This window comes from Esox lucius, chromosome 20 (genome assembly GCF_011004845.1).
Source record: "Esox lucius isolate fEsoLuc1 chromosome 20, fEsoLuc1.pri, whole genome shotgun sequence".
NCBI lineage: Eukaryota > Metazoa > Chordata > Actinopteri > Esociformes > Esocidae > Esox > Esox lucius.
Window position 1 is genome coordinate 37,967,641 of NC_047588.1, and position 56,785 is coordinate 38,024,425.

A 56,785-nucleotide genomic window follows, 5' to 3' on the forward strand; every position below is an offset into this window, starting at 1 on the left:
TAAGTTTCTAAGCAAGATTTTTCTGAATCATTCTGAATCATCTCAAAATCAGATTTAGTCATTAGCCTATTACCTCTGAATAAAGTATAAAAATCTGATCATAACCTAAAAAATACAACCCCCTATTATTGGCTTCCATCCTCAATTATTGGCAACCTTACTATTTTGTTGAAATACATTATCATTTATTTTTATTGATATTACAAATGACAGACCTTAGTCTTCTCTCTTGTGTCTACTAGAAAGTTCTAGCTAGCTTTCTTGCCTTCCGGTACATAAAAAAACGTGATCACTTTCATGAACTGCAACTTGTCTACACAATGTCATTTTCACAATTCCCCAAAAATGTTTTACCTCCATACATTTCTATAAAAACTGGCTGAAACGTTTAATTGATTTGCAAAATGTACCATTGCTTTCTAGTGCTACTATATTTTGAACTTGAGAGGATATACTACTCCGACCACTACAAACGTTAGCTAGAGACATCCAGACTGCTCCTTCAGATGAGCAAGTCACATTCAAAGAATCAAACTCTACCCAACATGGTGCCAAATGAAAACGATTCTATACAATTTCTATGAAGTGTAGATGTGATGGAACAGTTGGGGGGCTAAAGCCCCCCTAAAATAGGTGTAGCAACATCCTTGTTTGTGTGGACACATTTGTTTTTATGTTCTGCCAAAATAACACTAGAAAAATTTTATAAGTTCTATAAACAACAACAAAAATGAAACAATTTCATTTCAATTTCCCTTTCATAGCGCATCTGGCCCTTTAAGCATCGAGCAAAAAGGGGAAGTTGTAGTCTTCAATGAATCTATCTGAATTAGCTGTGGGTGCTAGATAGAAATTATATATCCTTGCCAGGTAACGCCATGCTAGATTTTTCAGAATGTTTTGGGGACCAACACACAAGACACAGTTGTCCTTATTAGTAACTGCGTGATCAAATGGGAACACCAGACAATATGACAATATGTCAGGTGACAATATGATATACAATATGCATAATGTACCAGACAATACTTTTGAGATTGTTTCATGACAGCTTGTGTACACTGGAAACAATAAAAACTTTCATAAGCTACTTACAAATCTACCAGTGGGTCAATATTGATCTGCTGGAGACCAAGATGGACAGTATAATCTGACCAAAAGCCCTGACCCTGACTGACAGATGTGACCTTGACCCCTCGTCTGTCTATGTTGATGCTGCCCTTTGACCTCTGGCAGAGGTCCAGACTAACCAGTCTGCGTGCATTCTGGGTAGATGAGTTCCCCACAGAACAGGGCTCGTAACCTTATGAGACAGACCTCTTCAGGTTTAAGGAAAACTTGGACCTCAACAGTGTGTCATCCAGGGGGTTCACACGCAGACCTCGTGGACACATTTGAAGACACACAGGAACCGGTGTGTCAGGAAAAACTCTACGTTCATATCTCAGGGTCCATCTGTTCCCCATCCAATACACATTCAGTTCACTCAAGAATGTACTGTGCTCAACTGGAATCCTTTGTACTCTATAATGTTAATACTATGCACTCTATAATGGCAATAATGTGTCCTCTATAATGGTAATACTATGTCCTCTATAATGGTAATACTATGTCCTCTATAATGGTAATACTATGTCCTCTATAATGGTAATACTATGTCCTCTATAATGGTAATACTATGTCCTCTATAATGGTAATACTATGTCCTCTATAATGGTAATACTATGTCCTCTATAATGGTAATACTATGTCCTCTATAATGGTAATACTATGTCCTCTATAATGGTAATAATGTGTCCTCTATAATGGTAATAATGTGTCCTCTATAATGGTAATACTATGTCCTCTATAATGGTAATACTATGTCCTCTATAATGGTAATACTATGTCCTCTATAATGGTAATACTATGTACTCTATAATGTTAATATTATGCACTCTATAATGGTAATAATGTGTCCTCTATAATGGTAATACTATGTCCTCTATAATGGTAATACTATGTCCTCTATAATGGTAATACTATGTCCTCTATAATGGTAATACTATGTACTCTATAATGGTAATACTATGTACTCTATAATGGTAATACTATGTCCTCTATAATGGTAATACTATGTACTCTATAATGGTAATACTATGTACTCTATAATGGTAATACTATGTCCTCAATAATGGTAATACTAAGTCCACTATAATGGTAATACTATGTCCTCAATAATGGTAATACTATGTCCACTATAATGGTAAAACTATGTCCTTTATAATGGTAATACTATTTCCTCTATAATGGTAATACTATGTACTCTTTAATGGTAATACTATGTCCTCTATAATGGTAATATTATGTACTCTATAATGGTAATACTATGTACTCTGTAATGGTAATACTATGTACTCTATAATGGTAATACTATGTACTCTATAATGGTAATACTATGTACTCTGTAATGGTAATACTATGTACTCTGTAATGGTAATACTATGTACTCTGTAATGGTAATACTATGTCCTCTATAATGGTAATACTATGTACTCTGTAATGGTAATACTATGTATTCTGTAATGGTAATACTATGTACTCTGTAATGGTAATACTATGTACCCTGTAATGGTAATACTATGTACTCTGTAATGGTAATACTATGTACTCTGTAATGGTATTTCCCGGGACTGTGTTTGTATGAGGTCTGATAGTATGTGTGGGAACAATACAGGGATTTACTCCTTTCTTCGGGGTTTGGGCAGAAACACACTTCATTTGGGTCAGGGTTAGAATTGCGGTAAATTTTTACACTCAGACATTAGGGCTCGGACACAAATTGTTAGGTCATTGAGGTTAGGGTTACATTAAAATTAGGTTTAGGGTAAGTGTTAGGTTTAGGGTTAGAGGGCAGGGAAAAGGAATTTCTTGTTTTCTCGTCCCCACAGGGATAGAATAGAAAATGTGTGTGTGTGTGTGTGTGTGTGTGTGTGTTGGCTGTATTGACGTGCGCTAATGTGACAGGGGAAAGGTGGTGCAAAAAGGCCCCCCACTGGATCCACTCTGCTCATTTCCAGTCACAGATATATTGTTTGGAAAGAACCCCCCCCATCAAAGAAAACTGTTTATCCGAGGGGCACAGAATATGGGCTGGTTTTCCAAACTTTTAGTCACAACCTTCAGGTTTAATAGGTAGGTCAAAGGCATCTGTTTATTTGGGGACCAACACACAAGACACAGTTGTCATTATTAGTAACTGTGTGATCAAATGGGAACACCAGACAATATGACAATATGTCAGGTGACAATATGCTATACAATATGCATAATGTACCAGACAATATGACAATATGTCAGGTGACAATATGCTATACAATATGCATAATGTACCAGACAATATGACAATATGTCAGGTGTCAATATGATATACAATATGAATAACGTACCAGACAATATGACAATATGTCAGGTGTCAATATGCTATACAATATGCATAACGTACCAGACAATATGACAATATGTCAGGTGACAATATGATATACAATATGCATAACGTACCAGACAATATGACAATATGTCAGGTGACAATATGATATACAATATGCATAATGTACCAGACAAAATGACACTCTGCTCATTTCCAGTCACACATATATTGGTTGGAATAAACCCCACCCCCCCATCAAAGAAAACTTTTTATCTGAGGGGCACAGAATATGGGCTGGTTTTCCAAACTTTTAGTCACAACCTTCAGGTTTAATAGGTAGGTCAAAGGCATCTGTTTATTTGCACTATTCCATATCATTTGATGCTAGTTATGATTGGTCATTTAGGTTCTGCCCAGTAAAATAACGCTTGCAACATTGTGATTATGTTTAGAGCTGTGTATTTATCTTCTCAGTATTTACTGTTCATTTTCAAAGCATTTTCACATTATTCATGTTGTACAGTGTGGTCCTATCCTCGTGCAATTATATAACTTCACAAAGTAATCTGCAAAAGTGAAAATCACTTCTCAATTGACTTACCAGGTTAAAGAAACGGGGGGGGGGGGAACAAATCACACAGAATTCATCCAAGTTGTGGAAGTAAAAGGTGGCAGAATAAGATGAGGTTGGTACAAAGGACCCAGAAAATAAACAGTGGGGGACCGGGAGGGCGGGTACAGCTGAAAGGTGTCCATGGGGATTGTGGTGGTGGTGGGGTTACACCGTAGCGGTGGAGCAACATGCATTCAGGCTGCACACAACCATATGCTAATGAACGCCACCATTTAATGTGACACACTCAAAACCCTTCCTCTGGTTCCATCTCTCTCACTCACTCTTTCCCTCTCTCCGCTAATTGCTGTGTGTCTTCGTCTTTTATTGAGGGGCTTCGGCGTGAATGAAAACCCATATTGTAGACCCCAGGCCTCCTCTTCCTTCGCCTCCCACTCGGCCCCACACCTCCCTGCGCCTGTTGCATGGGGCCACCTTGAACGCGTATTGCCTCAGGCCTGCGTGGCAACGGTTGTCAGGAGGGGCATGCAGATTGGTGGTCCCATTTCAGCTGCTAATGTCCTGCCTTCCTCCTGCCAATGGGCTCTGATGCACCGCCCTCCCACCAGGAACAGCCCTGACTGGAGGAGGGACCCCCTGCGGAGCCTGACAAGGTTCCCCGGGAGAGGCAGGGGTGGGGGGGGGGGGGGTGTCAGCCCCAGGGTACATTCAGAGAACACGACACGCTCCCTGAGTTTTGAACTCGCCTACTGTAGTGTGTTAGCAGTGCTGCCAGGCTGGGGGGGGGGGGGGGGGGGGGTGGGATGACGTTCAGGTCAACAAATCGCAGATTCCATTTCAATGTGTGTAATCCCATCCGGCAGGTGAACTCCAGACGGACAGGCTAAATACCTCATCCGAGGAGAAAACCCCAGCTCGGAAAAGGGGTGTGGGGTTGGAAATTTAGTGCGGGTCCTTATCTCAAGCCAACCCACCGCCCCCCCCGCCGCCACCCCCACCCCCCTGCATGCCTTTCCCTTTCTCCCCGGCCGCTCTTGACCCGATGCCGCGGCCCGGCCTAATCCTCTGATCAGCATGCCGGGGGAGGCCCGCCCCTCCGCCCTGCCGGGACCGGCCAGCGATCAGATTGTCTGATGCCACTTGTGCTAATGCACCGGGGGGGGGGGGGGGGCTCGGCCTATTGTGGAGCAGCCACCCAGCGGCCCAGCGGCCCAGCCAACCCAATTGATCTAAGAGCGAGTGAGGGTGGGGCGTCACAAAAAAAGGAGGTATGCCAGGCAGAGAAGAGAGATAAATTGAATACCTGAATTAATGACACATTTTTGGTACACTTTACATGATGCGGATAATGGATTGGCCCCCTTAGAAGATGTGAGGCATCAGAAACAGGAGGGAGAGTGGTAATGTAGTAGGGAGCTAGCTCATTACCACGGTAGCTAGCTGCCTTTAACAGTTGTTTCAAAAAGCATATTCTGGCTGAGGGAGTTTTGTGGAGAGCCCTGGAAATCTGTCTGAGTATTAACAACTATTGCTTGAAATATACTTTATTTTATGGGTTGTCTCATTGAAATGCGCCTCTTTTTTAAAGATAGATCGAGATCGTAGTGGGGAGGCTTGTATTGTATTTTCATGTGACAACACTTTTTTATGGGAGACAGAACAATTAGCTGTTCACCATGCCATGAAAAAGTACTGATTCCAAAACCACATTGAAGTGCAAATGGCCTGAAATGCAATATAGTGAGTTAAAATGGTTTACTGTAGCAAATTGTTTGTTTTAAAGTGGTACTATGTAGTTTCTTGCCTCTAATATTTGAGAGACTATTTAAACAATGACCAGACGTGTCTCCTACTCCTCTTCACTACTCCTACTCCCCTTCACTACTCCTACTCCTCTTCACTACTCCTACTCCTCTTCACTTACCAAACAAAACGCAAACAGCTTTAGCTCCTCCAGCGTGGTTGAGGGTTGGGGAATAGTACTGCCTGTGTCTAATGTGAACATGAAGAGACCACAAGTCAATGGAAGCTGAGAAATGGACTGGTTAGAAATGTTCAATTGGGAACATGTCAGGCACTCTGAAAAATAGGTACATTTGAAACATTAACAAAAGAACATTTACTTCAGATGTCTTCTAGTCATTTATACTTGAATTTAGGTCAGTAGCACAGTTGAAATTTTACACATGGCCCCTAAATCTACTCCCCGATATCAAAAATGTGTTCGGAAATCCAGATTGAAAATAAAGCCCAGCAATCACAGTTCCCATGGTCCCGGCGAGTGAGCTGGAGGTGCTGGTGGCTGAAAGCCCCCCAGACGAGGAAAAAGGCCGTCTTAATGCTCTGGGTCCTGGAGAGTAAGGACAAAAGGAGGACTGGTGATACGAGGAACGACTGAACATCGTTACGTTGGCACAGACAGGGTCTATAGGCATAGTCAGGTTCAAGTTTCAGCTGATTCGGACAAAGGGCAAGGTGAATGAACTGACATTGTTGGATTTAGGGCGCTGGGGGGGTGGGGGGGGTGGGGGGGGCTTGGCACACACACACACACAGTTAGCACTCATCCCTAAGAAGTAGGCGGTGGCCCCAAATCCCCACATTTGTCCGAACAAATTGGCTGGACCCAGGGTCTTGTTTGCCTGGCTCTGCTGTGCTGATGAAGAGGGGCTTGTGGCAGCCGGGGAATGCCCTTCTGCAGACCAAGACTCATGGGAACAGAATAAATAAATCTCACGGTTTGAAAACGTACTCTTTTGGATGCGTTGTGCGGTAAACAAATGCATCTGTTCCTGTTGGCAATAAAAAAGACGTCCTGGTAAAACTATATATTCTCCCACAGGCTGTAATACTGCAATAGATTCTACAACTTGTTGGCTAAAAAAAGAAAAGCTCTGTGATTGGCTCAAACATGTTATAACCAACAGTATAGTACAGGTTGGCACAAAATATGACTCTTTCATCTGGAACATAACACAACCATCAGCCAGGGAAGGGCAATTTACAAACTTGATATTCACCATAAAAGGTATTTAGATTCACTAGTTTCACTTTTTTCCATAAATAGAAGGCATAATATAAAACTCAAACCTGTCAGCACAACAAGCTGGTGAAGTCAAGATAAACATTTAAAACTATATTTGTCCCTGAGAGAATTTGTAGCCACCAAGAACATGACATGATATCATGTAAAATCTAAATGCAGCTATTATTGACTGACAAGCCTATAAATATGTACAACAAACAGGGAGATGTGGAATGAGACAGGCTCAAACCATTCACCCTGGTTAACAAACACAACATATTGATCGACAAGAGGTGGGGGAAGTGGAACCAGAGAAGAGATCCGGGGCAGTGGAACCAGAGAAGAGATCTGGAGGAGTGGAACCAGAGAAGAGATCCGGGGGACTGGAACCAGAGAAGAGATCCGGGGGACTGGAACCAGAGAAGATATCCGGAGGAGTGGAACCAGAGAAGTGATCCAGGGCAGTGGAACCAGAGAAGAGATCCGGAGGAGTGGAACCAGGGAAGAGATCCGGGGGACTGGAACCAGAGAAGAGATCCGGGGGAGTGGAACCAGGGAAGAGATCCAGGGGAGTGGAACCAGGGAAGAGATACGGGGGACTGGAACCAGAGAAGAGATCCAGGGGAGTGGAACCAGAGAAGAGATCCCAAGGAGTGGAACCAGGGAAGAGATCCGGGGGACTGGAACCAGAGAAGAGATCCGGGGGAGTGGAACCAGAGAAGAGATCCGGAGGAGTGGAACCAGGGAAGAGATCCAGGGGAGTGGAACCAGGGAAGAGATCCGGGGGAGTGGAACCAGAGAAGAGATCCAGGCGAGTGGAACCAGGCAAGAGATCCGGGGGACTGGAACCAGAGAAGAGATTCAGGGTAGTGGAACCAGGGAAGAGATCCGGAGGATTGATCCGTGGCTTAGAATGGACCTGAGCATCCTGTCCTGCATGGTCGGCAGTGGAGATCTGGCTTCCTGAAGAGGTCAATGGACAGAATGCTCTCTGCTCCCCGCCTCCATTTAAAAGAACCGGGAGGCGCTCTCAGGCATCCCTGGCTCCATTTGTACCGCGGTCGGTGTAGCGTGGCACCATATGAACACCGGCGTTACAGGCAGGCACGATGACTAATCCTGTCGGGGCACTACACACCCACCGCGTGGTGGGGGGGGGCTGCACACAGGACTGATCAATGTAATAACCACTACTAGAATGGCAACTTTTGATGTGTGCAAACAGGACGAATGTGAGGCGGGGGGCTAGTACTAGAACTGTAGAACTGAGTTGGAATCAATTAAAATTAATGTAAGTTAATACAGGAAGTGGTTTGAACTGACAAATCCGGAGACACTGGTCATCATGGCTCACCAACTGACCAGCTGGACTTTCACCCAAAACAATGGCAGGCATCACACAGGAAGGACCTCTGAACCTCGGGCGGCAGCACACAATTACTACTTTCTCCCACTACATGGTCAACAAACCCCTGTCAGTAAGATTAATTGGCTGTGTTATTAGGGATAATGATGGCAGTAATCAATAACCAGGAGCAGAAAGCCAGACAAGAAAAGCTAGGCAACCCTGGTTCAGCTGGCCAGGGAGTGGCCTTGAACAGTTATTTATGGGCCAAGTCTAGATAACTGGCAGTCTGTAGTCTCTGGGTTTTGGTAATTACCACGACTTTATTACACAAGAACAGACAAGAATTTTACAATATTACCTGCCTACCACATTCAAGCCAATATTCATAAGAGTCACTAAGAGGACAACACAGAGGACGCAGTCAACATGGACATGGACTTCATCCTGCAACTCCTTGATAATGCAGAACCAAATTGAATAGTGTAGCAGCATAGTATGTTAAAAACATCTTAATTTCATTGAATTTGCGAGCAATGTTCGTTCTGTCTTGGTTTACTGCTGTAGATGGTTACAGACAGGTAGCGGTGGAAGGGGCTGTTCATTCTTATTCAATGGAACCTTGGCGGTGAGCAGAGTTCCACAGAGGTGGAGATGTCTACAGTGCCCACGCGGTGAGCGTGGAAATTTAAAATGTTCTGGAGGAGAAAAACGGTAGAGAAACTAATCCCTGTTGGGGGCCTTGGTAACCCGAAACCTAGGGTACGGAACACCATTTGCGTATCAAACATTTGAATTTGACGTGTTAAATTAGAAACCGATTAATGTAGCTGCTAGCTATAATTATTTTTGTATTGATTTGGTTTCAGGTAACTATATTCACTTGTTCTATTAAATCCAACATGGTCTCAGCGGAACACAAAAAATATTATACATAAATCTGTGACACCTGATTTCACGTGAAATGTTACATTACGTTAGAATGCATTACAACGCGCAACCAAAACGTGTCATACATTACGAAATTGCAAAACGTATCATGAGTTATGAATGCCACTAAAACTAATCATATATTATTAATTTACACAAACGTCTGATATGTAACAAATACATTTTAAGGTTACTTTAGGTATCACAGTCCTGGGGTTATGGTTATAGAGGGATTTGAACTCGCAACCATTGATCACCACCCCCAGCCATAACACTTCACCAAAAAGTCTTCACTCTAACGTTACTTGACACAATGTAATATATCCTATGCATTTGGCTGTCAGAGATTTACATCAAATAGTTTACGCATGACCCCTGAGACCAGGCTGATTAAAACAGCTGGACCTAAAAATAGACAGAAGAGGAACAGAAAAGACAAATTTACTGTTAGTTTTTCATGTAATGTATTTCTTCACAAAGCTCTATCAAGCACTGAGAGCAATATGTTTGGTTGCCCTCATCTCCTCTTCTTGAGTGAGAAAGCAGTGTTTCTGGACACACAGTCCAACACTTCAAGCGATTTATGATCCTAGACATGTCGGTTGCAGTTCATCCATCGCAATATAACCATAAACAGTTTTACTTTGGGCTTACTATATGTAGCTACTGAGGCTTGTAGCCAGTGAAGTTTTAGTTTATCCTCAACTATCCCCAATTTGTTTGATTACCTGGCCGGATTCGACAGTCTGTCAGCCAGCTAGTCATTCACTCAGAGACATTCACTGTTCTTGGCCAGCTCTGCTTACGCAGTCTGGCAGAAATTGGTAAGAAATGTTATTATAAAATTACCCACAAAAGTCACAGGAAGAAATCCATAGAAATATTGTGCATGTACATATTACAAGTCAAATAGGACCATCAGGCTTTCCCAAAGAATATTTTGCAGGTACAGAAACAAAAGATCAAGTCGGTTTTGTTTGGTGTTTGTTTTTTTATTAAAAAAAAGCTGTTTTAGCTTCATGCCTTCATCAGTGTGTACAAGACAGTGTGTATGACTTCCCTGAATAGATGGACTGAGACAAAACGGCGTGAGTGTGGTGTGGAACAAGAGAATGGTGCGCGCCGGCTCGTTGTGAGGAGTCCACCCTCTGACCTTTCGCTCTTCACAGGTCCTTGTGCCCTCATGAGAGCCTCTTCTGAAGGGTGAGCTCATACGAGGCTGCCTGCCAATCATGCCCAGTCCATCGTAGGAAGGCAAGAAAACCCAGCACCTCCTGCCGCTCTGTGATGACACCGTGGTTTCAGAGGTCACAGCGTCGGCCCAGGAACCCAAGGTTTGTTGGTTCTTTTCCCATGCCGGGTAAGGGCTGCAGATTTGTTGTGTCCTTGAGCAAGGCACTTTAACTGAATCGCTTCAGTACACGGTACAGATTAGTCTGTGCTAAATTACTAAAATGAGAACATTGTAAAATAAAATGCACACTGCAACTATCTGTTAATAAATTACCTTCCCTCATAAAATAGCTATCCATTAAATTCCCTTTTATGGTTATTATGTATTGAACAACAGTCATTTCCAAAATCCTATATGAAGTAGGAGAGGTGCAATGTGCCTCTACAGTACAAATGTCAGTGACAGTGTTCGCCCTTATGGGCTAATAAGAGCTTGATATTACCAAAATATATAATATTTGCAGCAAACTGAAGATTGGAGTTTGAAAAAGCCTTAAACATCTGGCTTCATAATTTGTAACCGCTGAAGAGCAGTTGCCATACTGACACCAAGTTGGCAGAATAGCTGCCAATCCATATCTGTCCACAACCATCCTTAACAGACCAGGGCAGGCATACATTCAAACCACCCACAGCAAGGAACAATCTCAATTTAAAATATGACTTCCAATTACAACATTTCCATAAGGCGGGTAACACTTGCAGGACGTGTAGTTTTCCGTAGAGTATGTGGTTATATTGGTTGTGTATATTGGTCACAACCAATATAAGACTTATTTCTGCTGTTGGAAAAAGGGGTTGGTTCAATACTTCCATGTGGGTTACATTAAATCCCTAAAGAAATTTGCAAATGTCTTGGCAGGGGAGAAAAAACATTGTCCTCCCATAACACACCACAGTGCCGAATGGTACCTTATCACACACTAGACACTCGGGTACCACAAAAGCTGGACGCTGAGACTACTTGTGAGAATTGGGTTAAAATGCATGTACAGCGTGGGGGAATGTGGGACACACAGACAAAGGTCTCCTATGAGATCTCAGCTCCATAATAACCAGAGTCATTATTAATATTCTATTACCCGCGGCTTTCTTGTTCCTTCAAGCAGAAGATAAACAACGTTTCAAATCTCCACACTGTTTCACAGAAATTAGTTAACAGACATGACATCTCATGTGCGATTCAATGGAAATAAAGCCATTCACACGTGCAAGTCTTCAAGCTTTTTTTTATTATTCAGAAGTGGAGATATATATACACACACTTTTACAGCTTGACGTCACTTAAATGTCACATTGTCTTTAAACACCCAGTAAAGTTCTTATGATGAATTTGTAGACTGCATAAACCTTTTTTAAAACAGAGATCATAATACAAACTTTCGGCTCCCTCTAGTGGTAAATAGTTATCGTCACACCATGAGATATCACACACAAAACACTGATATTACTGAGTGTACGTTATTAATAATTAAGGATACCTGGAGGAAGTTGGACCTCTCAGAAATGAGAATGGATGGCCCAAGCTTCAGCAAAATACATTTTCACGTGACCCTCCCTGACCACAAAAAACAAGTGACCCTCCCCTAAAGGCCAGACACAAAGTCATAATGAGAACCAGTGTTTAATTTGTGATTCCAGAAACAAACAGTAAAGGTGAAGGGGGTGTGAATAAATAAAACAACAATTATATCCATGGCTACACAAAGTGCAATCTCAATACTTTTTTCATTAGGTGCAATTACTCCTCACCGCCCTCGTTATCACCCTCTGCTGGACAACACAGGAAATTGTAACGATTCTCTAAATTTAGACAAGAATTCTGTGGGAGAGGAAAGGTACCTGATGATATCAGGATTAGAGCCGGTTGTTGTCATTCATATACTGATATTCAGTAGATGTTTACCAAAAACATACAATCGAATTACTCCTACTGAATACTGGCACATTCAATAAAACCTAAATCTTGACAAACGGTTTGTCAATAACTCTAACTTCCCATTTCGTGCGACACCAGGTTGTAACGGGGACTCTCCGTCTCATTTCCCGCTGAGTTTGAGGACGTCGGCAACCATGGCCCCGATGCCATCGAAGATCAGGTGCAGCTGGGTCTCACACATGAAGGCCGGCGATGTCACCACCCTGTTCTTCTGGTCCACATGGGCCTCGTGAGGACACACGTCAGGTCAAGGGTCACACAAAGAGGGACGCAGAGGTCGGGGGGAAAAAAATCACACAGAGCGAGTTAGAGGACAGGCGCCGCCGGGAGGAAGCCTGCATGCCACTGCCATTAAAGGTCTATGCCGTTTGAACAGACTCAAAACGGGGAAACTTCAGATTGGGTCTGTGTGTCCCATGTTGTCAAACCTCATGGAATTCATGGCTAACCGAGGTACAGACGGGGCACAAATGAAAACCCTGAATAAATGGAAGGCACGTAATGAATGCAGAAATGCGGGTAGGGCCACGGTGTCACCGGACCCCCCCCCCCGTCTCAGTTCCAAGGTTACGCTGCTATATTATTGTGCTGGGGGATATGAGGAATGCACTACTAACTTTTTTTCAGTCTCCTCCAGTTTTACATTTTAGGAGGAGATGAGGTCCTGGTCCACACCTGCGGATTACCTGGTTTGGGGGGCCCGTTGCTGTCCCTGTCCTTATCCACCTGGTCATACTTCTGACCTAGTCTAAAATCAAATAGACCCTGGATTTAGCCCAGAGAAATGCATTTATTATTCCAATTGGACTCTTAATATCTCATCCGGCACAGCCAGAAGAGGACTGGTCACCCCTCTCTAGGTTTCTTCCTGAAATTCGACCTTCTTAGGGAGTTTTTCCTAGCCACTGAAATTCAACACTACTGTTGTTTGCTCCTTGGGGTTTATGGCCGGGTGTCTCTGTAAAGCACTTTGTGACAACTGCTGTTGTAAAAAGGGCTTTATAAATAAATTTGATTGATTGATTGATTGATCACGCTCTGAGGCATGTGTAAAAAGCAAGCTAGCCCAGTTGACCTCGACTTTGGATCTAGATGTCAAGAAGATTTAAGTGGTTTTGAAAGGGTTCATTATTGGATGGGTCTCTTCAAGGATGACAATGACCCCATCTACAGGGCTCAGAGGGTCAGAGAATGGTTTGATGAGTATAAAAATCATAATGATGACCCATATTCTATGGCCTTCACAGTCACCAGATCTCAACACAATAACCCAATAAAACACCTGGTGACAAACATTTTGGCCTGACGCGTTAGACAGTCAACCACCATCATCAAAACACCAAATGAGGGAATATTTGGTTTTCCCCAGTACAGTTCCAGAGACTTGTAGAATCTATGCCAAGGCGCATTGAAGCAATTCTGACAGTTCCTGGTGAACCAACACCTTACTGAGACAGTTTATGTTGACAGAGGGCCTACAGTGGACATACAGAGGGCCTACAGTGGACATACAGAGGGCCTACAGTGGACATACAGAGGGCCTACAGTGGACATACAGAGGGCCTACAGTGGACATACAGAGGGCCTACAGTGGACATACAGAGGGCCTACAGTGGACATACAGAGGGCCTACAGTGGACATACAGAGGGCCTACAGTGGACATACAGAGGGCCTACAGTCGACATACAGAGGGCCTACAGTCGACATACAGAGGGCCTACAGTCGACATACAGAGGGCCTACAGTCAGGCACCACGTGCATACATCATGGTCGTTCATAGAAATCAACCCCATCATGGAAAGAGCCGCACTCCAGCCTGCAGAGTTCCACAGGAAAATCCCCGACCAGACCGACATTCTGCATAATAACACCTCATCGATCCGTTACACCCTGAAGGATATGGTGACCTCCTTGACAACGTGCTTGGCTCCCAGACCCTTGATAGCAGCAGCAGTACCGGCGTAGGGCCACTTTCCCCCCTCCTCTTCCTCCTTCCCCACCGTGACCTCCACCCCGGGGATCAGCTTGGCCGCCAGAACGGGGGAGATACAACATAACCTGGGGGTTACGACACACAGACTGTTAGGACAACCTCGCCCCACGCGGAATCTTCCAAACGGCAACAGTCACAGGGCCACTGTGATGGTGAACAAGCATCACTGGTTGCTCCGTTTAGAAAAGGTTGCCTATGGGATATTAGTTTCCTATTCCAATTCTTCAAAATAGAGCAAAACCTTTTTATTCCTATCCACGTTATTTTGAAAGAACTGGGCATGTGAATATGAATTCCTGGTATAGGCATCCAATACTTGGTAACGTCAAAATAGTAGAAAAAAATAGGAAAAGAACAAAACATGGGACTACTTCTAAGCACTGAGACACACCCAAGAGGCCACAGCACCGGACAAGCATTGACATACAACACACTGACCCGATAGGTTTTCCGGCCTTATGAAAGTCCTTCACGACACGCTCCACGTCCTTGTTGACTTTGCAGTCCGGACCGTCCACAGCAAACGTCGACCTGCCATGGAACACAACTAAAACCCAACGGTCTAAAACAGAGAGGCGGCGTCCACACGGCCCGCCCAATTCCGTAAACAACACACAAAGTCTCAGCTAACGCAGGTACATTCGACTGGTCAACATACAGGTTTTTGGCGGCCCCAAAGCCTCCCGGGAAGATGATCGCGTCGTGGTCGCCGACACTCAGTTCGGCCAAATCCGTGACTTTGCCCCTAGCGATGCGCGCGGACTCAGCCAGGACGTTCCGGGTCGTGTCCTCCATCGGCACCCCCTTCCCATGGTCAATGACATGCATCTGAGTAATGTCAGGAGCGTACATCTGGACCTCTGCCCCACCCCTGCTCAGGTGCACCAAGATCCTGACACACACAAATACCCCCCGTGAGAAAATGTGGTAAGCAATTCAATGTTAGCCAACACCTTCTGTTGACATGACAGTCCGCAGAATGTGACCTGATTTGAATCATATAAGCGCTAAAGAAACACACTATGTTTTTTGCAGTTTATGAATTAAAGTGTATCTTCTGATGGTTCACTGGCAATGCGAGTGCATGCATTTTTGTGTTGTAGGCTGAGGGGATTCAAAACCCCACTGCAAAACAGCATTCAATGTTTTTCCTTTAACTGATCTAGAATATCAGGTGTGTTGATTTTAACTGATCTAGAATACCAGGTATGTTGAATTCAGGAAACCACTAAACAGATCCGTTGGCAGGAAGAGGACAGCCTACCTGGCTTGAAATTAATGGATTTAAACAGAGTGTAACCGCACAGAAATAGGCCAACTCACGCGGAAGCTTCATGGATTTCTGTTCCATCATACACTCCACACCCAGACAGCACCTTAATTAGAGAGGTTGGCATCATAAGAAACCATGTCACATACTGCAGTCGACGAGAAAAGCATTTGTCGGTCGTGTTGTGGTGATCTTATGAATATACAATATGGCATGCCATCCACACACGAACGCCTTCGGTATTTTGTAGTGGCGTTTTATTTTTGATGTCAGGAAGTAATTTCAAATTGTCAGACAAAGTTACCAGACAAAACATATATATGCAGTAATGTATCATTGCACAAATCACGTTCACAGTCCTAGCACCGCATGATAGGTAGGTTAACTTACAACTGCAACTTTTGCACCACTGCAACTGGCACTTGTGTGAAACCCCGCGTGTAAAATCTTTGATTTAACAAGGTAAGGAACCGACTTAAACGCTAGTAATCTTGAATAAAACATTGTGAGCTTACTAACAACACCTGACGCCTGGTACAAAGAAGACGCAAAGTGACCTACGTAATCACGTATTGTTAACCTACGTCCTGTGAGCAACATTATTATGCACTTCCGGGTCACAGAATTGTGGAATATTTCTAAATAAATGTCGCAGACGTAATAATAGAAAAGTGACGTAAATCTGTATTCATGATTTATAAAAACAAAAATCTACATATTACCAGTCATTAGTGTTTGTGATATGTGCATGATAGATTGATTTTTGAAACATGATCAAATGTGTGCTAATGCAAATCATTGCATATGAAAGCTAATATAGCCTATAGACTATTGCCTCATAGCGGAAGAATTGTTCTACACGCGGCAGTGAATTTATAAATATGTATTGTATAATATATAATCCAACAACAGTGATTTGCTTTGAGGCCAAGGGAATAGGCAGAGGAAAAATCCAGCAACACTTGCAATTGCGTAGTGCTTTAGGAAATGACGCCATTCATAGATTCTCCAGAATATTTTTTTACAATACTTTAATGCACTATGCAAAGCTGTAAAAATAGTATTTTCAGGCCAACCTTTTGAAGGCAAAATACGAAAACAGGAAGTCTTAGTATTGTTGCCGATTCACTAATGTTGCCGGCATTACGCTTGTACAAATGTGGCCAACAAAAGTGAACCTTGTGTCGAAGGTTTCAGACAGGTCATGAAATAAATCTTAATAGAAAATGATTGCAGCTCAGGATCATAACAATACAAAATACGTTTTGTGTGTGTGCCAACGTGAACTTTCATTCATAGCCTGAACAAATATATAGGCTATAATTGATTTTACATACATGTTGGTTTGACCTGGAAAATAGTTTAAATAGTTTTCTGGCGTAAATTACTTATTGTTATGTAAAGTTTCAGCTTCTAAAGACATTGGCTCGAATATATATGTTCTTGTAGATTTAGAAACACGTGCAAACAAGGACAACTACTTAACTTCTCCCACTAACTTGTGAAAGGTCTGTCGAGTCCACTTCGCGTTCGCAAGTGTTCCCGTAAGTGTCTTGATTTGCTTTACGCCTCTGGGCCTAATAACAGTTTGACTAATTATGCTATTCTTTAGTGATTAGCGGTCTATCTGGGACTCGACTACAGCGCCCTCGTGTAGCTGGCTAAAGAAAAGGTATAAAACAATTGTTACGGGAAACGTACAAAGGCTTGGCATGTGCAGTGACTTGGACGAAAAGGAAATGTAGTGTTTATGACTTTCTTTGGATCCACTCGTCCTGTGGTCCAAACAGAAATCAAAACATAGCACAATACAACTATACATTATAATAGGCCTACAATATATCACCTAATAGGCATACATAGTGTAAAAGTGACAATTAAAAAAACATAATACCTATGGAAGACCAGAACTGCCAAAATCAACAGTACATAAATACATGTTTCAATAAATAAATGTGTACATAAACAACACAAAAGTTGAAAAGGAAGGTTTTGAGTGAGGAACAGAAGCATTCAATTTGCAGTGGTCTCTTAAATTTAACCCTTCTGTTCCTCATTCAAAACCTTCCTTTTCAATGTTTTTGGAAAGGAAAGAAAAAGGTGCAATGGTCTCTTAATTTTTGCCGGAGCTGTATACAGTGGATATAAAAAGTCTACACACCCCTGTTAAAATGCCTGGTACTTGTGATGTAAATGAATGGGACAATGATAAATCATGTCTGAACTTTTTCCACTTCAAATGTGACCTATACTGTGAACAATTCAATTGAAAAACAAACTAAAATTTTTAACAGGGAAAAAAAACAACTCACAATAACCTGGTTGCATAAGTGTGCACACCCTTAAACTAAACTTTTTGGGTAGGAGTCTAATAACATGACACATATAGACTTGGCAATATTTGCCCACTCTTCTTTGCAAAAGCGCTCCTAATCTGTCAGATCATTCCAAAACATTAATCTTCTTCTGGTGAAGCCATGCTTTTGTGGATTTGGATGTGTGCTTTGGGTCGTTGTCATGCTGAAAGGTGAACTTTCTCTTCATCTTCAGCTTTCTAATGGACGCCTGAAGGCTTTGGGCTAAAATTGCCGGGTATTTGCACCTGTTCATAATTCCAACCACCCTGACAAAGGCACCAGTTCCAGCTGAAGAAAAACAGCCCCAAAACATGATGCTGCCACCACCATGCTTCACTGTGGGTATGGTGTTCTTTGGGTGATTTGCAGAGTTGTTTTTGCGCCAAAAATACCTTTTGGAATTATGGCCAAAAATATTGAATGCTTTGGAAATTATTTTGTACTCTTCTCCTGACTAATATCATTCAACGAGATTCCTCTGACGCTTTGGAAGCTCTCTGCGGACAATGGCTTTTGCTCTTAGATGCAACTAAGAAAGTGTCAGGAAAGTCCTACTAGAATAGCTGAACTTTATTTGTGATTAATCAGATTCACTTTAAATGATGGCAGGTATGTAATGACTTCTATTTAACATGAGTTTGAATGTGATTGGTTAATTCTGAACATGCACTGGGCCAAAAACCCTGAAAATACAGATATATACAAGGCTATATTTTCCTGAATTAAGTAAAGAGAGTGAAAATGCTCTAACCCGAACTGTCATTGAATTCATATCATGACAAAATCCGAAATCTGTATTGGCACTGTAAAAGCACATAGGAAATTCGACATCAAAATGTTCCCTTGTCACGGTGACTAGTCCCGGAGATACCAGACTCGTATATGCGCGTCATACGTACCAAACGCGCGTGGCCTTGCTATCTTACTCTGAGAATATCTAATCTCCGAATTCGCAATGCATCATCAAATTGACACATTTGGAGTCCCGAAAACCACGAAAATACGTACATATACAATTTTACATATTCCCTAATTTGAAGAAGCCAAATGTAACAAATTTAACATTCTCTGACCACAAATGTTATTGATTTATAATGGCACATTTTGGAATCCGTATATGCGTTTTTAAGCACTCTTTAAGAAACTCTGAGTCACCATTTCCCCATACCAGGATATGTAGTCTCAGGAATAGCAGACTCTTATGAATGTTATCTCTACCTTGTGTGGGGCAAAACACTATCATACTCAACTATCTGATGATTCATATCCTCAATTTATTTGGAATCCTACATCTTATTCAAAATGTCAGGAATGTGGATATTTGGAGTATGTACATGAAATGTTTCTTATCCAGATAGGCTATCATGTCCCTAATGGACAGTAAAATCATGAATTCGGAAGGTAAAAAATATAACATTCCTCTTCCAGGCAAAGATATGGCCAAGATATGTACGGTATGACATTAGGAAAATGTACAGCCTTTTTCCATTACCCAATCGCATCACACATCCCCTGGTTTAAAAACCCAGTCAGTTGGTTCTCCTAAAGATACTCTTGCTTTACCTCACATGGACATAGACAGTCTTGAGATACATACCCTTTTTGATAGACAGACACTTTGTTCATACATACATCTCACTGTGTTCTGTTTCATGTGAGTATGTATTGTTGTGGTGTTTTGTTTGGTGTTGTTTAGTCAATTGTTTGCTGTTTAGTCCTTGTTCAACCTGTGTTTGGACTATATTATTTAATTTCTTGGGTCCAGCTCAGCCCCTTTTCCCTAACCCCTTTACTGTGTGTTTAAAATAAACGTTTTATGTTTGACGGCAGCTTTGGTTGTCTGTGTCGTTTGTTCTCACTGTGCCTTTACACTACACTAATTTGCATGCGTTTTATGTTATGAGCCACAGCGTTCGTAACAACCGGATTTGGATCAAATTACGGGAATGTGTATTATATTTGGAGAGTATGCTTCTCAGGAAATATCGTACTTCATGTCTTGTCCATAGCCTACAAAATAATTTGAAACAAAAAACAAACAAATTGATTGAGATTAATACAACAACCCACAAAAAAAGCCTAAAGCAGCCATCTGAAGTGCTTACTGATATTTGAATGAAAAGAAATGGTCGACTGGGATCGCTGATATTTATTTATTAAAACAGCAAAGAAAATCTAAACATTGGCATTACACTTGTTAACATAAACTATAATTGTCTGAAAACATTCAACAACCATCCCGAAAAACACAGAATTAATATTTCAGTCAACAACATTAATTTCAAAACGAATTATCTGTGAATATTGGGTCTATGTCTCAGTTTCGCCTCCCGCAGACAAATACCTCTGGTTGGAAGGTTGGCTTGGTGGTTCTCCAGTGCTCTCCCTCCCAAGACTCACTCTGGTGTGGCTGGACCTGGGATCCTTTCCCTTTTTTCGGTTATCATCCAGTTCCCTTTGACATTGTTGAATGACGCAAGTACATTTGGAAGACCGCCTCTTCGGAGACAAAACTTCATATGATGTTTTATATTCGTTGCCTCTCTCATCATCCTTACATCAGAGACGCAACAGCTCCCTTGAGGAATCCCTCAGCAGATGCCATAATGGAGGTCTGATCCTATTTGGAGGAGCCCCTCCTCCAAAGATTTGCAGTTCCTCTGAGCTGGTGGAAGAACAAGGCCTCTATCTACCCACAGCTGATTAAAGTCATTACAGGGAGACTCATCCACTCCGTCTGAGAGGGTCTTCTCGAAAACAGGACAAATAATTACTCAGAGAAGGAAGTAAGGCAGCTTGCATTTCTGATTGCAAATCTCTCATAAAATAAAAGTGTGTGTGTGTGTGTGTGTGTGTGTGTGTGTGTGTGTGTGTGTGTGTGTGAAAATGGCAATAAAGAAGAGAAAAAGAGGGACTATTTTGTTGTTCAGATTGTATTTGTTTTGAATGTTGTTTCTATACATTAAAAAGTTATGATTTAAATGCAAATGTTTAATAGTATTCTTTTCAATCAATGCATTTTTAAAGAAATTGTGAGACATTGTGAGTATGATTTCATTTAATAATCTAATTAGAATTGTTTTCACACCTATCATAGTCAAAGTCATAGTTAAAACATGTATTTTTTTAAAGAGCCGTTTGTAAGCCAAAAGAGCCATCTTTTCAGTGAGCTGAGTCAAACGAGACGGCTCACTGAAAAGAGCCGGAATACCCATCACTAATATAAGCCGATGTAAAAACATATTTCATGCCAATGATAGCGGTGTGGTTGATGGGTCTAACGTTTAATGCCATGGATAGCGGTATAGCTGTATTATTTTATTTAGTTTATGGTATTGGTATCACTTAGACTATTGTCTTTTAATTACAGGGGATTGCCCTGTATGAATACATGTTAAATAAATACACCACAGTAAACGTGTGTTAATATAGGCTGAAACATTTCTTTATAATAGGTGGTACATTCAATTCAATATGAGGTATAAAACAGTTTACCCGGTCACGGCGGCTGGTAAGAAGTTTCTTGCGTTTAATTTTCTCCAACTCAATCTTCCTTTTAGTTTTTAGATTTTCAAATGCGTTGTTTCAAGCCTCTGTGTATATATACAGTAGTAGCCTTTATTAGTCTATGTGACAAAATGTACTTATTAAAATACGCATACACCAGATGAGATTGCCATTCCTTTCAGCCTGCACAACTGCCACTGTGAGGTCTTCATTGTGCAAGGAGACCTGAAACAGAAATGATTAGGAATTAGTATAAATATGCGCAAAGTAACTGCTTTAACCATGTCAGACATTCAGTCAAGAGTACAACGTAAACTCGAAACTTAAGGAGCTTGAGTGATAGTGTTTGCATATAAGTATAATGTGCCAAAACATTATCTAGAAAAAAAAACAAGACAGTGTATTAGTGTAGTCTACTCAATGTATATCTGTGCCTGTATTCATATGTCACATACTTAGCTCTCCAAGGTTTCTGATGACATGCCCTATTGATGGTAAGGCATGTGGTTGGAATGATACAAAAATATGTTACCAATGTGAATGCAAACCATCTATTCTAGGCCTTTGCCTTAGCTGTAAAATATGTATAATAGAGAGTTGCAGCTTACACATAGCTCCAATGGCAGTTGCATGCTCCCTGTACCAATTTTATTGACATCCATCTTCAATTTTATCTCGTTGATGGATTCGTTAATTTCTTTGATGGCGCCCTCCATCTTCCCTATTTTTCTTTAAAAATCTAATAAACCAAACATAAAGTTATTAAATGCAATACACTGTTAGCTTCAAAAGTGCAACATTTTTGTAAAATGTACCACAGCCTCTGTAGTAAAAAGGGCTAGCCTAGCCAACTAATACAGTACTGTAACACACCAAGCTAGGTAGCATAACGTCATATTTACAACTTTAGCTGAACATGCCAGAACTCAACAGGAGTTATGCAACCAGGTTATTGATTTAGATTTTTTATTTTTCCCCCTCAAAGATTTCAGTTTGTTTTTCAATTGAATTGTTCATGTTATAGGTCACATTAAAGGTGAAAAAAGTTCTGACATGTCTTTTACATGGGGTGTGCAGCCTTTCTATATCCACTGTAATTGTATTAAGCAATAGAGACACTACAGTGATTGCTAGGACGTTGCTAGGACCACAATACATTCAGGGCTTAAGAACTAAGGGGACAAGCACAAATCCTGAAACACCGCCCAAGATCATTATCCCTCCTCTACCAAACTTTAAACTTCATAGTGGGCACTATGTATTCCGGTAGGTAGCGTTCTCCTGGCATCCGCCACACCCAGATTCGTCCATGGTGTTTATACAGCTCCAGCCGACGTTTGGCATTGCGCATGATAATGGGATGGTCAGAAATGACACAAACTGACTTGTGGCAAGGGTGGCATCCTATCACAGTGCCATGTTTAAAGTCACTGAGCTCTTCGGTAAGATTTTATGGAAACGTGATAAATGGGTATGGCTGAAACACCTGAACTAGACAATTAGTAGGGTTGTCAATACTATTTTTCCTCGTCCTTAAGCTAATGAGGGGGCGGGAATTTAACAGTCATCCATAGCAATCAAGCCCAGTGAGGGAGATAGACTCAAACTTTGACGATGGTGAGGTCTGTTTTAGATCGTCAGGCGTCATTACACCAGGGTCTTGCAGTACTCCTCCAAATAAAATAGAAAGTTACCAGTCTTAAAGATCTTGAGAGAAAACTAGAATAAATATAGACATCACTTTTGAAAGATAGAGGAATACATGGACTGATTTGGACTTGTTTCTCTTCGACAGGTAAGCAATTTCCCAGCTAAGGACTGTAGCAAGTTAGTTAGTAATAATCAGCAAGGTATCAGTAGATAACTATAGAAGCCATTTAAATGTACAAAAGTGGGTTAGGGGCTAATGACTTTGAAGAGTTGCTCAATGCTATGACATTGCAGGGGCTTGTAAATACAAAAACTTGCTAAAATAGGCAAATAATTAGTGGAATGCCACATTCCCATGATCATTTAATCAAAAAGAAAAGCTAGCGGAGTCAGCAAACAAAACCTAACATCACTAATGTTAGTGATAAATTCTTATGTCACGATTCATCCCCCTTGATTGTGTGTGGATGTCAGTTTACTTCTGTTTCTGTCTAAACTGAGTGCTATTTGTGCTGCTTACTGCAGGACCAACTGCATAGTCGGCTCTGGACCCAAAATCAAATCAAATGTTTTACACCTGACCGCACAGCTGGATGGAAATCCAGGTGAGAACTGAACCAGACTGTTCTGTGATAAGCACCATCTCCACACACACACACACAGTTTCTTCCTGTTTTAGCTACCACTGAAACTACAGTTAAAGAAACCAGGCGAATGAGAGACGTTTTGTTGGGTGCTGTCATGATTTTTATTGTAGAACAACACTTGAAGAATGGATGCCCTCTATTCCACATGAGCCTTTCAGAAAGAGCACCACAGAACAAAAACTGCTCCAGCACAAGGACAACTGCAGGATATTCAGTGAGAGGGACAAGAGACTAGGAACAGAACAGAAAGGACTTTCCATTTCTTTAAGGAACAGTGTTGGAGGTAGGACACAGTTGTTAGGTCAGTAAAGCACTGGGAACGATGAAATCACAGGATCATCACAACGACAAAGTGACTGGTGGACCGTAGGTCAGTTGCTGCGTCTGATGTTGTTCGTCACGCGACTCTCTCTCTTTCCCCACCCTCTAGTGGTCACAGCCGAACAGCTCCATTGGAACACTGTGAGCCTCAGGAATTAACTTGGACATCAGCATGACCTTCATGCTATCAAAGTGGTAATAATAGTTTCCCTTGAATATCTTCACGCCCTTCGGACCGCACATGCCAGCGTCTATACTGCTCACGGTGGTGAACGGGAGATCTTTAACTGGAACACGTGGGGAGGCCTTCAGGTCGATATCGTAGATAGTCTGACCTGGAATGAGAGGGATGACGTTAACATTGACTAGCATTAGAAGCATGTTTTAAATGCCTCAAAGCCGGCACAGCTCTCTAAGCATAAGCCACAGCTTTTATGCATCATTTAGGACACATACTCTTATCCAGAGCGACATACATGACACATACTCTTATCCAGAGCGACATACATGACACATACTCTTATCCAGAGCGACATACATGACACATACTCTTATCCAGAGCGACATACATGACACATACTCTTATCCAGAGCGACATACATGACACATACTCTTATCCAGAGCGACATACATGACACATACTCTTATCCAGAGCGACATACATGACACATACTCTTATCCAGAGCGACTTAAAGAGCAATTCAGGTTAAGCACGTAACTCGACAGCAAACCGCGTCAATGTATATTCTATTATTCAGCTTACTGTGGTCGGTTTGGTGTGGCTGTTTACCTTTAACAACGTGTGCGATGTGGTGATCCTGACACACGAAGGCAGCGCTGATTGGGCCTTCCAGTCCAATCTCGTCCTTTAGGGCCTTGGGGTACCCTTCCAGAAGTTTGTGGGGCTCCGCAGTTGTATAAACATATATCTTGTTATCCTGCAAACAAGAACAAGGTTATTGGTCATGGAAAAATAACTGTTTACTCAGTTAGCACTTGCATTTCAAAAACTTTTCAAGGGTAGTAAAGTCAATTGCTGATTTGCATTGTGGTCCCTTAGGTTATTGTGCAATTCTTTACATGCACTTGGAAATTCCATGACTGTCTATGGACCCCTCAACTCCTGCTCTGAACTGTGTGTGTGTGCCTGTGTGTGTGTAGCGTACCTTGACCATGTAGAGGTGGTTTTCGTAGGTGAAAACTGCGTCTGGATTACTGTGTAGCTCCTTGAAATGTTTCTCGATGGGGTCAGCTGTCCACTTCTCAGTGGCAGCATCCTGATCCAGGAAGTAGTGGCCTAAAGGTCATGGGTCGAGAGAAGAGGTCAGGATGTGAGCTCGGACCGGAGAGCAGTATGAGGCGCGTGTTTTTCAAAAACATAAAACGTGACAGCACTACTGAAATGTGGGCAACAATGTCAGTTGGAAGTCCAATAATATGTGTTCTGCACTCTTGGAATTAGTGGTGAATCAAGGAACCCTGGAGTTCGACATGGAGATGTTGCTTATCATTGGTCCATAATTGGTTTATTAGCGGTCTAACTAAGATTGAATTCCAGTGTAATTCCTTTTCGGTTGTCCTCACCTGTAAAGGTGGTCTGAGACTCATTAATGGGGGGGTATACAACACGTTCTTATGCAAAACCCGAATTCGGTGAAGATACCAATTCAATACTAATAATCAGCAAAGCTAATATTATATCATTGCCAAAAATAACCTTCTGAAAGCCATGCCTCCGTTATGCCACGCCTTCCTCCTAATAGGTCCATGCCTTTGCAATATACTGTATTATTTTAATCTAGATAAACGAGACTTGTTGTAAGATTTTGCATCGGATATATATTTTTCAAGGTTCAGAAAGGTTCATTTTTAAAACTTCAAAGCATCTCCAGTTCTATAAGTTCAAAGTGAATTAGTGAAGTTTTGCCAATTCACTTTCAAGTCACCAAAGCGTCCCCACCCAGACCCCCAGCTTGGGCACTGGACGCTGGAGTGACAGACCTCGGAAGGCGAGGACATTCCCGGCGTCGTCTGAGGTGATGGCGTCCAGGTGCACACGGCTGCACTGCTCCCTCTCAACGTGGTCTGTGGTGTTTCCTGAGGTGGGGACACAATAGCGCAGCGTTAGCTACTGCCAACGGCTTGCATTTCAAATGCTGCGCACCCAACAGCACCCTGTTCCCTGTTTACATTGTACATGTTCCTAATGTAGCAGAGGCGGGTGTTCTCATCCAGAGTGAGTACGGGGAGCAGTTTAGGGAACGTCTCACGTAAGAGCGCATTTTTTAACAACACCTACTCAGGGATTTGAACTAGTCACACTTAGGCTGCTGGCGTTAACTGCTAGGCTACTGGTCGCCCTAATGGGCAATGTGTCTAGTACATCTCTGCCTGGGGATAGGTTACTTTTTTGGGAGACGCAAACTATTCTAACTGTGCTGTTGGTCCTAAGCACTGGTGTAATGGAGAGACAAAAAAAAAACTATCGCTTTGTGCCCATTTGCACCCTGGATCCCCCGCTTTCTTACCCACATTTTCGGTCAATCGCTTGTTCTCTCAAATATTAAAAAAGAAAAATGCGGTCCATTGCGTTCTGTTGTCCTTTGTCACTCACCGAACTTGGAACACTTCATGAAGTAGTCCCGGGCCTCCTTGGGGTACCTTCCGTGCACGTCGCCCGTCTTGGGGTCGAACTTGGAGAATTGGTGTCCATGGAAACAGTAGTAGTGCTCAGCATAGCGGAATGCGGAGGTGCAGTTAGGCATGCTCTTGAACTCCTTCTCGTCGACCTTCTTTGTCCTTACGTTGTAGTGGTAGATATCATCACCTGGGAAGAACACATGAACTCTGGGTAATACTTAGAGGACTGCATTTTATGTCACATGGGTCGGGATTGTTTCCTTGCTACAAAATCACAAACATTTTCATATATTCACTCACCCTTGAAGAAGATGACAGAGTCTTCATCACAGTCGGGCTTGGGGCACACGACAGCAGCGGTCAGGTGGTCAGGAATACCGGGGAACACGGCAGAGATGTCCTTGGGGTAGCCATCCTCCAGCTTGTGCTTGTAGTAGCTGAACACTTTGGTGTCCTGTAGCAGAACAAAACACCACCAGCAGTCACAGGGTCAGCCACTTCATGGAGCGAACTAGTTGAAAATGGATTTAGGCCCCATATTGTCTGGACCTCAAAGAAAAGCAGCATACGCTATATAGTTAACATTAACAAAGCAGTGAGTTTGGGAAAATTACGAGAAAAAAATAGGGTTAGTATATTTCCTCTAGATTCCAAAAATAGTGATCACCCCTCACTAAGTGAAAACCCATCCCAAACCTTTACCAGGCTGTCAACAATTTCAACCTAAGTTATTCCCAATAACACTTTAAATGCTTGTTTCCTCGTAGGAGGAGAACGTGAAATGTTCATTAGTTCATTTATGAATCAAAACAACATATTACATTCCTCTTTTTGGTAGGGGAGGAATCGAATGTTCTAATGGCTGCCGAGTGGACCGTACCAGGAAGAAGAAGATATGGTCGTGCTCAGTAGGGTTGTCCTCATAGTGCATGCGGAAGGCGGCATCCACGTGCCCCAGGTGGTGATGGTCGTCCAGTTCAGCGAACGATCCATTGGACAGCTCGGCTTTGCCATGGAAACCCTTGAACAAGTGGTCACCTGTCGGGTGACACCTTTGGTGAGTCACTAACCTCAGAAACTAACCTCAGACGTATGCAAAAAGAAAACTGAGTTTTCTGGAAAGACAATGTCTACGTTGGACAAAACGTAGCCAAGTCCCAGTGAACTGAACTGGATTCTCAGAATTAGCTCGCCGGTTTGGTGTTGTGTGAGTGACAGTTGGTGCAAGCATGACCACGGTCCTTTCCGCCCGTGACTCACCCTTGAAGAAGTAAGGGACTCCTTCCTCGTTCACCACAACGGCGTCCATTTCGAGCCCCTTGCAGCGGTCAAGCCCGAACCCAGTGTGGTGTCCGTGGTCATTCTGTCCATGTTGGTGGTCATTCTGTCCATGTTGGTGGTCATTGTGCCCACCAGGCTTAACTGAGTCGGGGGAAAAAACCCAAAACCAAACAGTGCATATGTATTCAGAACACAGCTTTCCTGTCAACAAAGCTTTCCTATTTTGCAGACGGTCATACCCGGAGCAACTGACACTAATGAGGCCATGCATTTACAAACTGCCCACACTTCCCTGGCTGTGAGCCCCATGCACATTTACTGGGCTACACGGGGACGCCAGAATAGGACGCTTAGAAATGAATCGCTCAATAAGCTCCATGGAACTAAAAGCATTGTCTGGTCTGCGTAACGGGCAGACCGTCTGAGGCTTTGGGCTATCTGTCCCGGTTGCTTGCAGTCAGTCTTTATAACATCTGACGTATAACCTAACACTAACCTAGGGCCCAACAGTCCAAGTCATGTTATCATGAAATTTGACGATATTTGGATTAGTTCAGATCAAAAGTAAAAACTAAAAATAACATGAAATTCAGGACACAGTTTGATGAAGGGCTACATGTGACCGTGCATAAAACCAAATGCAATTGCACCAATCATAATGTCATATTCTCTTTCTTCATTTAAACAATTACCGCGTTCTGTCCAACATTGCAGAAAGCATTTTCAGAGAGGTGTGGTTTATATTGGACATTTCACACGTAACTAGAGAACTTGGACTCGCACTGCCATGAGTTAATAGGCCTTCTAACCCCTTTTACAAATAAGGCGATTGTTAGAACAGACACTTTCTCTCAAAAGCCTTGCATAAATCTGTTAGAAGAAAGGTGTCCGTCCACATAGAAGCAAGTAGTCAGAACAAAAAAATAATCTTCAATCATTCCTGGACATAGTGTTGACACAGACGTAATGAGCCCACAAAGTTGCTGAGGCGAACTCACCGTCATTTGTATGGCCGGCGTGGTGGTCGGCCTGGCAGAGAGCCAGGGCCAGGCAGAGACACAGTGTCTGAGAGAGCAGCCTCATCGTGTCCTTAGGCTCCAGGAGAAGGTTCTGGGTAAAGGTGCCTGATCTGCTGCGGGACGGCTCTTTTATACCCAGGAGTGTGAGCGGGTCTGTCACAACAGGTGAGTAGGTGGGGCAGAGCAAAGGTGGCACAGGGTGGGCAGGAAAGATACGTGGGTGGACCTGGCATCAAACACACACAAAAACGCCCCCCCCCCCGTGTTTTGTAGGCAGTGTGGGCGGGCAGTTCTGTATACAGACCGGTCATTGGCCGAGGTGAATCTGGGCTCGGTGATATTAGCCTGTTGGTACAAATCCATCTGTTTACAGTATCATTTGCATTTAACAAAAAGATATCTGCGTAGGTATACACATCTTTTCGGTCTTTATTTTGTAGTACTTTTACTGCTAATTAACTGCTGAAAACAGACTCAGAGACACTGAAATTGCCTTATAAAAAAAGAAGTGTATGTTAAGTCAACAAATGGATTAAGTGAAATGAAACACACATTTGTATAGGGGTACAGAAAAATATTGTAGGAAAGGAAAAGCACACTCATATGCTCCACCACATCCCATTATAAACATCCAGAAAAAATATATTGTATACAGTTAACCATGGAGAAGGCCCCATGAAGGGCCATGTAGCTGCAAAAACTCTAAATACTTTTCTAATTTTCTAATTGCCAGTATTATGGATATTATACTTCATGCTTTGTAGCATGTAAAAAATGCTGAGCAAGCCCAGTTGACCTCGATTTTGGATTAAGATGGCAAGAAGTAATAATTTAGGCGACTTTGAAAAAGGGTTCATTATTGGGTCACTTCCAGGATGACAGTCCTGTAAAAAAAAAAAGTCCCTCGACAAACCTTGCTCCCAGTGAACTGAATGAATTACAATTTCTCCTATCACATTTGAAATAGGATATTGGGATGTAGAGCAGCATTTCTCTGGTACTTGGGTGGACTTAAAGGATTTTTTTTTTTTAGCTAATCTAGAAAAACGTATGTAAAATTACAAATTACATATTTAACTTTGTAAGCTACCCACCCAAATGTTGAGCAATCTCACAGTTGATTTGCAGCTAGTTTTTTATATCAGTGGTTCCATTACCATTGTCGCTGGCTAACGGGTTTGTTGACTTCATGTGGTGATGCATGTCAGCCTGGGGTAGGAGATGGCATCGCCAACAATGTTTTCCTGATGATTGGCTTTCAAAAACCTGCAGTCTAGTGAACATGTCCTCGTGGTCTGAATGACTTCCTGGTTGGAAGTGTGGGAAAAACAATGGTTTGGTGCCAGCCCTAGTGGAAGACATGGAGAAATGTTTAACTCTCTCTACATAATTTATAAATTATTGCCGTGATTTTCTGTAAGCCTGCATTTGTAGTTTTACTCAAAAATCTTCTTCAAGTACAGCCCACCTGCAAATAAGTTTGTTTATTCAATGTGCAATTTGTATAAAAAAAAAACTAGCTGCAAACCAACTGCGAGATTGCTCAACATTTTGGTGGGTAGCTTACAAAGTAAAATATGTAATTTGTAATTTTACATGGTTTTTCTAGATTAGCTAAATTTTTCAGTCCACCCAATTACCAGAATAATGCTACTTTACTTCCCAATATCCTATTTCAAATGTGGTTAAGGTTTGTCAAGTAACTTTGTTTTCACAAAAAATTCTCAATATCTTTTTTTTTCTCAAAAGTTCTGAAGCCACATAATAAGCAATCAATGCAACAATTTGTCTTTTTGAAAGTGGACAGAATGTGTAATGTATGAGGAGAAATTCATACATTTTTTGCATGATCGGTGCAGCGTGCCAAACCTTTTGTTTTCTTTTATCGGGGATGTTTCTAGAAGGTTTTTGGGGTCAAATCTACAACCCAGACCTCTATGCTGACAGCAAGGTAAATAACAGTGTGTTGAGACCAGAATAAATAAAACCGTTGACCTCAGAAATCAGTGGTGTCTAAAATTTGAAGGGCGAATACTTTACAGGCATTCTCTGTGGGTTTCAGGCTTACATTCCATTGAAAAATAATTTGTCTTGCAGAAATTCTCAAAATGTTTTATGTTATTGCTATAACATCCAAGATTCATTTACTCCAGCTAACAAAATAATGTAGATACATTTCACATTGAGTAAATAGCATGGAGCAATAAACAACATCTGAGGAATGCAACATCTGAGGAAAAACATATACATTACAATGCTTGTAAGACACAAACCAAAATCAATTAACTCTCAATTATTTTAAAAACCAAATGTGTGAGAACTGTGCTGTTTTGGGGTTCTAAATTGATTTATTCCTGTGATTAGTTTTGCATTTAAAACAGTGAACAATACAGCAATTTATACTTTATGAATAAATATGACTATGGCAAATTACACAGTTGTCATTCAGTCAGTCTGAGATATGGGGATCATATAATTATTAGGATTAATCAGCACTAAAAATTGAATTTGCTATATAAGTATTTGATAAATCTTACCTGAAACTTTAACAAAGAATTGTCAGAACACAAATTGCAGTTCTATTCAAAAATGCTTTATTTCTGCTATATGTTGACAGCATATTTAGTGCCCTGTCTGTGTTGTAATTCACAGAAGAAAATTATACAGACACTTTGTAGTCTCTGAAACTGTTCTCCCTTCATTTATCTTTTATGTAACGAAGATTGATAAAACATTTTTATGTAAGTTAGGTATTATTTTCAGGAGCCCCTTCTCAGCATTCTGAGAGAACATTCTATCAGGAATAATATTTCTTTGCAAGGAACCACATGTAGTGGGTCCTAGCAATGTCATGTCAAGCAAGCCGAACAGTGCAGCCTTTTCTCTTTACCTAAACATTAGACCTAGCCTCAGATGGCCAGATAAAGATATTTACCCCACAACCCCATTATCTCTCCAGCACAGAAACCCCTGGGCCATAGGAAATATAACAATAAAGGCATATTGTAGTATTTAATTATAAATAATCAGTTGTTTCACACCTGCCCCTTGCATGGATTGTTCAACATGACTATAGGATACGTGGATGTATTAAACCATGATACATCTCATGTGAAGGAAATGTACGTGCTTTTTTGAGAATGTACGTGCTCCCAATGGCTTATGACTCAGCAATCTCTGTCAGTGGTCAAGTCAGTGACCGTGCGGCCTTGCTATTTCTTTCTTTCTACACTCCCTAGTACCTTGTGGCACTCAGTGTGAACCAAAGGAAAAGTCACGTATTTATTCATATTGACAAAATGGAGAGCGCTGCTTTGCTTAAATTTAGAAAAAACATTATGGTAAAGTCCTTTCAGGAAATACGACAAAGACTTGTAAACTGTTTTCTGGGTTGGCAAGCAGCCATGAAATGTCTTGAGGCATGCTAGGGAATAATCGTGCATGCGCAGGTTAGAAAGGATCTGATATCCTTGAATTCTGTATGCATCAACCAAAAGTAGTGCACGTTGATGTCAACTTTACAAATGTGGTGAAAATGTGTGTTCTTTTTTATTTAAATTGTGGGTAAACAATTCTGACAACATGTATTTTATTATGACACTATAAGACGACTTGTTTTAGTGTAATTGAATCCACAGAATGAAGTTTACCTTCTAATTATGCCAATTATTTAAAAATATGATGCTAACTGTGGACTACAATGGCTAATAGCATGTAGCAAACCAATGCTTGCTCAAAAGATAATTCTGGATTCAATCTTTGCGTATTCCTGCACAGAAATTGGCAACACTATGCACTACTGTACAACACTGCTGAAATAATGACCATTTAAACATTTCTACTCCAGTTGCTATTGTTCATTAGAGTGATGTTTGAAAGAAACAACACCGATTGTCACAAGTTCTCAGGCACCGTGGAACTGTGGAAACCTGAACAAGTAGCCTACTTTGAAACTATAGTTCCTACTAACCAGGCAAAATATTGACTGTCACACAGCTAACACTCACAATCTTTCAGAAATCTCTCTGAATGTTCGGAATCAAATGTACACTAATTCATTCAAAGTTGTTATTGCCACCTAGTTTTCAATGCGTTTCGGGAACATTGTTCCAATGAGTGAGTGTCGAAAATATCAGCACAGTATCGAGCGTGTGTGCATAGAAGCCCATCACTACTCAAGACAATTGTTCACTGCAGATGTCGAAAAGTTTATAGGCCTATTGTGCATTGGATAAATATGTTGGCACACGTGTTCTCTTATGTCTAGTTCAAATAACTACAATTGGAATTAATACATTACTGAGGTGATACTGAGGGAAATTGTGTTTTCATGTGCTTGCACAATTAGCCTGGACAGATTATTATTTAGGAACAAAACATTTTCATTGCCAGGGCTCAGGCGACTCCTTTTCTTTTCAACCTCCTGGCCAGCTTTGGAATAGACACACTCACAGGGCACAGAAGTTGCAGGGATGGGTAGATATACCATTACCAGTTTATACAGGTTAGGGAAGAGCCTTGTGTTTCTGTCCCAGTACACTAATGGGTCCTCCACTTTGGTTGGATAGACATCCAAGTACCATTGGACCTCAACGGTAGTGTTGGCTGTGGCACTCCATACACGGAAAATGTCATTCACTCTGTTGTCCAGGAGTAACCACAGTTTGTCATCATCCATGGGAGCCATTGAGGATCCCTGATAATACCGAATGTCAAAATGCTGTAACATGAAAAGTACATGCTCCTGCGGTACATATTGCAGTGACAAACCTCACAGCGTCCTTGGCTTTGTCTTAGTTCCACAAATGCCAAGGTTTTTAATCCGCGATCCAAAATGGTTGCAGCCTGTAAGCAGTTTATTGTCTTTGGACATTGCCTGGCCCTCAAGCACTTTAGTCGTTTTGCCAGCAAACCTGCTGCTGTGGGTTTGGTTTTTATAAGCTAGCTTCTCCGCTGCTATATGCTGGATCATCTTGACCATTGGAATGACCTTGCTTATCAGAAAGCAAAATATTTAGTACTGAATTGATTTCACTAATGCTGTACTTGCTGTTAGACCAACAGGCTAAGGAATAGATCCCAAAATAAACAATGCCAACCTCGGAGGCTGACACATTGCTCTCAGCAGGCAATTCCGCAGTAGCATGGTTGAAAAGTGAGAGACATTTCCCTGATTGGATTTGGAGGTCATTTCTGTCCTCAGACTGGAGAGAGAGAGACTGGCTCCCATTGCTCATACAGACGCTGGAACATTGCAAATGTGCTGTTTCATCTGGTATTCAGTTTCATCAAGGGCCTTTTTCAGTGTATGCAAAACATGAGAGGTGGCTGATCTTAGTGAAGCACAGAGAACCATCCTGGATGCATTGTCTGTCACAAGACACTCACTTGGCCATACAGTCCCCAGTCCGCTATGAGCAGTTATTTTTCCATGCAGTCCCCAGGCCGCTATGAGCAGTTATTTTTCCATGCAGTCCCCAGGCCGCTATGAGCAGTTATTTTTCCATGTAGTCCCCAGGCTGCTATGAGCAGTTATTTTTCCATGCAGTCCCCAGGCCGCCATGAGCAGTTCTTTTTCCATGCAGTCCCCAGTCCGCTATGAGCAATTCTTTTTCCATGCAGTCCCCAGTCTGCTTTGAGCAGTCCATTTGCTTCCTTGACACGTTCTGCTGTGTGTGTTCCGGTGAACTTTGCAAACACAATGCAGTGAATTTGGTGACCTCTTCAACAAAGTCGATTTTCTTGTCCGAAAGTGGCACCAGGGTATGCATCCATGTTATTTGAGCTCCAAATGTCAGACGTCAGGCTGACACAAACTGTTTCATCCCTGATCTCAGCCTTCACTGTCTCCTTTGTTTGTGTGGTATTTCTCTTCCACCGTTATCTTCAGCGCTCTTCTGTGAGGAGTGTAGGCTGGATCAAGCTTCCCCCTACAAACACTCTGAAGCCCTCATGCTCCACCACAGAAAATGTCTGGCAAAATCTTTCACAACCACCTCCACCGGTGCAGCCGCAAGTGCTTGCTGCCTGGCTGTGATGACAAATAAGAGTATAAATACTTTATTCATTGCAATTTAACATCTCGTTAACTGCAACTTACATCTGTATTTTTCCATTGACTCATATCCAACTCATTGGATATATCTAACCATTGCATGGTATTGTGTAGACCAACATACCTGGTGGTAGAACAGTAGGCCTTTCAACATCACCAGCACCACCCTCTGCATTGACTGCAGGTGGGTTGGCCAGTATTGGGTGCCTGAATGCAGAAGCTTCAACACTTAGAATGTGGTGTTATTTCAATACGCCAAATTCTGGGGGCATCGCAAACACTGCACCTTGTCAGGGGAGACCAAATCAAAGGGCTCCTGTACAAAGGACCTTGGTCTCTTGTTTGCTGTTTCCTTCATGTCCAGCTTAAGCCATTACTAACTAGTTAACATTATGAACTATCCAACAATCATCTAACTAGGCTAACTGTAAACCAGTGCTGAATGTGAACAAACTTGGTCAACTATTCACTATCTAACTAGGGTTAACTCTGAACAATTCATACAACTAAGAAACTCTCCATATCTTCCTGAACCTTGCTGGATCTCTATCTCTCTGAATCTCACAATCTTTGAGTAGTCTCACGACTCCCACTACAAATACACCATTCATTTAAAGTTTTTGGTTTTCCACTTCAATTTTAACACCATAGGCAGTTTCATGTGACCAGAAGTGTTTCAGAACACGTCTGGGAAAATTGCTTCGATGCAGTGAGAGTCGAACAGATCGGATTAGTATCGAGCGTCAAGCAGCCCATAACTAATACCCAACGTTACATATGTTAACTTTAACAGAATATGAATCACTTGGACCTCAGGCAATTGGCCGTTCATGGTTTTCTGTGTCAACTGGGAATATAAAAATGAGGTAATGCACATGTAAAATCTATTTGTAACACTGGTAAATGGTTCAGGAGGCAAAGAATTTTGGAGTTGTGCTATCAGAGTTGCCGGCAGGTGATGTCACAAAAATGAAGGTTAGGATGTAACACCAGAAGCTAAAAACTCATAAATACCTCAGTAGAGCCTCTGGAACACAGTATTTAGCTGTATGGTGCACACAAGCTTTGCTATTAAACACAATAGCATGAAAAGCCAATTTCAGTGTAATCTCATTTGTTTTGAGGGGTATACCTACAATTAAACAAATACATATTTGAACTTTTTCCATATTTAAACTAACAGTAGCAAATTGAGGGAAAAAGAGCTTCATCGAGTTTTACACTAAAGTTCAAAGTTTCTTTTATCAAATGCACCGAATAACACAGATTCATCCTGCACAATGAAATTCTTGTGACATGGCACACAACATCTATGTAGTAAAAGTTAAATATATAAAGCAAACATATAGTATAAATACAGCAATGATATACAAAACAATGTAAACAAAGCAGCAGTTGTCAAAACCCTAGATATTTTCACAATGGAGAAATAGCAGTCAGCAATTGACTTTATTTTTGCATCTCCAGTTTTTATTACTCATATATAAATGGCACACTGACACACAGATAGAGCGTCATAGTTTTGTCCTATTTAAGCAGAAACCCAGGGGTTATTAATAGGGAGTGGCAGGCTTTGTTTTGTCATACCAGCATTACTGTCTCGCCGTGTGGCCGGGTGTGTCAAAAAAGGACATTGGATCAAGGCAGAGCAGAATGTACTGCCCTTAGACGCACACGAACAGCAAATGTCCGTCTCTCCTGACTCAGGGCTGAGGAGTGATTGACAGCAGCACTGTTGGTCTTCGTGCAGAGTGTAGATGTGTGTCAAGGTTTCTGTTCAGGTAGTTGCTCCATAGTTCGACACACATCGTTACCGCACAAAGCATGCGACCAGAGGTCACATCACAGTCCCCAAGTCCAGAACAACAGCAGGGGAAACACACAGTACTAAACAGAGCGTTTCGAAGTGGACCTCTCTGTCACACCAGATTACTTAAGCTAGATAGGGCTTTGAATAGACAAAGACATTGTTATGAATAATGGACTTATTGTCTGGAATATTATTTCCAGTGAGCTATAGATTGTAGTAATAGGCAGATTTTCGTATGTGTAGGTTTTCATAAAATGCTCTGATTCCTGTTTTCAACCCCAAGATGAGTCAGAAGGGGCCAAAGGGGATCCTGATGTAAACACAAAATATGACAAAAGGCTTTGCAACCACTGGAGGCCTGTTCCTCAACTGAAGCAAAAATATTGGCAAGATATAAGATATAGAAAATATATTATTGTTCAGCAATTTCCCTAAAATATGCTTTCAAGATGAAATTCAACAATTACTAGAAAGTACAGAATGTAATGAAAATACAGAGAAACCAGGTATAATCGTGATAGCATATTTTGAGAAGGCCATCTGTATGGTTCGTCTTAAACCAATATTTAAATGTTTTTATTGTTTAAATTGTCTTTTATGAGTTGACAAAAAACCAATCACTAATAATTTAATTTATGGGAGATGAATGGTTTGGATTTTTTTTTGAACGTATGTCAAAGAGTTACATATTCTCTTAGTCCTCAGTTGTCAAACTGGAGTGGGTGTTATTGACAACATGCATATTTCACGAGACTGTCTGTTCTAAAACCCCACACAGATTGCAGATCGATTTTAGTTTGCTATGTGGTATCTTGATCAAATGGGCTGATGGCAAAGTGTGTGCTTGTTGTGCACATGCCTTTGTGAGAAAACTTAAAGGGGCAAAATGTACGATGTTTTTACTGTACCACTAGTAAAAATCTGCAGTTAATGTTTGGAGTTAAGGTTTCAAATAATATTTTTCTACAAATCTTATCAGAGTGACTGACATTCCCAATTTTAATGTACTTGCCGGTCTGTATATCAGTTTTCATTGATTTGCAATCTCATTACACTCTTGACACAATCATTCCAAACTGAATATTTCCCCACTCCGCTCTACTATAGGTTGATTTATTTCATTGGCCGTATATAATAGTAATTGGAATCAGCCAAGAAGAGCAAATGTCTCTTACTGACTGACTACCCCTTGTTAAATAGTGCAGTGGGTATAGACAGGGTCTGCCAAACAGGAGAACAGGTATTGAATCCAGCCATGAACAAAACAAAAACTGTGTGGCTTAGTGGTCAGAGCATCAGTCTCTACACACAATGTGAGTTTGCCGCCAGCTTTTTTGCTGGACAGAGTGCAGTTTTTTGCTTATGTTGCAATGGACAAACTGCAACTGACATGTCCAACATCAGTGTTGGACTGTGTGTCTTGAAAAGCTACTATCTCAGGTTAGAGTGGGGGCAACAACATGGATTGCTCTCTCCCAACTAATGTGCTTGATAGAACGTTTTGAAGAAATACATTAACGTGGGAAAAGAAAATATATATATATATATATATATATTGATTAACAAACAAGTTGTACGCATATTTTTCCCAACATGATGTACTTTAAGTTGTATACAGTTAGTCTTTTTGTTTCTGTTACTCTTCTGTCTATTGTAAACTATTAATAGAACATGTGAATATAGTGTAAACTGTGAAGTATACTGGTCTTGAGTCGCAAGTTCTATCACGGTATTTTTATTTGTACATGTATGTATGTATGTGTGTGTGTGTGTGTGTGTGTATGTATGTATGTTATACAACCACACACAAATGCTAAGAAAACAAGCAAAATCTAAAGGCCTCATTCACCAATATTTCCTACAACACTGTATCCAACAGAATGCACAGATGTGCAAATCATTTAAACCCTATATTCAATAGAACATTTTACAAAGACAACATATCATATGGAAACATAAAATATATGCCCACTTTGAATTTGAAGCCAGCAGCACGTTTCAAAAAAGCTGGGACAGGGGCAACAAAAGACTGGAACATTTGTGTAATACAAAAAAAGGACCTTATGGAAAACCTCACATCTAATTAGGTTGATTTCATGGGCTCAGGAACACATCAGGAAAGCATTGACTGTGAACACAGTAGGTCACAGTTGAAACTCGACCACTTGGAATTATTTTGGGAATCATGGACATCCGGCTTGGTATCAGCACTCAATTCAAACGGCAGCATCCGTGATGGTGTTTGGGTGCATTAGTGCACATGGCATGGGTGACGTGCACATCTATGTAGGCACCATTAATGCTGAACAATATGAACAGGTTTTGTAGCAACAGATGCTGCCATCAAGACAACACATTTTCATGGAAAATCCTTACTTTCAAAACTATAACAGTTGGTCTCCTCAGTTCCCAAACGCTTACAGAGTTTTGTTAAAAGACCAGGTGATGCAACACAGTGGTAAACAAGCACCTGTCCCAACTTTTTTGAAACATTGCTGGCATCAAATTCAAATTGGGCATATATTTTTCCAAAAACAGTAACATTTCTCAGTTTCAACATTTGATATGTTGTATTTGTACTTTTTTTAATTAAATATAGGGATTAAATGATTTGCACATCATTGCATTCTGGTTTTATTGACATTTTATACACTCACCTAAAGGATTATTAGGAACACCATACTAATACTGTGTTTGACCCCCTTTTCGCCTTCAGAGCTGCCTTAATTCTACGTGGCATTGATTCAACAAGGTGCTGAAAGCATTCTTTAGAAATGTTGGCCCATATTGATAGGATAGCATCTTGCAGTTGATGGAGATTTGTGGTATACACATCCAGGGCACGAAGCTCCCGTTCCACCACATCCCAAAGATGCTCTATTGGATTGAGATCTGGTGACTGTGGGGGCCATTTCAGTACAGTGAACTCATTGTCATGTTCAAGAAACCAATTTGAAATGATTTGAGCTTTGTGACATGGTGCATTATCCTGCTGGAAGTAGCCATCAGAGGATGGTTACATAGTGGTCATAAAGGGATGGACATGGTCAGAAACAATGCTCAGGTAGGCTGTGGCATTTAAATGATGCCCAATTGGCACTAAGGGGCCTAAAGTGTGCCAAGAAAACATCCCCCACACCATTACACCACCAGCAGCAGCCTGCACAGTGGTAACAAGGCATGATGGAACCATGTTCTCATTCTGTTTATGCCAAATTCTGACTCTACCATCTGAATGTCTCAACAGAAATCGAGACTCATCAGACCAGGCAACATTCTTCCAGTCTTCATCTGTCCAATTTTGATGAGCTTGTGCAAATTGTAGCCTCTTTTTCCTATTTGTAGTGGAGATGAGTGGTACCCGGTGGGGTCTTCTGCTGTTGTAGCCCATCCGCCTCAAGGTTATGCGTGTTGTGGCTTCACAAATGCTTTGCTGCATACCTCGGTTGTAACAAGTGGTTATTTCAGTCAAAGTTGCTCTTCTATCAGCTTCAATCAGTCGGCCCATTCTCCTCTGACCTCTAGCATCAACAACGCATTTTCGCTCACAGGACTGCCGCATACTGGATTCTTTGTAGACCCTAGAAATGGTTGTGCGTGAAAATCCCAGTAACTGAGCAGATTGTGAAATACTCAGACCGGCCCGTCTGGCACCAACAACCATGCCACACTCAAAATTGCTTAAATCACCATTCTTTCCCATTCTGACATTCAGTTTGGAGTTCAGGAGATTGTCTTGACCAGGACCACACCCCTAAATGCTTTGAAGCAACCACCATGTGATTGGTTGATTAGATAATTGCATTAATGAGAAATTGAACAGGTGTTCCTAATAATCCTTTAGGTGTGTGTATCCCAACTTTTCTGGAAACAGAGTTGTGTATATATACAGTATATGGATCTGCACATATGCCTCAGACAGGGAAGTTCCATTTCATCTCATAAGACACCACAATACAATTGGTCGAAAGATTGCTAAAACTGTTAAGTATTGGGAAATACAGGCTAATCAGGATATTGGATGGTTGGAGTTGAGTTGAACTATAGTACATGTTAGCGTTAGTGTACAATTGTGTTATGGATGGCTAGAAATATTAATATATATGTTTTAAATTTCTGGTTTTCCTGGATTTGATCCAGGTGTTAGGTTTAAAAAAAACAAGAAGGTGAATGAAAAATGCTACAAAAAATGTGCTATCATTTTTTTACAGTACTGTGGCTGATCTACCCCCTTTGGGACATATTTTTTAAGTTTTTTACAGATTCTTTACAGATACAACAGATAATGTAATTTAAAAAAATGTATCCAGTGTATAATTATAGCAGCTACTATAGCAAGACAACACTTTGATGTAGACCTTGGACAGAATTTCTGCATTTGGTGTAGAAGAATCTGCAGAAAAGTAAATATTTTGCAATAGCCTTATCAGTTTCCGGACTTGAAACCCATTCAAAGACGAGGTGAAAGGCATCGAAAACAGGATGTTGATCGCACATTTTCATGTGTTACAAGATCTCTTTTCAATTTGAAGAAACAGAATTTTCAAGAATGCTATATATAGTGGTTCAGGATTATTTATTTTTCATACAGTCTTCTTTGATCCTTTTATCAAAGGCACAACTCATTTTGGATCCTACTGTGCAGTATGTCACATGTTTCACGAATGACCCTTGGATGCTGTACAAGCTTTGTCCCCAATTGTTCTAATTTGACTGGCTCTGTGTTTTTCCCTCACCATTTATAACTTTTGTTTTCTTTATTTATTGGTCTTGGTGAAGTTGAGAGTTTTATTGAGCTATTCAATGTTGTGGAAGTTATTTGGGTGGTCGTAATTGATTTTGCTAAGAAATGTATTACCTTCATTAGATGAGGACAAACTTTTCCTCCATCTGCACTGAAACCAGTGTATATTTGAATTTGTGTTCATTAGTTTGTAATTTCCTACATTCATGTTGGGACAAAAAATTGTTTCGCTATGGAAACTAACTGAGAGAAAAAAGACAATAACTAAGAGCTACTGTTCGTGTTTGTATCACTGTTGGACATTTATTGAAGCTTGCTGGACATTTATTAAAGTATTACGCTACGTATCACTGTTGGACATTTATAAAAGTATCCCTGGACGTATCACTGTTGGACATTTATGAAAGTATCCCTGGACGTATCACTGTTGGACATTTATAAAAGTATCACTGTACGTATCACTGTTGGACATTTATGAAAGTATCCCTGGACGTATCACTGTTGGACATTTATAAAAGTATCACTGTACGTATCACTGTTGGACATTTATGAAAGTATCCCTGGATGTATCACTGTTGGACATTTATGAAAGTATCACTGAATATATCACTGTTGGACATTTATAAAAAGTCTGTATAGCAATAGGTTGTTGGCTAAACCGAATTTACCACCAGGTTAGCGATGTTCATTACAAATGCCTTGTGAATGTCAGATGGAAAACCACTTGTTTGGAGTAGTGGGGGTATGGATCATTCTTTAAGGTTAAAAACATAACATCAACATTTTGTTTTATTCTTCAAGACAACGCACTAAAACCTACAAGCCAGGTGCCACATCTAATTATCAGGACGAACCATAACTTGCGCATGTACCGTTTTCATACATAATTACCATTGAATATGATGTGGGATTTAGGTAGACGTCAGAGTTAGAGCTCGTGGACGTCAAGTAATCCAGACACTGGCTATGTGACTGACTGACGCCGGACCTCTAGTGACTGCAGCCAAACATCTTCAGCGAGGTCTTGTGTGGTATTGGGCTAATCCTGCTGAACGCCAGATTCATGGGGCTCGTGTACTTAAAGTGCTCCGGCCCCACGAATACCGTGATGCCCTTCAGACTGCATGTGGCAGCATCCAGCTTATGGAAGGGCAGGGGGACCTCCCCGACCACTCCTCTGGGCGTGGCGGTCAGCTCAACGTCGAACATCTGCTTCCCTGCGTAAGGGAGGAAAGGCACAGGAGAGCTGTGAGGACCTGATCCTTCAATGTAATGTAGTCAGTGTAGAGCTTGTATAACAGTGTACATTTGCTGTCCCCTCAAAATAACTCAACACACAGCCAGTCATGTCTAAACTGCTGGCAACAAAAAAAACGAGTACACCCCTAAGTGAAAATGTCCAAATTGGGCCCAATTAGCCATTTTCCCTCCCTGGGGTCATGTGACTCGTTAGTGTTACAAGGTCTCAGGTGTGAATGGGGAGCAGGTGTGTTAAATTTGGTGTTATCGCTCTCACACTCCCTCATACTGATCACTGGAAGTTCAGTATGGCAACTCATGGTAAAGGACTCTCTGAAAAAATGAATTGTTGCTCTACATAAAGATGGCCTAGGCTATAAGAAGATTGCCAAGATCTTGAAACTGAGCTGCAGCACAGTGGCCAAGACCATACAGCGGTTTAACAGGACAGGTTCCTTTCAGAACAGGCCTTGCCATGGTCGACCAAAGAAGTTAAGTGTATGTGCTCAGCGTCATATCCAGAGGTTGTCTTTGGGAAATTGACGTATGAGCGCTGCCAACATCATATACTATACTATTGGCTATATAGTGTATATTATATTGAAGATTCAGGTTAGTCTTTATTTTTTCATGTTCATGATTTAAAAAATTTATATTTCTGTCAATTCCATTTGCACTTCAGTCAGCTCAGGAAGTACACATGAATTTCAAATCTCTTCAATGCTATTCAATCAGAAACCATTTTCATTGAAATTTGGGGACGTTGTCATTAACTGCAATGTTATTGGAATTGACCCAAACCCTGTTTAATGAAAAGCAGGCAGCGCACCCTTGATTACGTGCAGAACAGATTCTTCTCCACAGACAAAGGCAGCATCCAGTGGGCCATTGATGCCCAGCTCGTCCTTCAGGGGTTTCGGGAACCCCTCGACCAGCTCAAACTGCTCCCCATTATAGGTATAGACAAACACCTGCTCTCCCTGTTGTTCCAAGAAGGAAGTATGAAGTAACAGTACAAGTCGGTCATACGCATTGATGGTCAGTGTTATCAGCCTTAAAATGAATAGCCTTTGAGCACTGGCCTTAGGTGGAAAGGGGTCTATAGATCTGTTCCACTTATAACTGTCAGTAGTACAATTACAATGAAAATAACTTGACATACAGAGAAATAAGAGCTTAAGATGTTAGATGCCCAGTAAATAAAATAGTGTGACTGTTCAACATGTTGTGCACATAGGAAGCCCCTCCCAATCTGACCTTAATCAAGTGCAGCTGGCCAGTGTAAGAGAAAGCTGCGGTCACATTCCCGTGAAGATCCTTGAAGGAGTCGACGATAGGGAAAGCACGCCACCCATCACAGCTCTGTTGATCTATCTGCATGTAATTGTCACCTATAAGAACAGTAGCCAGTTTAGATTCCTAAAATCTAGAATGGAAAAAGGTAAATGCTCAGTTGCGCAATACAAATTATTTTTAGGGACGCAGCGATACCAATATTGGGCCGATAGTGGTCTCATGTACTTGTACTCATAGAAACATGCCGATAGCACGTCATGGAAACATTAGGTGAAACTCGATGGTTGTATTGCCTCTGGCCGCGTAAGTATAGAATATAGAACTCAGATTGGCAGAGCGGGAAGACTGAGATGTCAGCAATGACACCGAGTACAAGCTCTCCTCTGCTAAAATGTCAAGAGGAGGATAGGAAAAATACTAACACAAGCAATTTGATAAAATATCGAAAGGTGTCTGCACACGGGCCGCGGTAAGCGACAACTGAACCGCGAGAAAAATCTGCCTACCGTGTGTACACCATAGACTGTGTGTCAAAAAGAAAAGGAAAAAAAAAAGTATGACATAGTAACCGTGACATCACCCTTAGGTGTCTGAAGATACGTTTTGAAGCTCATTTATGGCGGAGCTGGTCGTCGCCATCTTGGCAGCGCGTCACTCAGCCTACCTCCAGGATAACCAAAAATGGGCAAAGAGGTGGGGCGTGGCTGCAACTGAAGTGCTTGGTTGCTGCAACAACGCCCTCCTAGCGCAACATTAAAGTTAGCAAAGGCTAAGAAGATAGGCTAAATGCTACCAGTATGCTGCTCTGCGTTGCTAGCGGTTGGTTGCCAGTCAATACCAGCTTACACTTGAGGCAAGTTTACCTGAAACTATACAACAAAACTTAAATGCTTCAGCGTTTTTGTAATATATAAATGTGGTATTTTTGCAACTCTAGATTTTGTAGAGATGTTAGACTGTAAAAAAAAAAATAGGTAGAGACTTGCAGATTGTGTGATTCTGTATGGTTACGAGTCATTTATTTGGATTTCACTTGATTATAACGACTGGAGTTAGCTGGGGCGCTACCAGAAAAGACAAATCACCAGGAGTGACAGCGCCAGCTCCACACCTGACCCCTAATTATATAATTAAAACAGAAGTTATAAACAAAATCTCCTCCCACAGTTGTCAAAAAGGGGGAAATAAGCAATATACACAAGCCATTTTTTTAACCAGGCTGTAAACATGTTTATTTCTGCTGTAAAGTTGGGCATTTTACCATAGAGGTCTATGGAGATTGCTCACTTTTGCAGCCAGCCTCAAGTGGCCATTCGATGAATAGCCGTTTTTGGCACTTCCGGGGGGGGGGGGGGGTACACACAACAGCAACGATGGCGGATTTGCGTTGGCTACCATAGTAACAACAAAGCTCTGGCGGAGTTACGTTTTGGTATTTCGTCTAGAAGTTCACCTACTTTACAATTTATGTTTTTGTAAATCCATTAAAATGAAAGCCAAGCACATTTTATTTTTTCTGTGTTCATTTTAAATAAGTAGCTAATTTAAGGTACGTAGATTATTTGCAATTTTCATCTGGTTATAATTATAAGGCTATAAGCCATTAGAAAAACAAATGTACACATGCCGATTGACATTCAATTAACAACTTCACGTGTCAGTCAAACTTGTATAAACTACGGTATTATAAACCTACACTCCTCTTGCGTCCATTATATATAGGCTAAAACACCCACCTGAAAAGCACACAACTGCACCAACGTTTCTTCACGCTGCTTTTTTTTTTTGTTTACGTACCTGTATACCTGCAGAATGCAAGGTCAAATTCGACAATAATATATGCATCGTCTTTTTTCCTTTCATATAGCCTATCGGTGTTCGTCAATGAATGAGCGTTTGATAGGTTAGAAAGATGAACACTGTTCATTGCTATTAACAAATTTGAACTTGGGCACCTGGACCTGGGAGCAAGCGTGCAGAAAAATGCTTGCGCCCTACTCCAATTGAAAGTCTATGAGGCCCGTGTGCAGGCACCTTTAGACAAAACACAGTGCAGAGTTCAAGGAGTATGCTAATGCTAGCAGTGCAGAACCACAACAACAGCTAACCCCAACACTGGAGAGGCGAAATAAAATGTCCAGAGAAAGCCCGCGGGCAGAGAAAAAATGAAAGAGCCGAGCATGAAAAGATTGATTGAATCGCGCACAGTTTACTAGCGCACGAGCATCAGAGCAGAGCAACAACTTACAGTCCTGCATGTTCAGAGTATTAAACTAGCTAGTAATGTCAGAGAAACGTAACTGGCTGTGTCTGTGCATGCACACGTTTGCGTTGAACGGTCAGTAAGTGGCTGTCAAATTTATATAAAGGTAGCCATCGCATGAGCGACCACCCAATGTTAGAAGCGAACTGTCACAACTCGATAGCTACAATGGATTAGCGCAATGCGGACAACAATGGAATTTCGGCAGCAACAATAAGACTTTAGAATTCCGTATTTCTCCTTCAAAATAAAAGCCTGCGATGGGTTGTGTATTGTTTATATTTTTATTTTTGGAGTAAAATATAAATTAAACAAATTACTATTTAAATAATACATTCTATAAGGTAAATTATATTATAAGGTGGAGCACATTGAGAAATGGTTAGAGCTTAAGTAAGTTAACATAGAGAACCACAACATGTTTATAGGGTACAAAACTTTTGTTTTTTACTGAAAAAATCCCACTTAGTGCAGCTTTGAGTATTTGGTATTGGTACTCTGTATCGGCATGTACTCGTATTCGGTCTGAAAAAAAAGTATCGGTTCATCCCTAATAATTGTATTTATCTGTTGTATCTGTTATTCTGTAATAACTTTTCAATGAAAACTGAAGCATGAAAATCTGCTGGCCCATTCATGGTTCCTTACCCTGAATTTCTTTTGTAAAAAAAAAAAGGTACATTATACATTCAAACAGGAAGGAGCGTTTTTAATTTTTGCCCTTATTTTGCAAAGTCGTTAAGCACATCCTTGGAATTGTTGGACATCGCGTGCAAACTGACCGATGAAGTAAATTCAGTCTTCTCATTTACAGTAAAAGGCTACAGTGCAGGTTGACATGACATCACCAAAAATGCAACAATGACTGGCCAGACGGTACCCACCTCGGAAGGCCAGGGTTTTGTTGTGGTTGACTGACGTCACAGCGTCCAGGGGCGCCTGGCTGCAGCTCTCCCTCCTCGTGTCTTCAGTCACGTTGCCTGTGTGGCGTCATGATCAAAGAAGAAACATCACAGCGTGTTTTGACGAGTTTGTGAAGTACATTCCTTACCACTCGTCCTTGTTAGCTGTTGCAGAAATCAAGCCGCCAACTCTGTTTAATTTGAGCATCGACCAACTAATACTGTTTTGATTTGAGAAACAAAGTCTGCAAAAATAATGTCTAAAACATGTTAGATTTTAAGCATCACAGTTGGGCTCTCCACAGCCAGGGCCTTTCCTAGTCCCTGCTCTCTCCTGCCCCCTGCTGTCCACACACCAGTAGTGGCCTGTAGAACCGTGACACTGCAAGGGTTCGTAATGAACATGCTCATTACACTGGGGCACAAAGGCCCCCAAAATAGGTTCCCCCTCCAGAACCAGTTGTCTTGACACTCTCATTACGCTCATTACAGGTTATGGACCTCTGAGTGTTCTGTGGAGCAAGGAGTGTTTAACCTGGAAACTGTATCCATATTAGAACACACAGAAAAGTTGTCAAAAGGTGTTGGACTAACACGTGAAGGTACCCGGATTACAATTTTCGTCACAATTGTAAACTGTCCTCACCTTGTACATCACAGTTGGGCTTTCCACATTCTGGGCCTTTCCTAGTCCCTCCTCTCTCCTCCCCCAAGCTGTCCACACACCAGCAGTGGCCTGTAGAACCGTGACACTGCAAGGGTTCGTAATGGCCATGCTCATTACACTGGGGCACGAAGGCCCCCGCCATAGGTTGCCCTCCAGGACTTTTTCCCTTGACCTTGTCTTTATACTGCCAACAGGGTTTGTGATTCTCCGGTTGATCTGAAGAGACAGGGGTGTTAAACCATGAAGTCGGAATTAAACCTCTCAGAGTAAGATTTTAGGCGATGGACTGACATTGGCAGGGACAAGTGTATGAATTTCAGTCACGCTAGCCTCTGATTTTACTCCAGTTGTGTTTGAAGGGAAATGTTGGCATCAGGAGATGATCAGAATGCTTTCACAGGTGTATGGAGTCATGTGAGAGTACAATACCTGCATTTAGGGGGTCATATGAGCACCCGATTTGGGGCTAAAACATATTTAATGCCATTAGTTACATGCCCTTTCCCAACATTGGTAATAAAAATAAAACATTATGGTACTGGAACAACGTACTGTTATTTTCCTCATAAATGAAACCTTAATACAGTTTTCCTCAAAATAACAATTTACAGAGTGAAAAGTTAAGCGGGCCAAAGCTTGCTGCTGGCTAGGAAAATGCTTAATGTGTGATTGGGCAGACTTAAGGATGTCATCATTATATCAAATATCTCTGGCTCCATCAATGACTTCTACACTTCCTGGTTGAGCAAGGATCCTACAAGCACAATGCTGTCATTCTGATAACCTGTTTTTATTCTATTGCATCACATCAGTGGACATTTCTTTCTGTGTGAAAAATATGCATAACATACTTTTAGTGTGAATGGACTTGGGAATATCATTCTGACACAGCAATCTGTGTTATCTTGTTAAATATTAGAGAGGGAATATGAACTAATATTAACTAACTAGACTTTAAACATTTTTTTTGTTGCAATTTCTCAATCCTGCCTTGGCAATTTAAATAATTTAGATGTTTTCATCGTTATCAATTGTAGGAGTCGGCCAATGATCTAAATATTAAAGTGTGTTCTCATCCATACATATAAATGTTTTCAATTCAAGTAAGTTGTGTATGTTTTTGACACAATTGTTTGGGGGCAAAAAAATAGCAGTTTCCATGTCAGTTACTGTACCTTTGTGAATATACACAGATTTCAAATGTTAAAAGTTAACAAGGGTTATGTAATACTTGGGGAGATTTTGTCTGTAAAATCAGCAGTTAACCGGTGAATTCTGAGGAGTTGAGGGAGACTTAGGACAAGGCACAGGGTGGAATTAACATCAAATAAAAGCAGTCCGTTGCATTGAAAATACTTTGAACATCAAATGAGAGGTGGACTAAAAGTTCAAAACGACAGTCTTGATGCAAATGTGAATACTAGCAGTGCAGATTTGAAGACTTAAACGGCTGACTGAGCCTCTGATTGACGTGTCCTGCTACAACATGGGTTCACACGTGGAAGTCAGAAATGTGTGCTTTAGATTTTAAACTGTCCTCACCTGGTACATCACAGTTGGGCTTTCCACTGCCAGGGCCTTTCCTAGTCCCTGCTCTCTCCTCCCCCCTGCTGTCCACACACCAGCAGTGGCCTGTAGAACCGTGACACTGCAAGGGTTCGTAATGGCCATGCTCATTACACTGGGGCACGAAGGCCCCCGGCATAGGTTGCCCTCCAGGACTTTTTCCCTTGACCTTGTCTTTATGCTGATGACAGGGTTTGTGATTCTCTGGTTGATCTGAAAAGACAGGGGTGTTATACCATGAAGTTGCTTGGGTGACGACAACAACAATCAATGCTGACCTCTCGGAGTGATGGCTGAAGATCCCAATCTCGCTAGCCTCTGAATGTATTCTGAGTAAGGTAGCTGCATTCAGGTGGCGATCAAAACTTTTGTCGAGGTATACGGATCATCTGTGAGTACACCTTCAGCCCTGAGAGTTCATTATGACTATATGACAGAGGGTCTTGAGTCAATATAACATTTTGTTGATGAGCAAGAGAGTGTGAGGCTGGGAATCTGAATACGCACTTTGTGGCAACTGCTGATATTTACAAAGGGCTTTATTAAATAAATGTGACTGCCGTGATGATTGATGCAGAGAGAGTAGGGAGATTACTAACTGAAGTTATTTGAAGGGGGCAGTTATGCAGGGGTTTGGTTAGCATTACAAAAACATATGTTTACACCAAGTATTTTTAAATCTTTACTAGAAATTATTATTTTTTCATAGATCCAGTGAGGCTTGATGTAAAATGAAGAATAGCAATGATTCATGGTTTGATAGTACATGTCACCTTGAAAAAGGAAGCAGTGTTTTCTTAAAACTTACCTTTCAACATGACATCAAGGTTTCTAAAAGGGCAAGATGAAATTGAAACTTTGTCACTTAAAACTTTAAATGTTCTTTGATTGGAATAAATGTTGATATAACATGACCCTGAGAAACTTGACGACCTGCGTGACCAGACTAATGTCCTCCATGTAATAGACATCCCACTATAAACAAACTAATCTGAAACCACCTTTTCACCTATTTGTAACCGAGGATGTTAACGCATTACGCGTGGTGTTTGGCACACACAGCCCTTCCTGAAATCGACTATATCCTCAGTAAAATATGAGTTTGTTCTGCGCCGTCCCGGTGAAAGCCGAGTGCTCAGCGAGGTTACTTACGGAGGGGCGGTGTGGCAGACGGCCAGGACCAGACACAGACACAGCGTCTGGGAGAGCAGCCTCATGGTGAGAGAGAGATGGCAGTCCTGTGGGTCCAAGTGAATGTTCTGGAGAGAACTAAGGGTAAAGGTCCCTGGGCTGCTGCCAGCCCTTTATACCCAAGTCGGGGGCCTCCGAGTGGGGGGGGGGGGTGGCAACGTTCAGCTGGGGGGGTGTAGCGGTGTGAGATTGACATGAGAGGGTTCAAGGATAACAGGGTCAAGGTATTTTTTTTTTCAGGACATGATATTTGGGGGTGGAATGAGAGACCCAATGGGATGGGTGATTATCTTCTCAGCAATAATAAACTTTTGCTTAGATGTTTTTGACACAATTGTTTGGGGGGGGAAAAAATTGCAGTTTCCACGAAATCAAACGATGTACCATCTCTGAGAGAGTGGAACAAAAACCTCACATTGTTTAAATGCAGAGAAAACACTTGCAAAGGAGACACATGAAATTAAACAATTTAATGTAGTATGCGAAATTTTTTTTATAGCATTAGAAACTAAGGTAGCAGCTGGTGTGTGGGCATTCGGGTTTGTGGGTTCTTTTTATTTTTTTATTTTATGATAATTGTTAATGTATTTTGAATTTTATGTTTTAGATATTGGTAGGGTCGTGTCTATGTGGAGTCTTGCATTCGTCAATGTTGATTGGGATCTGGACGTTTGGACGGGTAAAGTACAGGCAGTATTTGTCTAGCTTTACACTTCAGTGAGGTTAATCATTATTTGGTGTCTTGTATTTGTCAAAGTGTGCTGATTTGTTGTTCATATATTTGTAACTGCAACGGTCATGGGTTTTGCCAAAATGTATGTCTGCAAGGATTATGTCTGACTCTTAAAAGGACTTTTAAAATAGAAAATAGTTTAGGATGTCTATGAAGACCAGGATGTTGAACCAACAGAAATGGGCTTAGCGCACTCCCAGAACCCCCTCTATAATATCTTATATATGACCTTCCCGTCGCTACCTGTCCTGGTCACCGGCTGCCCTAAACAACAACGAGCGACACCCTTCCCCCATTTAGGCAAATGCAATGGCAGAGCCTCTGGTCTATGCAATCATATAACCTTTTTCGAACGCCCTGGTTCCACACAGCTTCCCCCTCTCCCCGTCGTGCTCCTGGCTCTCTGCTTATATAGTCCGCGAGTCCCAAACAGAGCCTCTCAATAATTCCCAGATGCATCTGGCATGGATGCTTTGGGTTTCAGCCTCTCTCGTGATTTACCAACACCAGCCCTAGAGGCTGTACCCCCAGGGGGGGACCCAGGATCCTGCACCTCCACCGCCTCCCTCCTCGATGATGCTGCCGTCTGATCACCCCCTCGTCGACGGGGATGTCCGGGCCCCAGAACTAGTGTGGGTCTTTCTGCCCCTTGTGGTTGAGCTGCCTCTGCTAGGGTACAAGAGACAAATGGTTTAAGGCAGTTAAAGTGCCCCCACCTGTACTATCCGGTACAAGACATCAGAAACTTGCTCTAACACTTTAATAGGCCCCTTATAACGCTTCAGTAACTTGGGACAAATCCTGTTTCTTGGCCTTATTTTGAACCAAAATTCTCCCACAGAACCGTACTGCAATTAGCCTTCTGCTGGTTTGAGGCTTTAACTTGATGCCTTTTTACTGCTCCCACTACATCTGCCAACACGACTACATATTGACTGAACAATGTGAATTTCTTTATCTGATCTATGTTAAGCAACACAATGGAAAGAAAAAATCTCCCTACCAAACAGGAATTGTGTAGGGGGTGTGTACACCCCAAACTGGTGTGCACATTACTGCGGATGGCCATCATCACGTGTGGTAATAGGCCATCCCAATTCAGCTAATCATCAACGACAAACAGGGACAACATAGATGGTGTACGATTAAAACGCTCAATCAATCCATCTGACTGGGGGCTGTATGGAGACGTTTTTATGGATGTTAAACGGTCTTTAAAGAGATTGGATTCGAAATTTCTACCTTGATCCGAGTGGACCCAGCGGGGGGGCGCCAAAACGGCAAACCCACTCCTCAGCCAAAACTGGCAACGGAATCGGCCTCCTGATTTGGAAGGGGGAATGCCTCTGTTCATTTCGAGAAATAGTCTCCCACTACAAGGGTACTTATTCCCTTTAGGGTTTTCGGGCAAGGGGCCCAATATATCCAATGCTCTAAGTTCATATGGCCTGGGTGTAACCGATGGATCCCGGGGGGCCTTCCTAGATGCACCATCCACACACTCCCTACACCAACGCTTAACATCATCAAAGCATTCTGACCAGTAAAAGTGATCCTTCACTTTACCCTGGAGCTTCTGTATCCCTGAATGTTCCCCGGATAGGGATATGGTCAGACTCACCCAAAAATGCAGGTAGCGTTGACAAGGCATCCGCATTGGAGTGCTGCTTCCCTGCACGTTCTTATAATGAAAACTGTCCCTCCAAAACCCTGGAAATTATTCAACCACCAAAGGGTATTATGATCAGTATGCAAAAAAAATTCCTTTCCCAAAAGGTAATGTTTTAATTACTTGGTAAAAGTAAACAGGACCACACAGTTCTTTCTTAGACGTTCCTATTTTGTCAAGGCCCTGCTAGCATAAGCTGCCACATGCTCCAACCCATCCTGTTTTTGGGATATCTGTATCGAGGATAAATGCTTTATGAGGGTCAGGGTAAGACAAAACCAGGGCAGAGATTGGGTTACCTTTCAATTCGGTAAAAGCCATCTGACAACTTTCCCCCCATTGGAAATGACTTATTTTTTCTGTAAGTTGGTGAAGCCAAGCTATTTCTGCAAACCCCTTCACAGACCTCCTGTAATAAGAGGCTAGACCCACAAAGCTCCTTACAGTCCAGAAACTGGCCAACTCCTCACCGCCTCTACCTTAGCAGGATCTGCCATCACCCCTTCAGCAGAGATAATATGGTCCAGATACTATACTTGAGAGGAATTAAGGTTGCACTTGGAGGGCCTAACCTTCAAACTGGCCTTATGCAATTTGGACAGCGCTTCATCCAAAAGGAGGTGTCCCTGAAAAGTCCGCCCAAACACAATGATATCATCAAAATCTCTCATCTTCATCCGCTTATCCGGTATCGGGTCACAGGGGCAGCAGCTCCAGCAGATATCATCAAAATAAACCAGAAAAATTGTCCATTGTGAGCCTGGTAGGACTACGTCCATTAATCTCTGAAAGCTACTGGGAGCGTTACATAGACCAAAACTCAGAACATTGAGTTCAAACAAAGTCCTGACTAGTTACTAATGCCTTCTTGGGCCTGTCTTTGGGATCCACGTCAACCGGCCAGTAGCCACTTGTCAAGTCAAGATTGGAAAACCAGCAAGACTGGTTAAAACTATCCAGTGCATCATCAATTCTGGAAAGAGGGTAGGCATCCTTCTCTGTGAACTCATTAAGCCCTTGATAATCAACACAAAAAATGCAAAGACCCGTCCTTCTTGCTCTCCAGAACAACTTGGGCTGCACAGGGGCTACAGGAGGGCCTGACAATGCCGTGGCCAGACATCTGCTTGATGAGGTCCGAAGCGTCCTGCTGTAGGTGCAGCAGGATCCTACGTGGGTTTGGCACTCCCAGTGTCCATCTGATGAAGGGCCGGTTGAGTTCACCCTACGTCAGTACCCCCAGTACTGAAAACCGGGGCGTAACGGTGGAGCAGCTTGCTTAGAACACTGCGATTCTACTTGATTAAAGATCCTATTTCCCGAACCAAATCGTTCCATGTGGGTTATCGCTACGTCAGGATGGAGGAACACCCCCCCCCCCTCGCCCCCTTCACTTGGAATTCTGCAGTTCCTCTGTCTATATCCACATCAGTAAAAAATGTCCCGATTTTCATTCCCTGCTTCCAAACGCAGGCCTCATCAGTCCATTTAACCATGCGAACCAGCACGACCCCTGATTTACCATGCAAACAACACATGCTGCCAGGACAGCACAGTGATGGCAAAGTCGAGGATGGTTCCAAGAACCCCCACCCCCCCACCCCCAACTGCACCCTGGATAATTATTTCACTACGAGGTGGAACAGCTACATCCAAGTGAACAGTAACGAGAAGGGGCAGCCAGAATCGCAGGACAACAGGAGAGGAAGTTTCTTCCTCATTATCCTACAGCACTTCACTCCCAAATTGATCACAGCCCCAAATCTGGTTAGAAAGTCAGTACCAAGCAAAACATCCTGGGTAGATATATCCGCTATGTAGAACTCATTTGGGTTAAAAAACGGAGCTAGGATAAGCCAACCGTACTGAGGAACGTTTTCCCTCCTCTACATCACTACGAGTTGAAACACTGGCAATGCATGTTCCGGAGTCTACTCAGACTGGATAAAAGGTGATCGTGATGTGTTCACCATGCTTTCAGTTCATTGGACAGAAAAATCTATGGCCTGCACTGGCGCCTCCCACTACTCTTTATGTTCTGGTTAGAGCCAGTTTGCACTGTTCTATGAAGGGAGTAGTACACAACAGATTTGGTTTTCAAATGATCACATAGCCTTTTAAAATGATCGACTTAGATTAGCAAACACAACGTGCCATTGGAACACAGGACCGATTTTTGCTGATAATAGCCTTCTGTCTGCCTATGTAGATATTCCATTTAAAATCGCCCGTTGCCTGCTACAATAGTCATTTACAACATTAACAGTGTCTACACTGTATTTCTAATCAATTTGATGTTATTTTAATGGACAAGTGGCCCCACACTTTTGAACGGTAGCGTATTATTATATTTTTCTAATTTGATTTGGTTTCTCAGTCTCCAACAAACACTGTATTGCTTCACAATAAATAATTGTGTTCATCCACAGGCTCTAAGTATCGATGTGGTTACATTTGTCTCGCATTTTGCCCAATCCTTTAGCTTTTATACTGAGAGAGGGGTAAGGAGTTTGGCATTATTCATTTCTATCTTCGCTCTGACCATGAAAGTCAAATAACTGTTATCCCAGATGGCTGTGAATGAGAGCTGATGTGATCAAAACTGAAGGGCTTAGAATATGAATCATTTAATATAAATAGGCAAACTTCAGTATTATCTTAAGTTAGAAATTGTATTTAAGGGGATTTCTTTCTAAGATTTATTCATTTCAGTGTGAATCTCGGTTAACACAAAGCCAGAACGTTATATAATTGTGTCCTTATTTTACAGTCATATTGTAAAAGTTTATAGACAATAAATAATTTAAGCTTTAAGCACTGAAAAATAGGGTAGATCTGGGAGCCTGATGACTTTATACAATTTCCAGATATAATGATTCTTCAGTGAAAACCTGCAGGGAATAAAACAATGGTGGTGTCATGCGATATACAGTGAGGGGAAAAAATTATTTGATCCCCTGCTGATTTTGTACGTTTGCCCACTGACAAAGAAATTATCGGTCTATAATTTTAATGGTAGGTTTATTTGAACAATGAGAGACAAAATAACAACAACAAAAAATCCAGAAAAACACATTTTCTAAATAGATTTGCAATAAGTAAATAAGTATTCGACCCCTCTGCAAAACATGACTTAGTACTTGGTGGCAAAACCCTTGTGGGCAATCACAGAGGTCAGACGTTTCTTGTAGTTGGCCACCAGGTTTGCACACATCTCAGGAGGGATTTTGTCCCACTCCTCTTTGCAGATCTTCTCCAATTCATAAAGGTTTTGAGGCTGACGTTTGGCAACTCGAACCTTCAGCTCCCCCCACAGATTTTCTATGGGATTAAGGTCTGGAGACTGGCTACGCCACTCCAGGACCTTAATATGCTTCTTCTTGAGCCACTCCTTTGTTGCCTTGGCTGTGTATTTTGGGTCATTGTCATGCTGGAATACCCATCCACGAACCATTTTCAATGCCCTGGCTGAGGGAAGGCCCCGTCCATTGTCCCTTTGATGCGGTGAA

At 41.7% G+C, this 56,785-nt stretch overlaps 3 protein-coding genes across 3 annotated transcripts; all 3 read right to left on the reverse strand.

Moving 5' to 3' along the window:
* Positions 1-12,121: 12,121 nt before the first annotated feature.
* On the reverse strand, positions 12,122-16,283 carry gatd3a (glutamine amidotransferase like class 1 domain containing 3A). Its single transcript, XM_010903343.3, has 6 exons — positions 16,110-16,283; positions 15,773-15,825; positions 15,108-15,341; positions 14,888-14,980; positions 14,358-14,514; positions 12,122-12,684 (listed from the first exon to the last, which is right to left on the reverse strand). The coding sequence occupies exons 1-6, from the start codon at positions 16,221-16,223 to the stop codon at positions 12,556-12,558; spliced, it is 780 nt and encodes a 259-aa protein (XP_010901645.2). The 5' UTR covers positions 16,224-16,283; the 3' UTR covers positions 12,122-12,555.
* A 7,674-nt stretch (positions 16,284-23,957) lies between these two features.
* On the reverse strand, positions 23,958-30,316 carry LOC105029808 (hemopexin). The gene is made up of 10 exons (XM_010903342.5): positions 30,299-30,316; positions 29,121-29,367; positions 28,102-28,263; positions 27,722-27,879; positions 27,142-27,295; positions 26,816-27,028; positions 26,203-26,298; positions 25,368-25,498; positions 24,992-25,139; positions 23,958-24,536 (listed from the first exon to the last, which is right to left on the reverse strand). Exons 1-10 carry the CDS (start codon positions 30,299-30,301, stop codon positions 24,307-24,309), a joined length of 1,542 nt encoding a protein of 513 aa, XP_010901644.4. The 5' UTR covers positions 30,302-30,316; the 3' UTR covers positions 23,958-24,306.
* Positions 30,317-42,022: 11,706 nt separating this feature from the next.
* Positions 42,023-50,964, reverse strand: LOC105029807 (hemopexin). Its single transcript, XM_010903340.5, has 8 exons — positions 50,836-50,964; positions 50,492-50,514; positions 49,660-49,896; positions 48,097-48,333; positions 47,433-47,528; positions 44,247-44,380; positions 43,819-43,969; positions 42,023-42,967 (listed from the first exon to the last, which is right to left on the reverse strand). The coding sequence occupies exons 1-8, from the start codon at positions 50,898-50,900 to the stop codon at positions 42,741-42,743; spliced, it is 1,170 nt and encodes a 389-aa protein (XP_010901642.1). The 5' UTR covers positions 50,901-50,964; the 3' UTR covers positions 42,023-42,740.
* Between the last annotated feature and the right edge of the window lie 5,821 nt (positions 50,965-56,785).

Bases quoted from the DNA above. Each gene is read 5' to 3' on its own strand.
- gatd3a (XM_010903343.3), bottom strand. From the start codon at position 16,223: ATGTTTTATTCAAGATTACTAGCGTTTAAGTCGGTTCCTTACCTTGTT. The intron at 15,826-16,109 runs GTAAGTTAACCT...TCTCTAATTAAG, and splicing joins GTGGTGCAAAAGTTGCAGTT to GTGCTGTCTGGGTGTGGAGT. The intron at 14,981-15,107 runs GTATGTTGACCA...GTTCCATGGCAG, and splicing joins TTTGGGGCCGCCAAAAACCT to GTCGACGTTTGCTGTGGACG.
- LOC105029808 (XM_010903342.5), bottom strand. The intron at 27,029-27,141 runs GTGAGTGAATAT...TGTTCTTCCCAG, and splicing joins CTCTGTCATCTTCTTCAAGG to GTGATGATATCTACCACTAC. The intron at 25,499-26,202 runs GTCTGTCACTCC...CATGACCTTTAG, and splicing joins GAATGTCCTCGCCTTCCGAG to GCCACTACTTCCTGGATCAG.
- LOC105029807 (XM_010903340.5), bottom strand. From the start codon at position 50,900: ATGAGGCTGCTCTCCCAGACGCTGTGTCTGTGTCTGGTCCTGGCCGTC. The intron at 50,515-50,835 runs GTAAGTAACCTC...TTGCCCTTTTAG, and splicing joins GTCTGCCACACCGCCCCTCC to AAACCTTGATGTCATGTTGA. The intron at 42,968-43,818 runs GTGCGCTGCCTG...TCCCTTACGCAG, and splicing joins TGTTCTGCACGTAATCAAGG to GGAAGCAGATGTTCGACGTT.